Here is a 58,701-nt window from a genome sequence, read left to right on the forward strand (position 1 = left end):
TGGATGGATGGATGGATGGGTGGATGGATGGATGGACGGATGGATGGATTGGTGGGTGGATGGGTGGATGAGTGGATGGATGGATGAATAGATGGGTGGATGAATGTATGGGTGGATGGGTGGATGAGTGGATGGATGGATGAATAGATGGGTGGATGGGTGGGTGGATGGATGGATGGATGGATGGATGGATGGATGGATGGATTGGTAAGCAGGTAGATGGATGGACGGATGAATGGATTGGTGGGTGGGTAGGTGGATGGGTGGGTGGATGGATGGGGGGATGGGTGAATAGATGGGTAGGTAGATGGCTGGATAGGTGCTCAGGGCTAAACACCATAAGCCTTGCCCTGGAGCCTCTGATTCACCAAGGTACACCTGTGTACTTGTGAAATGCAAACAACTTGTGAAATTTACAAAACCACAGTTCCCACCTCTTGGAACTACACCCAATTTATTCAAGTGATCAGCCCCACTGGGTGTCTGCCTTGGGGTTCAGGGGACCTGGCCAAGAAGATGGCAAGCTCTAGCCAGCACGGAGTGAAGAGGTTTGCGGATGCACTCGACCAAGCCTGAAGACTCAACCCAGACTGTGCTCAGGCATGGGCAAAGACTGGGAGCTGGTGTTCTTCTCAGGGAGGAGTCTGTAAGGCAGAAGAAGGGATGGAGGGAGGGAGGGAAGGGAAGGAGGAGGCAAAGACACAGGCCAGGCACACTGAGCCTCCTGAGCAGAAGGGAACGTTTGTGAAAGGTGAAAGAGGTCTTTGAAGCGGGGCTGAGAAGAGGTGCTGGAATTGCTGGATGTCTGGGCGATACTGAGGAGGGATCCAGAATTCCAGCACGTCTGCCTGGGAACATGGAAAAGGCTCAGCCCCAGTGGTCTCCAGCTCATCATCAGCCTCTCTCCCCATGTGTCTCTGTGTTGTTCTTTGCACACCTGGGTCGTCTCCTGCCTCTGAGCCTTCGCATATGCTAGTCCCCCAGCCTGGGTGCCTTTCCTTATACTGTTGTGTAGCTGTGCTGTAGACTGAATATCTGTGTCTCCACAGAAGTCATGGACTGAAATCCTAACCCCCGAGATGATGGTGTCGGGAGGTAAGAGCTTTGGGAGGCTCTGCCCTCATGAGTGGGATAAGCGCCCTTATAAAAGAGGTCTCTGAGAACTGCCGTGTGAGGACACGGACAGAAGCAGCCATCTATGAACCAGCAATGGGCCCTCTCCAGATACTAAATCTGCAGGTGCTCTGCTCTTGGACTTCCAGCCTCCAGGACCGTGAGCAGTAAGCTGCTGTCTGTAAGCCCAATGGACTCAGCCAGGTCGGCTTCCCAGGAAGGCCCGCCGGCCATGCTGTCCAAATCGGCACCCCCCCCCCGCCACCTCCCACCCTCACTGCCTGCCCCACGCCTTGATTCCTCACATGCTTATCTGAGACCAAGGGCTCCAGCCCCAGATTCAGGCATCCAGCAGACACCATGAGCAGGCTCCAGGCATGCACGTTCTCCCTTTGACCTCAGAAGGCACCTTCCTGAGGCTTTCTGCAGGCTCTGGGGACAACTACGTGTGTCCCATTGGGGTTCAAGTCATTAGAATTCATAGTTGCTCTGTAGCTGACAAGATCTGCTCCAGAAAGACTACCACAAACCTCCCCTGGGACTAATCAGGGGCCAATGTCCCAGGCATCCCACTTCCATGCTCCTGAACGCCCGAGTTCTGCATCCCCTCCCTCCCCTCAGCAGCAGGCAGGGGCAGGACGCTCTCCCCAGCTCATGAGATGGGCGGCAGGCAGGGAGGGATGCAGGGGCTCTTCCCGGAGAATCGCAGAAGCATCAGAGTTCTCCGCCTTCGCTCCTGGCTCTGAAAGCACCATCTCTGTATTTTGCTCTTCCTTTCCAGAGCAGGGATGTGGGAAACACAAGCATTGGAGGAAAAGGAGGACCCTTCGGCTAAGAGGAAATCAGGGATGTTCCTATGTGGGTCCATCCCTGCTTCCACAGCCCACCATGGTCCATTCTGGGGCAGCATCTTGGCCCCTAAGCACAGGGACAGAGAGCAAGAAGACAGCATCTGCAAATCAAACTAAGTAGCATGCTCCAGGACTAGGCAAAAGGGAGAGGGAGGAGCCGGGAGGTGGTTGCCAGGGAAACATCAGGGCTTAGCCAATCGGCAAAGGCCACCAGTTTGGTTGCTGGGTGCACTCAGCGGGCCACGCTGCCCTCAGGTGGCGGACGGGGATGCTGACAGCCCTGGCACCAGGTCCCGCTGTCCCGAGTGACGCAGGTGCCTAACGATGTTCTCCTCTCGCACTGGGTATACTCTGAGACACCCGGGTAGGGCTGACCCTGCACACAGCTCCCATGGCCTCTCTGGGGGGGGCAAGCTGAGGATCTTTCGTTGTGATGAGTTTTGTAAGCATCCTGACCTCCGGGGAAGTTGCTTTTGCTACAGTTCCCATGAACTGTTGCCCTGCAAGCCAAGGAAACAGAGTCGCTGGCAGAGAAGACAAAGGGTCTGTGAAATGCCTCCTTCCTTGAACACGACTTAATTTTCAATGCTCTCATTCACAGAATTCAGTGACAAACACAGGCTTTACTGGATGTCATCAATAAGGTATTTGGGGTTTATAAACCCTAAAGCTTGGAATCATTAGAGGGTGCCACCCAGTGGGAACTCAGAAAATTGCAACCCGGCTTTACAAGCTGTTGTAACTCCCCAAACAGAACCAAGGTCTCTCCCTATGCGCGGGGGGCGGGGTGGGGCAAGGCGGGTGTTCAGGGACTGGGGGAGTTTCTAGAGCCCTAAGAGGGGTTGACATGGCCAACAGCAAGGAAACCGCCAAGTTCCAAATTCAGGGGGACAGCGGAACAAAATCTGCTGGCCTTGGACCTTTAGGCTGCCTGCCGTCCCACACCCCCACTTTCCAACTGACCCACTGAAGCACGTAGCTGCACCATGGCAGTCCTATTACGGCCCCATCAGGCCTGAGTCCGCTGCACCCACACAAGGCCTCAGAGTCCTCATCACAGTGCTGTGGGCAGCCCCTCAGCCCATGGTCCATTTGCTCCTAGTTCACGTGAGGTTTTTGGTAAATTGTTTGCTTTTCTCTAAAGTGTCTTGTTTGTAATTAAAGCAACTTGTTTGTTGCGTTCAAAGTTCACTAGGTGTGTACTTACTGGAAATTTCCTGGGTCCTGCCCTGTGGATTTGTCCCCACCCAGGGCCGCTGTGACCTCACGCCCTCCAGTGACACTGACACCTTGGCCCGCTATGCACTGGACAGTCTGCAGTTCGCTGACCCCGGGCCCCTGCAGCCCCATGTCACTACAGGTAGTTGTGGAAGAACCGTGGCCCAGGTGGGAAGAGCTGAGGCTGGGGGCTGGGGGATTCCTGCTGAGCAGGCCCAAAACCCAACCGCCCAGCAGCATCTTCCGGGCATGACTGCACGTGGCTGAACGTGGCCTTCACGCCCTTATCACGTCTGCGTGGCTCTCACCGGTGTAGCAACGTCCTTCATCTCCAGGGGCTTCATGCTGTCCTCCTTCCACTCCCACTTCCAGCCCGGTGACATTCTGCCCCACAGCTGGGGTCAACTCCCCGCACACATGACATCCGGTTCTCCCAGGCCCTTCACAGCAGCTGGGTCCTAGGCCCACACATTTGTCATGGCTTCTGTGCAAACCACACACCTCCCTGGGCACCCGGAGAAAGGCCCTTAGAAAAGGCCAATGAGGCTGCAAAGCCTGGCACCTGGAAGGTCTCTCGCTCTGAGTCACGCACAGCTGCCCCTCACTGAGCATTGGGGTGATGCCAGGGGGAGACACTGCAGGCCTCGGCTCAGGCAGCGCCACCAGCAAGGTGCTAGGATTACCCCATTCCACAGAGGCAGAAACTGAGGCTCAGGATAAGCAAGCGGGGAGCTGACATGCGTGACTCCAGAGCCCACAGTTGTATCTCCCAGGGGCAGAGCAGAAGTGACCATGGAGGGGTTCCAGGCCTGCGCCACCAGCAGGGCCCTGGGCTCCTGGTCACCACCTGAGACCCAGAGGCTCTATGGAGCCCACATCTTCCTGCTCCCCTCCCCAACTGCATCCAACCCCAACAAATGAGAAATCTTCCCAAAGCCTGCCTCTCTGTTAGGAGATGTGGGAAGGAGAAAAGTTCCTCTTCAAAGTTTCCTTTCTTGTTTAAGAAAAATAATTTCAAGTTCTAGAAATAATAGTTTGTTTTAAACACTTTCTTCAAAGCCTTCTTGCTTTTTGCTAGTAGCTCTGTGAAGCCCTATCCTATGTAGCTGTGAGACACGCCGTGCTTACAGGCACATAGCACATTCTGCATCCTTGTGCTTTAACCAAGATACCTGTGCTGGGCGTGCTCACAGGCAGGTCCCAGCTCTCCATGGCTTTTACCCATTTAGAAAAGTTTTAAGTTGTTAGCCAATCGGGTTTTAGCTTAGATTGTGAGGTCCGGCTCCAGCCACGGAGATCAGACACAGCAGTGAGGACGACCCCAAAGGCGTAAGGGATAAATGTGTCTGTTTTCCTTTGTTCATTGTACTCTAGGTGGCAAGATTGCTAACAAGGGTACCCTTCCTGCAGGAAATGACAAAAAAAAGAATTGCTTTGCTGAGAGATCTTTTGTTCCAGTACTGATTTTTTTTCTTTGCAGCACCAAAAATTTTCATATAAGAGGAAAGCTCCCCCTGTCAGTCCCCTGGCCCTGGGGCCTCTAACCCAGAACGTGGCGGTTTTTATGCAAGAGCAAGAGTCCAAGCCAGAGAAGGGTGAGACACTCCCCGGGCGTCAGGCTGAGGCCCTGGTCCACCCACAACTCCTGGCATGTTCACTGGCACTGGCCCTGGCTCCTCCAGGTGGGCAGCATTTGGGATCTGGGACCCCCCTTCTGCTTCCCCCTACCTCAAAGCACAGAGGCCACTCCTGCACAGGCTGAGCCTGAGGGGGCCTTTCAGACTGAAATGCAAGAGCTGAAGTGTGGAGGAAGACTTGCTACACAGTCCTGTGACAGGATCATGCCCATCCCATCACACCAAACAGGGGAAACTGAGTCACGGGCACACGCAACAGTGATCACCAGCTCAGCAGGACCAGGAACAGGACCCCAGAGAAGTCCCCGCCCACCACCACCCCACTCAGCCTGGAGGAAACCCCACAGCTGCACCCAGCTCCCTGGTGCCCCGCCATCCACATCCTCCTCCTCCCTCTGGGCGACAGCGTGCTGAGTCTCCTCACCTGCCTCCCTCAGGGTGCTGCTGTAGATTCCACATGATCCTGCTGCTCCCAGGGGATGGCCGCACCCCTGACCACTGCTGGTCATGCAACAGCCTCAGTTTCCCCAGCTGTGACAGTTATCAAGGAACAGGCCTTCGGTGGCGAATGTGCACCTGTGCTGTAGGGTGGACATGCTGCCTCTGACAGCGGCACCCCAGCGAGTGCCAGGCGAGGGGAGTCCAGCGAGAAGCCTCCCAGAAGCGCCTCCCTCCTTCCAGGACAGGCAGCAGGAGAGCAGGAAGTGTGCAGGCCGGCCCAGCTTCCCTCGAGACCACTGCTCACCTGCAAAGACAGCCTAGCTGAGGGTCCTGACACCGTTGTGTGGGTTGTGAGGCCCGTTCCTCTCCGGGCCTCAGTTTCCTTTGTGAACCTGCGCTTCTCACCCCTCCTCCCTCACGGAGCTGCTGGGAGGGCAACACGAAGCCCCTGGAGATGAAGGACATTGCCATTCCAGTAAGAGCCAGGCAAACGTGACAAGGTCGTGAGGGCCGAGTCCAGCCTGTGTAGTGGGGCCCAGAAGATGCTGCTGGGCGGTTGGATTCGGGGCCTGCTTGGGGGAATCCCCCAGCCCCCCAGGCTGGGCCCCTCCCACCTGGGCCACGGTTCTTCCACAGCTACCTGTGGTGAGCCGGCACTGCGGGAAACAGCGTCCCCCTCCACCCCTGGGCAAAGGTTGTCAGGTCACTTGCACCCCAGCCTTAGAAGTGTAGGAGGGAGAGAGGGGGCGAGGGGGAAGGAGTTGGGGGCAGTCACCCTCAAAAGTCGCTTCATTGGGCCCAACATGGTGACTCACACCTATAATCCCAGCACTTTGGGAGGCTGAGGTGGGTGGATCATTTGAGATCAGGAGTTCGAGACCAGCCTGGCCAACATGGTGAAGCCCTGCCTGTATTGAAAATTTAAAAAAAAAAAAAAAAAATAGCTGGGTGTGGTGGTGCACGCTTGTAATTCCAGCTACTTGGGAGGCTGAGGCAGGAGAATCGCTTGAACTCAAAAGGTAGAGGTTGCGGTGAGCCAAGATCGTGCCACTGCACTCCAGCCTGGGTGACAGTGCAAAATTCTTGTTTCAAAAAAAAAAAAGCCACCCCATTGGCCTCCTCCCATCAGCAACCCAGTTCCACGTTCTCTGTCTCCTCCGCTGCGTATCTGACGGGGGGGATCAGCCGAGGCATGGAATCGCTTTGGAAAAGCTAAATCCTGATTTCCAGCTGCTGGAATGTCTCATGATAGCTCTTCAGTAAGCACAGCAGTTTCCACGATGACTTAGGCACAGCCTGTGGCTTTTTAAATTTTGAGGCACAGTCTTGCTCTGTTGCCCCGGCTGGAGTACAGTGGTGGGACCACCGCTCACTGCCCCTTGGCCTCCCAGGCTCAAGCGATCCTCCGGTCTCAGCCTCGAGTAGCTGGGACCACAGGCACATGCCACTGTGCCCAGCTAATTTTTGCAGGAGTGGTTTTTTTGTTGTTGTTGTTGTTGTTGTTGTTGTTTGTAAAGATGAGGTTTCTCCACATCCCCCAGGATGATCTCAAAGTCCTGGCTCACACGATCTGCCCACCTCAGCTTCTGAAAATGCGGGGATTACAGGCACCTCAGCCAGCTTTTCCATAGAGATACATGCTGCTTTCAGTTTTTAAAGAAGCTTTTTGAATTTTAGAATCGTTTTTAGATGTGCTGAAGTGTTGCGAAGGTACCACAGTTCCCACACGCCCCACACCTAGCTCCGCACACACTAACATCTCACGTTAGCCTAGCACCTGTGTTGCAGTCCTGAACCAGCACTGACACGCCAGCCTCTGTGTCCAGACAGGACGCTGAGTCAACGTGTGTCCCGAGGCTCCTCTTGTGGTCTCAGCCTCTCAAGCTCTCTTGTCTTTGATGACCTTGACTGTCCCAAGGAGTGCTGGTCAGGCGCCATTTCAGTCCGTTGTCACTTAAGAACAACCGGAGACTGGATAATTTAGTAAGAAATGAGGTTTGACTGGCTCACAGTTCTGCAGGCTGGGCAGGAGGCATGGCTGGGGAGGCCTCCGGAAACTGAATCGTGGCAGGTGATGAAGGGGAGGCAGGTGCGTCCCACACGGCATCAGGAGAGAGAGCAAGTAAGGGACCAGATCTCACGAGAACAGCAAGGACAACATCCCCTCCCCCAGGCCCCTCCTCCAACACTGAAGATCATAATTCAAAGTGAGATTTGGTGGGGGACACGGGGCCAAACTTTATCATTCTGCCCCTGGCCCCTCCCAAATCTCATGTCCTTCTCAGGTGGTTGGTTGGTTTGTTTGTTTTGAGACAGTCTCCCTCTGTCACCCAGGCTGGAGTACAGTCGCGCGATCTCAGCTCACTGCAACCTCTGCTTCCCAGGTTCAAGTGATTCTCCTGTCTCAGCCTCTTGAGTAGCTGGAATTACAGGCACCCGCCACCACACTTGGCTAATTTTTTTTATTTTTAGTAGAGAAGGGGTTTCACCCTGTTGACCAGGCTGGTCTTGAACTCCTGACCTCAAGTGATTCTCGTGCCTCAGCTTCCCAAGTAGCTGCAATTACAGGCACCTGCCACCACACCCAGCTAATTTATGTATCTTTCGTAGAGGAGGAGTTTCACCATGTTGGCCCCAGGGGTTTCGCCATGTTGGCCAGGCTGGTCTCGAACTCCTGACCTCAAGAGATCCACCCACCTCAGCCTCCCAAAGTGCTAAGATTACAGCTGTGAGCTACTGCGCCCAGCCCCTTCTCACATTTCAAAACACAATCCTGCCTTCCTAACAGTCTAAAAGTCTTAAGTCCTTCCAGCATTAACTCAAAAGTCCAAATCCAAATTCCCATATTTGCTACCTGTCAGATGTTTTCTTCATGGTTAGAGGGGTTACAGCTTTGGGAGGAAGGCTGCTGAGGCGAGGGTCCCTTCTCACCAGGGCTTCCTCTCCACAGGACACCGCTGATGACACCGATGAGGGTCACCTGGCGGCAAGTGCTCGTCAGAAAAGAGACTGGAAAGCGACTCCTTGCTCTCCCTTTTGTGCCATCCTCTTTCAAAAAAAGTCACTATGCTCAGCCCACATGCGGGGAGTGAGAGCTACACCCCTTTCCTTAAGGGCTGAGCGTCCGCAGAAATTACTTGGCATTCTGCACTGGGAGTTTGTGTCTCTCCACCATGTGTTTATGGATTCAGTCATTTATGTCCATGAGTGTGGACTTGTGGATGTGGGAAGTAAAAGTTCCTCTTCAAAGTTTCCTTGCTTGTTAAAGAATATTTTTTTTTTGGCCAGGGCGGGGGGGCTCACGCCTGTAATCCCAGCACTTTGGGAGGCCGAGGCGGGTGGATCACGAGGTCAAGAGATCGAGACCATCCTGGTCAACATGGTGAAACGCCGTCTCTACTAAAAATACAAAAATTAGCTGGGCATGGTGGCGCGTGCCTGTAGTCCCAGCTACTGGGGAGGCTGAGGCAGGAGAATTGCCTGAACCCAGGAGGTGGAGGCTGCGGTGAGCCGAGATCACGCCATTGCACTCCAGCCTAGGTAACAAGAGTGAAACTCCATCTCAAAAAAAAAAAAAAAAAAAGAATTTTTTTTTTTTTTGAGACAGAGTCTCGCTCCATCATCAGGTGCCAGGCTGGAGTGCAGTTGTGCAATCTGAACTCACTGCAAACTCCGCCTCCCAGGTTCAAGCAATTCTCCTGCCTCAGCCTCCCAAGTAGCTGGGACTACAGGCGTGCACCACCATGCCCAGCTAATTTTTGTATTTTTAGTAGAGACAGGGTTTCACCATGTTGGCCAGGATGGTCTCGATCTCTTGACCTCATGATCTGCCTGCCTCAGCCTCCCAAAGTGCTGGGATGACAGGTGTGAGCCACCGCGCCCGGCCAAGAATAAATTTGCTAATCACACTCTGTTAAGCCCTATTCTACGTAGCTGTTAAACTTGCCGTGCTTGCGGGCACGTAGTACATTCTTGTCCTTGTACTTTAACCAAGATGTCTGTGCTGGGCGTGCTCACAGGCATGTCCCAACTCTCCATGGCTTTTACCTGTTTAGAAAAGTGTTAAGTTGTTAGCCAATCAGGTTTTAGTTTAGACTGTGAAGTCTGGCTCCAGCCAACAGAGATCAGACACAGCAGTGAGGACGACCCCAAAGGTGTAAGGGATAAACATGTCTGCTTTTCCTTTGTTCACTGTACTCTCCTGGGAAGATGGCTGGCGAGGATACCCTTCCTGCAGTCCAGGAAGTAAAAGTTGCTTTGCTGAGAGATCCTTTGTCTCCGTGCTGATTCTTCTGTGCAGCACCGAGCATCTGTTTCCGACAGTGGGTATTTACTCTACGCTTTGTGTTCTAATCCAATACTGCATGATTTCTTCTGCTGCAGCTCACACGTTCCTGCTTTGGCCACCCGGAACTCTTCCGGTCGGCGCCCATGTCCCTCTGACAGGCCCTCATTGTTTGGCTTTGTTTTTAATATTTTTTTCAGCACTTCTTTACTTTTACTTGCTGGTTCTGCGAGATGTTCCTGTCCTAGAATCAGCCATTTCTCCAAGGAGCCTGGTCCTTTTACTGGAGAAGGGCGTTAGAAACCAAGACCTGGGCACCAGGGTGTCCACTGCTGCTGGGAGGCCTTGGTTCCTTTGTGTCTATCTCGGCAGACAGAGCAAGAAAGTCATGTGTGCTTCCTAACCTGTGCACAGACACACGTCTGTCTGCAAGGGTCCTCCTGAGCGAACACTGAGGCAGCTCTCGGCCAGAGTGCTGGCCCTGAACGCCACCTGCTCTCCAGCCACACTCTGTACCCGAGCAGCGGGCTCAGCTCCCCTGGTGAGATCACTGCTCTCCACTCTTCAGTGGGAGCTCAACCCTGGTGTGACCTTCCTGGGCTTCACAAAGCAACGCTCACTGCAATTCTCACCCGGGCCACGGGGGAGACTGAGGCTGGGGAGGGAAGTGCTTTTGCCCACGGTCCTCCAATGGGCATGGCCCTCAGGCCTGGTTTTCTAACCTTCACACTGCAGGAGGTGGGGTTCCGCTGCCCCCCAAGATGGGCTGGGCCAGGTTTTGGCAGCTGCCGTTGCACGGACAGGGGAGGATGAAGGCCCTGCCTGGCCAGCTTCCCCCAAGGATGGACTCCCTGTTCTTCAGGGACCCTGGGACCTGTCTCTCTGTCGCCGAAACAGGCTCTGCTGCATCAGTGTCACCTGCTGAGGGCAGCAGGGAGGCATGTGGATCCTCAGGGGTCCAGCCCCAGGGGCCCGGTGTTTCAGTGCCTTCCTGCCCTGGTTGAGTAGATGAGAGTCCTCAGGACAGGCCTGGGCCAGAGGGAGAGGCACAAGGAGGGAGGGAGGAGGGATGGAGAGAGGGAGGAGAAAGGAAAGAGGGAGAGAGGGAAGGGAAAGGAAAGAGGGAGGGAGGGAGAAGGAAGGAGGGAGGAAGGGGGAAGGAAGGAGGGAGGGAGAAGGAAGGAAGGAGGGAGGGAGGGGGAAGGAAGGAGGGAGGGGGAAGGAAGAAAGGGGGAAAGATGGGAGGGGAAAGAGGGAGGAAGCAGGAGGGAGGGAATGGAGAAGAAAGGAGGAAGGAGGGAGGAAAGAAGGAGGGAAAAGAGGAAGGAAAGGGGGAAGGAAGGAGGGGGGAAAGGGGAGAAAGCAGGGGGAGGAAGGAGGGAGGGAAGGGTGAAGATGGAGGGAGAAAGGAGGGAAGGAGGAAGGAAGAAAGAGGGAAGGAGGGAGGGAGGGGGAAAGAGGAGGGAGGAAGGAAGTAGGAAGGGAGGGGAAAGGAGGGAGGGAAGGGGAAGGAGGGAGGGAGGGGAAAGGAGGGAGGGGGGAAGGAGGGAGGGAGGGGAAAGGAGGGAGGGGGAAGGAAGGGAGACCACTGAGTCCTCTCTCGGTGCTTCCCCAATGCCCCCACTGACCCACACAGGGGTCTCTGCTCTGCCCTTGGACCTCAAGGGCTCCACTGCTCACCTTGGAAGGCACCGTGGCACCTGACCTCCCCCATCCCCCATAGTGGGCAAGAGCCATGATGCCACCTCCTGGCCCCCAGGCCCTGGAACCTAGGCCCACAGTCCTGGCCTTGCCCAGAGGTGGATCCAGGTCAAATCTCCAAGGGTTCCTGCTGCCCACCCTTCGTCCCAGGAGCAAAGGACTGAGTCTTCCCGGCCCCTCCGCCATGCCCTGCATTAGCAGCCGCTGTAAAGCATTTTCTCGGTGGCCAAGGCCCTGGTCACAACAGCCCTGGAAAGTAGGGAGTGTGTCCTCATTGTGGAGATGGAGAGCTGGGACTCAGAGAGGGCAGGACCCACCCCCTCCCTCCCTGCCACTCCGCCCTCACCTTCCCGCCCCGCCCCGCCCCGCCCCTGCTGCAGGCCAAGCCCACCTGCCACCCAGTAGTAGCGCTCTGTGCCCAGCTTCCCACACAGCTGACCGCCAGGCACCTGGGTGAAACTCGGATGAAGCTGGCTCCTGCCTGGACTGCCTGTTGCAGTGAGCAGGGGTGTGACTGGGCGGGGGAGTTCCCCGGGTGATTCTAACTCAGGAATCAGCCCCGGGGGCTGCCGGAGCCACTGTGGCCCCCACGGGACTGGAGGTGCCAGAAGGGACCGGAGCACCGCGCTGTCCCAGCATCGCCAGCAGGGGGCAGCGCTGCCTCATGCCACGGGCACCGCCACGGGCACGGTGCATCTGTCCTTGGGGCCAGCACATGCTGACGGCCTTGGGTTATAACCCAGGGGGTGGGATGGGACCTGGTCCTGCCTTGGGCTCCCTTTGGGCAAGCTCCTTCCTCCCAGGGGCTCTGCGAGGGTAAGGACGCTCTCTGGGGACTGCGGGTTCCCTAGGGGCATCTGTGCAGAGGGCAGAAGGGCAGGTGGAAAGAGCCACACTCCAGGGCTGGCCTGCCCCGATGCTGAGTCCCTGCCGGGGGAGGGGGGGCAGGTGTGCCCCTCGGAGAATCCGGGGCCTGGGACGCAGGCACTACGTGGCCCTTCCCGACGCCTCCACACCCCAGCCCCTCCCTCCTGAGGCTCCCGAGGCTTCCCTGACCTCCTCTGGCCACCCAGGTGCGGATGTCCTTGGGCACAGCAATGGCCCCCTCCTCCTCCCTAAGTGTGCACTGCCTGTACCGGGGTCTCTGTGAGGGGCTGCTCTGTTCTCCCAGGATGCGCCCCATTCCCCACACGTGCCCTTCCTCCCATCACGCTGTCTGCTGGCCAACGGTAGAGACAGCAGCACGGGGAGCTCAGTAACACCCATCCAAGAGCCATGTGTCCCTGCCCCCACCGCAGGTGCCTAAGCCCCGCCCTCACAGGCCTCTCAGTTCACAGCCCCCCAGCCCACACTGGCTGTCACCGCCTGAGCGTGCTGGTGATGAACTTATCAGGCCCAGCATCTCTGGTCCCGAGAGACTTCCCTGGCCAGGAGTCGCCATGGCAACCAGATGCCGCAGGGAGGCCCAAGGCTGGGGTGTCCTGCGATGCCATGCCAGCCGGCAGCCTGGAGCTTCTGCCTGGCTGGTGTGAGCACAGGGTGGCGTTCATGTCCCTGCAGGGACACCAAACTCCCCCACCACGCTCACCCCAGGAAGTCCCGTGTAGTTCCCTGCCCCATTATTAAAACCAGCACCAAGGCCCTGGGAACCCATGAGGAAGCTTCCTCTTCCTGGGGTTCTCCTGGAGCCCCAAGGGGTCCGTCTCCTGCACCCACACACCTGAGCTTTCCCCTTTTGTCCCTGCACCATGGTCTAAGAACTCTGAGGGCTCCCTCACTCACCCTGAAGACAGGTGCCCAGCGTCCAGGGGGCCACCAGGGCACAGAGCCAGCTTCCAACCTGTGTTGCTGTCTCACACAGCAGCGCTCAGCCATGTGGCCATGCCCACAGCAGGACGGGAGGCCCTGCAACATGGAGCCCACATTCCAGTTCCCAAGGCCCCAGGGCCAACCCCCTTTCCAGACCACAGAAGGGTCCCACCTGCTTTATGTGTACAAGATTGTCTACAGGGAGCCTGGGTGGGCCAGGCCCCCCAGGCCAGATCGGCAGAGGGCTGTGGGGCACAGAGGAAGCGGGTGGGTACTTCCAGGACTCTGCCCTCCCTCAGGGTCCATTCTCACTTGGGGCCCTCTGGAGAAGCCCAGGCTGGTCTTGGTGGGCAGAGCCAAGGCCCTGGCAGCGGAGGGCGTGCAACACCTGGGGAGGCTCCTCACTGGGACCTTCAGCGGCTCCTAAGATGGCAAAGTGTGTCCAGCCTCCTGTGGCACCAACCATTCACAGCTGGGGCTTAGGGAGGGGCCGAGTTTCAGGGCACAGCCGCTGCTCCCAGGAAGAGGGAGAACGTTGCCGTGGCGTCCTGACTCCAGCAAGGGAGGCTGACTCAGCCCTGCCACCAACAACCCCCACTGCTCTGCAGACCCCTCCAGGGCGGAGCACAAGTGTGATGTTCATGAGTGGGAGTCAGTGTGTGCACAGGAGTGTGTATGGGTGTGTTTTCACGAGGATGTATGGGTGTGTTCAAGGATGTGTGTGCACGAGCATGTATGGGTGTGTGCAAGGGTGTATATGTGCACATGAGTGTGTATGGGTGTGTGCAAGGGTGTGTGTGTACACATGAGAGGGTGTATGGGTGTGTGCACATGAGAGCATGTATGGGTGTGTGTGCAAGGGTGTGTGTGTACACATGAGGGTGTATGGGTGTGTGCAAGGGTGTATGAGCATGCACATGAGAGCGTGTATGGGTATGTGTGCAAAGGTGTATGTCACGAGCGTGTATGGGTGTATGTGCAAGGGTGTATGTGTACACATGAGCGTGTATAAGTGCACGCAAAGGTATGTGTGTGCACATGAGAGCCTGTATGGGGGTGTGTGCGAGGGTGAGTGTGCACGAGTGTGTATGGGTGTGTGCAAGGGTGTATGTGCGCACATGAAAGCGTGTGTGTGCAAGGGTGTGAGTGTGCACATGAGCGTGTATGGGTGTGTGCAAGGGTGTATGAGCGCACATGAGCATGTATGGGTGTGTGCAAGGGTGTGTGTACACATGACAGCGTGTGTGGGTGGGTGTGCAAGGGTGTAGGAGTGTGCACATGAGAGCATGTATGGGTGTGTGCAGGGGAGTGTGTATGGATATGCATGCGGATTGAGCATGGGCGTGCATGCCAAAGTGTGCGTGTGAGCGTGTGAATGTATGTGTCCATGTGTATGAATGGGTTTGAGGGTGCACGTGAGCATGTCTGCCTGTGTGAGTATGCAAGTGTGTAAATGCATGTGTGTCCTTCAGGCAGCAGGCCGTTCCATCTTGAGTCTCACCTGGGAGTCACCCCTGCTCTGGACACAGGTCACACTGCCCTGTGCCCACCACCACAGGGCAGGACCTGGACCCTCGAGGCCCCACTCCCCATCTTCAGTGTGTCTGGTGCCTCCCGGGGAGGGTGCCCAGCTGGACACAGGTGCATGAGAGGGTTCAAGACTAGACCCAGACAGCATGGAGACAGAGGGCACTTATCACAGGAGACGTGCATACGGGGCAGCATTAACCTGTTATTATTGGAGCCATTGGGTGACATCATGTGTTCCCTCAGCCTCCGGGTGCACCTCCTGCTGACCTGGGCCAGCATGGCTGCAGAGGCATGTGTCTCTGGCAGCCCGGGGCGGACAGGTGAGAATACTCGGGCTGTGCAGGCGCCCACAGGCCCGGTGCCCCTGGCTGCTGACAGGCGCCCTCATGGAGGCCCCGGTTCCCGGCCCCTGGGAGGAGCAGCAGAGCCCAGCGAGCAGGGACAGAACTCTTCAGAGCACGGCCCACAGGACCTGGTGGGGAGGAGGGTGGGCTGGTGGGGGCTGACCACAGGCCCTCCCGCTCCAAACAAAAAAGTCCTCAGGCAGAACAAACAAGAACTGAACGGCGATGTATTTTAAACACTCATATTTTGTTTCTTCTCTCACGTGTCTCCCTTTGGGTGTTTCTTTTCCACAATTCTATGCCACTGTCCATCAGGCCCCAGCACCTGCGGCCGCCACGTTTCAGACGATCGCATGGGGAAGCCGTTTCAGTCACGGCCACAGGACACAACAGAGCAAGGCTTTAAAAATTACTCAAAAGGGGAAGAAAACCCTTGAAAGCCTCAGGCCCACCCTCCCGTCCCCAAGGAAGATGCCCCCAGTGGTGGTTTCCTCCCAAGCCTCGCCGCTGTCACAGGGGCCCTCTCCTCTGCCACCGCCTGCCCTGGCGTCTCTCGGAGGAAGCGTTCACATCAATCTCTAGAAGCAGAAACAAAACAGTCCCAGCCCTCCCCCCGCCATATCCAAGTATACATGAGGGATAAAATTACATTTGTACAAAAATAGATTTTTTTTTTTTTACCTTTCCAGAAGCTTTAGACATTTTCTCCTATCGTTACTCTCTTATGTATCCGTCATCCTCTCTAAAGTATTAGCTATGCGTCCCAGCTAAGGCATTGCTAAGGATTGGGAACGGCTAAAGCTGTCTGCTCCAAAGCATCTTAAAATAGATGCATCTCCTGCCTTGAGATATTCATTCGAACCCGGATTTCACCAAAGGAGGGTCCTTATGTACTTGCTTACACTAAGCAAATTTATAGGAAAACGGGAAACGTCTTGATTAAAAATAAACATGAAACATTGGTAACTGCTCCGCCTCTCCGTGGCCCTGGTGCGCGGCTCTCTCCACACGTCTGTACAGCACATACATGTTACACCACACACCTGTATGGATGGGCACCAGGTGACACCCTGAGCACGGCAGGGACGTCAGCCGGCCACCCACAGGCTGCACACACTGGCCAGGCCCTCCTGGGTGCCCCACGGGGAAAGGCTCAGGGTCTTCTCCAGCACGGCCATTAGGCCGCCAGCCCGGAATTCTTGGGGAACACCGTGACTTGGAACACCGAAGGTCAGGGCTGTCTTTCCCAGAGCCCGTGTGCTTCCAGGGTGCAGAGGACCGGTGGCTGACACAGGCCCCAGGGTGGAGGGTCCCAGCAGGCCAGCTTCCAGAACACACCCGACGAAGCCTAGGGTGGCCCAGCTCTGCGGCATCTTCACTCCTCAGCCTCAGGAGCCCCATCGGAAGGCAAAGCAAGGAGGTGACCAGCTGAGGAGCTCGCCTGAAGGCGCCGGGGTGCCCTTGTGGCCCAGGAAGCAGCCACTGCGAAGCGGGGGCCTGTGGGGAAGCCGCTTCATCCAGCCGGGCCAAGCCGGGGACAGGCACAGGTGGCTAATGAGCTGATGTTAGTGCTATCTTTAGAAAATTAAAGATTGTCCCACCAAAATAATAATTACCAAAAAATCACCTTAATTGAACCAGATTGGTAATACTACTGCAGGTCTGGATAAATAGAAACTCTACCTCTCCACTGAGTAACGAGCCACACTCCTCACGCGTGACCTTTCCAAACCAACAGCACTGGTTGTACAAGGCTGATGAGAAGGGGCAGGAAGGCTGCAGGAAGAACCCAGGCCACGTGGGCTGGGGGGAAGGCTGCAGGAAGAACCCAGGCCACGAGGGCTGGTGGAGAAGGCTGCAGGGGCCAGGGAGGCCAGGGTTCTGCTTTCAGGGGTTGGCAGCCCGGGGCGGGCCTCAGTGCTTTACAGCCAGCCAGCCAGAGCTGGAAACGGCAAGACTGCCAAGAAGCAGCCGAGCCCCCGAAAACGAGGCCCCGGCCCTGGGCTTCTTCCTCTGGAGCCGCGGGCATTCCCAAGTGTCGGGGTGCACACGGATGGGCACTGGCTGCAGAAGGCACCGGGTGTTGGTATGGGGTCTCTCACACTCCCACCATTGGGCCCCAGAGCACCCGGCAGTGCCTGGGAGGGACCCAGCTGGCCAGGGGCCTGTTACAGGTGTGAGGCTCGCCACTCTGCCTCAGGATGGTGGCTGGACAGAGGGCACCTCTGGGGATCCACGCCACTAAAAGGCGGGGGTGGAGGGGGGCGGGAATGAGAGGCTTCTGGAATCTCTGAACAGTCTCTGTCTCGGGCAGACTCAGCTGCAGGCTCCACCCAGTCCCTCAGCTCAGCTCTGGCTGGAAGCTCCAGGAAGGCAAAGAATGGACACTCCTCCCAACCAAGGCTGGAACGCTGCCCCTGAGCCACTGCCTCCCGGCCCAACCCCCCAGGCAGCTCCCCTCCCCACCGAGGAGCCCCTGCTGGGGCAGCCCACACTCCCCTGCTCCAGGTGGGGAAAGCCTTTGGAGAAGACGCCTACTCCCCCGCTCCATTCCTAGACTGCTGCTGGGAAGACAAGGCCCCCTCCTGCATCCCCCCACCCATCTGCTGTTCAGGCACCTGCTACTGACAAAGGCTGGGTCCACGGGACTGAGGCGTGAACAGGAAAAGGACTCAGGCCAAAGGAAGGGCCTTCCAGTGCAAAAGAGGCGAGTTCAACCTGAGAGAGCCCTGCACCACTGGACGGGGGAGAACCTGGGGGTGGAGCGCCGGGCCACACGGGGCTGAGTCGGGGAGGCCCTCAGCCCCCCACCTTCAACCGGAGCGGGCGTTCAGTGAGGCTCCCAAGTAAGGCTCTGGGTGAGCACGCTGTCTCTGGACACCACCGGGCTGGGTGGTCCCACCAGGGCCTGCGTGTGGCCCAGGACCAAGGGCACTACGACTCAGGGTTCTCAGGTTCCAAGTCTTAGACACACTGGTAGCGGAGAGAAGGCCTGAGTGAGGGTCCCACCAATGCCCCTGCAGAGCCGCTCTAGGCCACGAGGCCCCAGTTCCTGAACCCCTCTCTCCAGGCCACCTGCCCCCTCCCCTCCCGTCCACGCGGGCCTCACAGACGGCTGCAGGACAGCAGGGCCCTGTGCTTCCAGCAAGGCCAGGGACGTGGTGATGCCCCACCCTGCCCAGCCAGGGCCAGCTCCGCAGGAACCAAGGACAGGCCTCGCCCACCTGGCAGAGCGAAGAGAAGACTCAGGCTGGGGACGGACCGAGGCACTCCGGTCTCAACAGGAAGGGGGAGTCTGAAGCCAGGACACCAAGGCAGAGAGAAGACCGGGGGGGTGAGTGACACCCGTCCCTGCAGCCTGGAGGCGGCCCCGAAACCCTGCACGGAGGTCGGCTCATATTCTCGTTGGCTCGAGGGCAACACCGCGAGTTATCTTTGGAAAAAGACGCTGCTTTGCCTTCACTCACAGCACAGGGCAGCCCGCTGGCCCCTCTCGTCCCCGAGGCAGCTGAGGTCTTGGCTGATGACACGCCAGCCTGTGCCCCCAGCTGTCCCCTCCTCCTGGTTAGGGGGAGCTGTCATGGGCAGGCGGGGCACCGGTAGTCAGAGCAGGCGAAGACGTCACTCCAGACAGGAGGGCCACACGGGAATTCTGAAAACCAGCAACGATCAACAGCAATGGAAACCGAGGCCCCATTCCCAACTCCTGCAGCTCCAGGGCCCGGAGCCGGGAGACCCCTGTGAGCCACCCAAGCCCCATGGGGTGTGGCAGGATGTCCTGAGAGCCCGGTGGGGAGGCGCCTGGCCGGGCTAACTCTAGTTCTTGCCACTCAGGCTGCCGCCTCAGGAAAGCCACTGCCCTGGGCCACAGACAAGTAGTAACAGAAAGAAGGAGGTGACAACACATCTCTTAGGCAGAGCAGTGACAGGCTGCACCCCAAAGTCCAAACAGGCCAGGCAGAGAAGGGCAGGGACAGGGCTCAGGCTGAGAAGAGCAGCTGCGTCCAGGCGGGGTGGCCGGACCGGGCGGGCGCGAAGGACGGTCCCGCAGGCCTAAGTCATTTGGTGTGGGGCTTCCAGCATCTCCATGAGGAAGGTGTCGATGGGCGTGTCCCCAATGAGCTTGAAGAAGAAGAGATGTTCCAGGCACTTGAGCCCAATGGAGCGCAGAGCCGGCAGGCGGAGCAAGAGCTTGGCAAACCTGCAGGGAAGGGGTCCAGTGAGGGCCGGGCAAGGGGCATGGGCAGTCCTGCCGTGGCAACTGGAGGCCTCCCTGGGGACGGGGCTGTGTCTGACAGCCCAACCCCCCTGAAGCTGGTCTGTAGCCCAGGGCCTGCCTGTGCCAAGCCCCCAGAAGGAAGGAGGGGAGGCCAAAAGGAATCAGGCGGCAGCAGCCAGATCCAGGAGAGTGAAGGGAGATCCCCAGGGCCGGGGCCGGGGCCGAAGACAGAGAGGAGGGGCGGGGCCAGACAGCGGCGGGTGGGGGCCGCTGAAGAGCTTCAGTAAAGGAGTTAACCACTGTGGGCAGCTGGGTAGCTCACACTTGTCATCTCAGCACTTTGAGAGGCCAAGGTGGGAGGACAGCTGGAGCCCAGGAGTTCGAGACCAGCCTGGGCGACACAGTGAGACCGTGTGTCTACACAACAGAAAGAGAAAGAAAGTAGCTGGGCGTGGCGGTGCACGCCTGCAGGGAGGCCCGCTTGAGAGCCGGCGGTGGAGGCTGCAGTGAACTACCACGTCACCACTGCACTCCAGCCTGGGCCACAGAGCAAGACTGTGTCCTAAAAAACGAAAAAGTGTGGGCCGTGGGGACCATCAGTGGGATTTGCAGCAGGGGAGAGCTGCAGGAGTGGACGTGTCAGCGATGCCTCTGGCCACTGCAGCCGTCCCAGCCAGACAGCTGGTGAGTGGCAGGAACGGGCTGGGTGCTGGATGGGCAACCAAGAAGGCAAAGGGCATGGGGGGTGGTGTTCAGGCTGTGCCCCCACTGCAGGGGGAGCCAGGCCTGACCCGGGAGCCGCATGCCAGGCAAGCCCCTTCCCATAAAACGTCAGCACCCCACCACACCTCCCCACCACACCTCGTGCAGGGCGGCGGGCCCCAGACCAAGGGCCACCTCTTCAACAGAAACAGCTGTGCCGACGTTGGGCACAGCATGGTCAGGGAAGGCTGGCGGGGAGGGAAGGACCATGGGTTGCTCCTCAGGGCCCGGCCCACCCCTGGGGAGTTTCCTGGGGCAGGGACCAGTGCGGAGGCAGGGGAGAAGTCTGAGGCTCTGGGAAGAGGTGCAGAGAGCCAGGCACAAGGTCAGCAGCTGCCACAGAGGACAGGGTGCCGTGGTGACGGCGTCAGGTGTCCCTCCCAGCTGCCCATGTCTGCCCCAGGGCCCCTGTGCACCGCCTGGGTCTCTCCACGCAGCCCCACCAGGGGCTGCAGAACCTCATTAATTATTAACGAAGTCTTTATTTCGGGGAAAAGCTCTGTGGTTGGCTGCCTCACAGTTCTTGTTTTAAAGGCAAAAACAGCGCAGAGGCTGGAGTGGGGCCAGAGAACAAGCTGTTTTCTGCTGAGCTGGCGAGATGGGCCACGGCAGAAAGCCAGGAAAAACAAGCCGCCTGCCACCCCCTCCTGTCCTCGTCCTCGGGGAAGTTTCACTTTAAACCCAGCCAGATGAGGGCCGAGCAGGCATCAGGGACACGGTTAACCATGTACGTGCCGGTGGCGCCAGGGCCTGGGTGTCCTACGGGTCTGGGGGCCCCCCTCACCCTACCCCTCGCCCACAGTCTGAGGATCAAGGCCACGAGAAGCCTTTTTAGAGAGAAGGGGCAGAATGTGGACAGCTGACTCTGAATCCCAGGAATCCACAAGTTTCTCTTCCTGGACACCTACTGCTCACCCAGCAACGTGGACTCAGAGATGAGAGGCTCCCAGCCCTTCTGGGGCCCTCTGTCAGGCGTGGGGGGAATGAACTCCTCAAGGGGGCCATGACCACCTATTCTGTACACACTCGTAGAGAACGTTGATTATGTGTGGACATCAGGCCATCTAGGCTACACATGCTTGTGAAGTACCTACTGTGTGCTGGTGTCGCCTGGCCTCTGGTGGTCCTGCTTGGCAGGGGAGTGGGTGGGGGGTGAAGCACAGCCTGCATCTACCTACTCGAGAAAGACAAGCACCTACTACACGCCAGGTCCGAGGTAATCCTTCCGGCAGGGATACACACAGTATGAACCTGTGGGTCACACCTGCCACGGCCCACTGGCCGGGAGAGGCTGCCACCTTCTCGTTCACATAAAACAGTCTTGCAGAGGGTGGGGGCTCTGGAGACAAGAGCCCGGGTCTGGGGTCTGCGGGGGGCGGGGCCCACCTTCCCGGCTGCTCTGGGTACTTCTGTTTGCAGTAGGCCTCCAGGGACGCGTAGACCTTCTCCCTCAGCGCCTCCACCTCGGCTGGGTTCGAGAGCCCCTTGGAGTCTGAAAGGAGGAGAGGCCGCAGGTCAGAACCCTCAGCTGGGGCGCGTCCCGGGCACCTGCCCCCAGGACCCGGGCCTGCGTGGGGTCTCCCAGGCTGCCCCGATACAGGCAGAGCAGGTGGTGTGAGCGATGCCACAGGACACGACCCCAGGGCCCAACGGCAGGGGGCGACTGTGGAACCCGAGGCCAGGCCAGGCTGCTCTGGGCCCAAGCCCGGCTCTGCCGCTTGCCAGCCATGTGACCTTGGGTCAATCATTCGCCCTCCAGAGACTCGTGTCCGGAACCTGCTGCCTTCCAGCTGCTGCAGGGACTGACAATGGACGCCTCTGTTACCCTTGGGTCCCAGCCCCATAATACAGATGGGAGCCACCAATGCCGCCCCAGGAGCACCCGGAGCCTGCGGAAACCCACCCTCAGGATGCTGGAGAGCGCTGAGCTCAGGCCCCGGGGTCACGAGCCTAGAGCAAACAGTCTGGGATTGCAGCCACCAACACCTCCAAGGCCCAGGGACCCCCGTGAGTGCCACTTTGGCCCGGGTCCTGGGGCTCCTTGGCAACGTGTCTGGCTCCCCCGGCTGCCTCAGCTCCAGCCAGGCTTCTCACCCTCCCTGCAAGCCTGTGCCCAGGCCCTGCTCATGCCAGTCAATGCTCATGTCTCCTCACCCTCCCTACAAGCCCAGGCCTAGGTCCTGCTGGTATCCCAACTCTGGCAATCAGGCCACACGGGACCTGAGTGGGGATTCCTGGGGCCAGGTATGACTCAGCCTCCATGCTGACAGGATTATATGCCTGGGGACACCTGCTGGTGGGCGTGACCCTCTGAACCTGGAGCCCTGGGCGGGCAGGCCCTACCCAGCAGCCTGAAGGAGCCCTCCCATGCACGGCAGGATGCCAGGCAAACAGGCATGTGTTAGCACTTGCTGGGTGAAGGACTAACACTTAGGAGGCTTTTAGAGCAGAGAACCCAGAGTCTGGAGAAGGGCAGCACTGTCGGCCAAGAGGCCTGCGCCCACCCCAGGCCCCCAGCCCCAAGTCCCCAGCCCTGCTGTCCTCAACCGCAGGGGCCCAGCCCCGGAAGCACCCTGGACCCGAGGCTCAGGGATGAGGCTGGTCCCCTCCAGAACACCCGGCAGACCTGACCCATCCCGATCGCCAGCCTGCAGGGCCTGGAGCTCCTGAACTTGAGCACCGGAAGGTCACACCACAGCCGGCCACTGCAGAGTCTGGATTCCCACGCACAATGGTGGACACTGCCAAGGCAGAGCCCAGAGGCACTACCAAGCCCCTGAAAACAAGTGCCTTGCTGGGCCCCCTGTGAGCAGAAGGCAGAGCAGCCCCAGAAAAGTGGCCACACTGGCTGGGACGGGAACCCGCTGAGCTCAGGGAGGGTGGGAGCTGGCCCCACGCGCAGCCACAGCAAGAGGTGCGGACCGGAGGCGGCCCAGGTGCCCCCGCCCCACCGGAGAACGGGGCCAGGAGCCGCGAGGCAGGAAGGCCATACCGGGGTTGAAGAGGACGATGGCGCGCAGGCAGCCCAGCTCCGTCTTGTCCATCTGCATGTCCCGCATCTTGGACACAAGCTCCGTCAGCACCCTGCAGCAGAGGGCAGACACCCCATCCCCGTTAGGCCGTGGCCCTCACCAGGGCCCCACCCCAGACACCCAAGGCCTCTGGGAGCCCAGTGTGGCCCAAGGGTGGCTGAGATGGGCCAAGCCAAGGCACGAGCTGCCAGACAGCCAGAGCGGGAGTGGGCAGGAACCCAGGCCCAAGTGCCACCTCTGCCAGGTCTGCCCAGCCCTGCCCAGAGGGTGGGCTTCTCTCCTTTTCCTCTAGGGTCTGTCTGTGAAGCTTTATTCTGGGAACCTAGATGCTAAGGAAGGGCCTCGTGACAGCTAAGCCGAGGTGAGCCAGGGCGGCACTTGGGGCAGGGTCCACTCCTGAGCCCAGCGAGACCCACCGCTGTCCCTCCTCAGCTGCGGACCCAGCACCGCCTGAGGCAAAGCCTCGGCCCGTGGCACAGCCCCAGTGCTCCCTTCACTCCAGAGAGAGCTTTCCCCAGGACCTGGTCTCCCTGGGTGGGGGCTGCCAGAGGGAAGCATTTCCACTTCTTGTCACTAGAGAAAAAAACCCACCAACTCCCTCCCCAAAGCCTCTGGGGACATTCTCAGATGGGACTCAGCTGCCCGCCCCTGCAGCTAGACTCCGAATCCCACCGGCCTCTCTGCAGTGTCCTGGGCCCCCTAGCCTCAGCAGCCCGCCCAGCAACTCCAAAGCTGGACTGCTGACCAGGAAGTGAGGGTGGGCCACGGCGGGGAAAGGGAGATGGCCGGGTGGGGCCTAGAGGGCCGCCTAAGGAGTCTGGGCGTTCCCCTGTGGGCCAAGGGGGCCCCTGAGGGTCTACAGAAGGGGGAGTGCCCTGGCTGGTTCCTCGGAGATCTGAGGGAGCCTGGAGGATAGAGGGGGACAGAACAGGAGCTGGGAGGGACCCCAATGTCTGCTCTGAGGCAGGGGCACACACTGCAGCGGACACGGAAAAGCTCTGGGCCACCAAGGGCAAAGACTGTATTCCACTCGCACAAAAGGCAAGGAAACGCGGGGCTCTGTCGTCACTGCTCTGGGGCCCCAGAGAATGTAACCCCAAGGCCTCTGTCACCTCTCCAACAGCCAAACAAAGGAGCTGTCAGCTAGACGGTGGCTGGGGCTTCACTTCCCTAAGCCGCATCCCCAGTACCCCTCTAAAGAAGCTCCTGTGGGCAATAAACATGGCACCCTGCAGCCCCCGTGAGGACTCTCCTGTATGCTTTCTTAAAGGCCCTGAGAAGTCCTGCAGCAAGCCCCTGTAGCACACAATTTAAACTAGCATTTCCCCACCGTCTGCGGCCACAAACGCTTTTGCACACCCGCAGGACTTGGGGACCTGAACTGCCCCATGGGGCACTGCTGTTGGTGCATTCATTCCCCTGTGAGTGCCAAGGCCTGGCCTCTGCCCACCTCTAACGTCAGGGCTCTCATGCTCAGAGGCCACCTTCTCCAGGCAGCCTGCTCCTCCCCTCTCACTGCTCCTGTGCTGTAGACCCCTGCCCAAGGGACCCTCCAACGCCCCTCGCCAGCCTTCCTGCCCCAGCTGGCTGAGCTGACATCCAGTCCCCGGGAGGCCCAGTCTGGGTGGGCTCCCTGAGCCCGTGGAGAAAGACTGCAGAGACAGGGAAAAGGAAGCTCCTGTCCACCTCGCCCAAAGGACCGTCGTGGGCCAGCGCTCCAGGAGGGCACCACGAATGGACACAGGCCACCAGGCCGGGACAAGGGTGTGCCCTCCAGGCAGCGCCGCCCCTCCAGGGTGGCCCTGAGAAGCAGCTGAGGTACGACTGGTGCTCCGCTGGCAGGTGTGAAGTGCGGTGGTCCCCACAGCCCTGCCTGCACGGGGATAGGCGCTGGAGCGCAGCAAGCCCTCCTGGGCTGCCCCAGCACGACCGTGCCAGCCCCAAACACCCTGCAACATGCCAGCCCCAAACAGCCTGCAACGTGCCAACCGGAATCAACAGTTCTACAAAACTGCATCTACGATCTAATCACTCCAAAAAGAAAGCAAGCTTCCTTCCCGCGGATAAATCCGTGGGATCGTGAAAAAGAAGAGCAGGAGGGAAACAGGCGAAGCGCTCCCTGTGGTCTAGATGCCCAGGGCTGGACTGGCACGGGGCTCCAAGCCACCTCCTCATGCTTTCTGTTTTCCACATGGGCACCCTCCATGACCTGAAATAATACTAGGCAGGTGGTGCACAGGGCCGAGGTGGCCGGACTCTGCTGGCCTGGCGGGCAGTGGAGGTGACCGAAGCACCATCGCCCCTCCTGGGACCACCCCCACCTGTCAAAGATGGCGCCCACCCCTGCGCTGTGGGCACTGTTCCGGTGGACGTGCAGCCCGGTGGCCAGGAGGATCCCGTCCTTCACGGCGATGGAGCGGTGGGAGAAGGAGGCGATGAGCAGCTCGTTCCAGCCTGGGGAGGAGGCACACGGTCACTCAGCTGTCCCCACGCCACAGGCCTCCCCACTTCCCAGGCCCTGCTGGGACTCCCCCCCAGAGGCAGCATGTCACAGACCCCTCCTGACAGGATGTGGAACCCCAATCCCATGAAGTGTCCACAGAAAAGAACTTCCTGAGAATGCCTCTTCCACAGTACACACCGGCACAGGAAAGGCACTGAGAAGTCCCACACCAAGTCCCTTGAGCTTTGCGGAACCCAGGAGCCCACAAACTCATGTGCCCACCAAAGCTTCCTCCTGTGCATGCAGGACACGCCTGCCACAGGGCACGTGGAAGAGCACCCAGGGATGTTCCCACAGCTGCCAGCAGGCTCCAGGAGCGCACTCCGGGAGATCCACAAGCACTGAGTGGAGTACCACCGAACAGCAGGTCGTCCACCTGAAGGCAGGTGCTCGAGAGCCCAGCCTCTTCTGGGGAGTTCCCGGGAGGCCGGCTAGAAAACAGCAGCCCCTCAACACGAGGCTCCAGTGCAGACAGACCAGAGCAGGCATGAGGGAGGAAGAGAGCCGCAACAGGGACCCTCGCACACATGCGTGTTACGGCTTTTGTGGCTCCTGTAGTCACGGTGACACGGTATCACCCGCAGTCAGAGAGTCACCTTTAGCACCTTCCGCACCCCTCGGGCACTCCAGAGGCTCCAGGCTCTGTGGTCGACACTGTGGTGAATTTCCCACCTAATCCCAACTATAATCCTGGAAGCTAGCATTAACCCTGTTTTACAGGGGGGAAACTGAGGCACGACAGTAAATGTCACCAAGAAGCTGGTGGAGAGCACCATGCCAGCACCGGCTCAGTCTGCCCGGCCTTCTGGCACATGCCCACCCCGTCATGGGGACCCCGAGGGCAGATGTCACCATCCGCATTCTCCCCAGTTCACAACTGGGTCATCCGCTGACACCAGGAGGGAGGTCTCACCCCCGAAGCCACCTAGCCCAGGTGTGCTGACACAGACCAGGCAGTGATGGTACCCAACTCGCCCCAGGCTGTGCCACCAAAATGAGGGCAGACGGTGGGTTCTCTGCCCATCACCGTGGGGGGATGCAGATGGCACCACGGGCAATCTGATGGAAATACCACCACAGACACAGGACTGGCACCTCCCCACCTGCCACGCATCCCCTCTCCCTGCTAGGCGGCAGCAGGCAGCCTATTGCGTTGGGAGGGTAAGAAGAGGGGGGTTGGGGCGGGGGGTTGGGAAACACACCCAGCCTCTGCACCAAGGCTGCAGGTTGCTGTGGCATCCGGGCTCAGCCACGCCGGCAGCCAAGGAGCTTCCACTCTGCACAGACACGTTTTCCTAACCGTAGAATCATTTTTTTCCCATGAAACATCTGTAGCACCACATTTGGGAGAACTCTGATCTAGAAGACCCCCTCAATCTGACGTGTGGGGAATCTGTGGCCCAGAGAGGAAAAGGGCTCTCCCTCCCTTCCCATACCAGGCCCAGTGTGGACAGAGCCTGAGGCCAAGGGCAGGGACCCAGGGGGCTGAAGATGAGAGCTGTGCTGGGGCAGAACCGGCCCCAAACCTAACCATACCTGGCCGGTCCCGCCCTCTTGAGCCTGCCTCTCTCCCCGGAATCCTCCAGCCCTGGGGGTTTACTTGACAGTGGCCACCTCCCTCCCACTGCCCCGAGAGCCAGTGAGGCCCCAGCAGGGAGGAGGTGGAGTCGCCTCTGAAACTCTGGCATCCCCAGGAGGGGCCTGGTGCGCAGCTGGGTTCAGAAGGTACTGCTGAGCCGAGGTGGGGCTCTCGGCATGGGATACATGTTGGGGGCCCAGACACAGACAGAACAGCGGGAGTCTCTCCCCACGCCCTCCGGCTCACCGGCGGCCTCTCAGCTCCCCTGTCCCCGTCCCTCCACCTGATGTCCTCACTAGGTATTTCTCCTCTCCTGCCCCACACACCTCTGTAAGCGGCCCTCCTCCGTCTCGGATGTAAGGGGAAACAGAGGAACTCACTTTACAGGAGGCTTTGGGGTGCGTGTTCACCTTCCCAAGCGCGCCATCGCAGTCCGAAGGAGAGATCGGAACCGGCGATGTGAGGGCGCGGATCGGCCACAGTTCTTAATGGCTCAGGGCATGCTGGCCTTTCAGGTGGACCTCAGTGACGCGGGAGACACCAGGTCTTACTCCAGGCTCCGAGCTCAGGGCAAACAAGGAGTCTGGCCTGGGGCTGCTCGCTTGGTCACTACATCCTCCACCTCAAGAGGCTGGCCCTGCCCGAGGAGCTAATGCCCACAGACCCCTCACGGCCCTGCCCACATGCCCGGGGCCTCCCAGCCAGAACAGTGGCCTCTGCCGGGGTGCAGGATGCCTGGAACCCCACTCAAGAGCACAGACTCTCTGGACCCCTCCACCCACGGCTCCCAGGGCTGGATAGCACTTCCAGTAGGAAGTGCACAGAGTCGAGGGTCAGGTGGGGAAGCCAGGGCCTCGGGCTGGCTCACCGGGTTCCCGTCTCACCTCTGAGCCATCACTTCCATGGCATAGGGGGCAGTGAGAACCGCTATGCCTGATTGTCTGGAGAGTTAAATGAGTCCACACCCAGGAGGCAGTGCAGGGCCCCTCAGGGTCACGGCTGCCTTACCCATGGGGCTCATGATGGGGACCCCCTCCCAGGGCGGCCGTGACCAGAAGAACCCAGCCTGGCTTCCTGTGTCCCCAGACAGGAGATGTGGGCAGCATTAACAAGACCAGAGGAGTAAAGTGGTGTGCTGTCCCCACAGGGGACCTTGGGCTGCCACAAAAGCCTGGCCTCTCCCTCCCTCCCGGCCCAGCAAGGCCCGGCCCCACCCGTCCCATCCCTCCCTCCCCCCAGCAGCAAGAGGTGCCTGTGCAGCCCAGGCCCTCAGAAAACCCTGTTAGAGCAGCTAATGGGGCCTCAGAACCAAGAGCCTGGGATGAGGGGGCAGGTGGGAGGAAGGGGCTGGACAGAGGAGCCTGAAAGCTGTGAGCGACCTGGCTCTGCCTGGTTTCCTCATCTGACAAACTCAAGGGCCAGGGTGTGACTCGGAGCTTCCATGAACAAGCCAAAGCTATTCATTTGGATGCTTTACTTCTGAAGGCAGCCTGGACAAGTGGGGCAGGAACCCACCCCAAGGAAGGGGCCCACCCCACAGGAGCAGACGCATGTGACGCCAGCTGCCCACAGCCCAGCTGGAATCCTCCGACAGTTTCCGGGCCCCTGCATGGCTGTGGCCACTGCCCCCACTCAGTGACACCAAGAGCCACAGGTGGACACTCCCAGGGTGAGCAGAGACCCTGGGCCTTGAACCTGGATGGCCAATGGCTCTCACGATGGTGGGAATCCCAGGCATGGGCACCCGTTCCCATTGCTGCTACCACTGTTCCCATTGCTGCTACCGCTCAGCGGAAGCCACCTCCCCACCAGCACTGGGGACGCAGTGGGAGGGCCCAGCAGGAGGGACATAATGGGGGAGCACCCAGCGCACGCCTGCCCCTACCAGGGCTGGGCGGGGCTCACCTCTGCCACTGCCTCCTACACAGAGGAAAACCCAGCAGGGCTGCCCCAGCCCCCAGCCAGGCTACAGCCACGGACCCTGACCTGAGTCCCCTGGAGGGGACAGAGCCCTCCAGTCAACACCAGCTGGGCACGGTGTATCCTTGGGGCTGACCCAGGTCCTCTCCAGCCACCGGGCCAGTGCAGGCTTCAAACTCCCATGCTCCACATCTAGGCTGGATGTGTCCCTCAGTGGACCTTAAGGGGCTTGGGGAGACCGCCTGGTGGGTAAGCTCCCAACCCCAGCAGACAGAACACACAGGATGCTGAGGCGCAGACAGTAAATGACTTGGTCAAGGTCAATGCTCACAGGCAGCGGGGGGGACTCATGTCAGAAGTGCAGCTCCAGACCTTACCATGTGCCTAGAAGCCGGCACCACACAGGAGCAGGGCACACTGGAGACAGGTCAGCAAGGACCTCAGTGGGGACCAGGGGGAGGCCAGGCTGGAAAGACCCACCCAGAGACAAGGAGCAGTAAAGATATCCCGGAAAAAGCTGCTGGGCAGGAGCAGAGGCCACTCTCGAAGGGATGTCACAGGGTAGCTTCCTAGGGACCCTAGAAGGGACCAGGGATTCGGAGCACCAGGGCTGTAGGCTGAGGGATGGGCCTCATGGGGAGCCCCCACCTGATTACACTCCACCACGATCACCCCATGCAGGCCAAGGTTGGAGCCAGAAGCTGCCAGAACATGGGACAGCAGGGCCAGGCGTCACGGAGATACTGTTACAGACACAGCCGCCCAACCCGACTCAGACCTCTGCCCGGCCCCAGTGCACAACCACCGGGAGACCCCCCAGGAAAAGAGCTGCGTGTGACCAGCCATTCTCTGGGTCTGACGGGTGGGTTGGGAATGGGGGCACCGTTCTCTCTCTGCAAAGGCCTGGGGTATCTCTACAAAGACCACTGCAGTCAGGCAGGCGTGCAGCTGGCAAAGCCAGGGGCTCTGAACCAAGGGCTCTGGGGGAGCCCCTGCAAACGAGGGCACCTGGAACCCTCGCCATACCCTGAAAGAAGTCTGAGCCCACAACAGCAGACACCCACATGCCTGAGGCCCAGGGGGGCAAGGACCCACCCGATGCCAGGCCAGCAGGATTAAGTCAAGAGTTTTGAGATGAGAGATTATCCAGGCTGATCCGGGGGCCCCAATATGGCCGTAAGAGTCCTTAAAGGAGGAGGCAGCGGCACCAGGCCCTCCACAGACAGCCTGTGTGGTCCCAGCCCTGACCCAAGCAGCTTCCAGAACGTTCCCTGCTTCACAGGGAGCCCCGTCTCTGTTTGGTGTGTCTTCTCCATTTGTTGTTGAGGAGTCGCCTTGTATGGGCCGAGGCTCCCTGGTCAGGCTGAGGACGGGGCCTGCAGTGCAGCTGCAGAACTCCAGGCAGCTGGGACACCCGGCCCTAAGGGAGCTTGGCCTCTTGGGCCCAGGGGCACATGAGACAGCAGCCAGCACCACTGTCGCTGCTGGGAGGGCACTGCGGGCAGACCTGGGCCACCAACGTGTTGCTGCCCCAGCGGGGACCTGCACTAAGGGCCTGGTCTCAGCTACTCCACAACTTGGTGAGGACCAGCCCAGGCCGGATGCCCCTCACACCCCCTTTTCAGGTGGGGGACCAGCTCAGAGGGCGCTGCCCCACCCAGGCTCCCACTGCCAACCTGACCCCAAAACCCCAAAGCTGAGGTCCCAGCCCCCGTCTGGCTGCCATCACAGGACACGTGCCGAGCGTGCAGCGGGCATTTCTGCGCCGTGGCTGGGTGCATCAGCATTCCCACGTGGAAACAGGGCCTTGGAGTGGGAGGAGAGGGCAGAGAGCGCGTGGCCCTCCGGGGCAGCCCCTGAGACACACCAAGCCTCCCTCTCCAGAGCTTCCCATCCTCTGCTGACAGCCCTTCACCTCTCTGAAGGCCATACAGAGAGACCCGAATGGCATCCCTCCGTATGGGGGCAGGAGGGAAACTGAGGCCCTAGGCCCTTCCCCAACAGTCCCACATAGTCCACAGCTGGTCCCAGGAGGTGGGAGTGTTCCAAGGCGCGTCCCGTCCTCACGCCTGCCCCGCCCCCGCCCGGGCCGGCCACTCACCTGCCCGCAGCAGGATGACCTGGTCGTCCAGGGGCAGCTCTGAGAAGTGCGGGATGCGCTTGGCCCACTCCACCAGGGTGAACAGCTGCTTGTCGGCTGCTTGGCAGATGTTGGTGACAGGGTCGTTCGGCTGAAGGGGAGGAAGAGGAGCAGCACGTTGAGTCCCAGAAGTCGACGTACTGACGGAACACAGCCCAGACCAGGCCCCACCCACATGCCGGGCCCATGAGGGGTGCCGAATACAGCTCCAAAGATGCCCACACCTAATCCCCGGAACCTGGGAACGTGCGGCCTTGCACGGCAAACAGGGCTTTGAGAGGCATTAGGTGTGGCCTTAGATTGGGAGCTGGGCCTGCACCTGGGCCCCAGCGTGTAGGGACCTGCACTGCGGGCCCACTCCACCAGGGTGAAGAGCTGCTCATCGGCTGCTCTTGCAAGAGTCATTGCAAGGGGCCCAGGGGAGGGAGGCAGCAGGGGCAGAGGAGGAGATGCGACCGCGGGCACCAGGGCCTGAGGGAGACGCTACTGGCTTTGAAGGCGGAGGAAGAGGCCATGAGCCAAGGGATATGGGGGAACCAGAAGCTGGCAAGCGCAGGGGCGGCCTCCCCGTGGTAGCCTCCAGGAGCCAGCCCACAGACACCTCAACTTCAGCCCAGCAAGACTGATTTGGCTCTCCGACCTCAGGGTGGTCAGATAATAAAATGTGTGTCGTTTCCAGCCGCTAGGTGACAGCAGGACATGCATCTCTGGGAGGCAGGTGCAGGGGGCTGGGAAAACCAGATATGGGGGGGCGGCAGAGCTGGGTGGGACCGACCCCCTTCATCTCTGATGGCCACAGTGTCCCACCCTGGGGATAGGGCTGGCCTCTCCTATTCTACCAGACATGGAGTTGGGCACTGAGGAGGGCAGGCGTCTCGGCTGAGACACCAGGCCCCAGGCACAGAGAGCGAGCGGCATTCCCAGCTCCATTGGCAAGTCATAGCCAGAAGAAGGCAATTCAGTCTCACAGATGAGGGGACCCAGGTGGCCGTGAAGCAGGGCAGGAGGGGAGGCCCCTCCCCAGTTCCTGGCTGGTGGGGCTTGGGTCATGGACCTTCTATGTCCTGAGCAATGGGGACTCAGACGACGGCCCCCTCGGCCGTGTGGCTGCAGGAATGACTGTGAATGGGATTCGGGGACCCCTTACTCCAGGGCATTCGCCAAGGAGAAAATGTCTCTCTTTGAAGAGCTTCCACTGACAGAAACCACGTTCGTCAGAGGTATGCAGCCTAAACGCAGTGCCCGGTGGGAAGAGCCTCTATGGGCTGAGTGGGAAGGCCCCAGATGAATGGTGTGGCGGTCAGGACAGCCCTCGGGGCCCTGAGCCTGAAGAGGTGAACAGAGGGGCAGGATTCTTTAGCTGAGAGGGGTTCACCACAGTCTACACAGGTCTCAGACTCACTCATTCCACCGCAAACCTTCCATGAGCAGCACGTCCACAGTCCTGCCACTCAGGCTCCAGCCTCTATGCCCAGCACCCCCCAGGCCCGCCACAGCCAGGCCCGGCTTCGCAGCCTCAGCCTCCCCTTCTGTCTCACTGGGGGCTGAACGGGGCAGGTCCTTCTCGCCTGCAGGGCATCCCTGAGAAAGGGTCACGCAGGCCTGGCAGGGGAGGGGGATGTGGGGAAAACAGCCCAAGCACTTTGTCTGCAGCACGTGGCTCTGCATGGGAGCCTTGTACCCGGGAACTCCCTAGCTGCTGGCGGGCCACTCTCGGAAGCCAACACAGGGCCCAGGGCAGGCCCAGGTGACAGGCAGTTGCCATGGGTGGGAAGAAGAGCCTCAAGTCCTCCTGCCCTGATGGGGCCTCTGCAGGAGAGGATGCAGGGTCACCATCTGTCATGTGCCTGCAGCGGGCACAGCCACGACCAGGAGCTGGGTGTGGCGGCTGAAAAGCCAGCAGGCTGGAGCAAAGAAGGAGGCACACGCCCAGCAGGTATGAGGCTCTGGCTCCCATGACAGCAGGGCCAGGCCTGGAGGGGTCCCCCAGGGAGGGAAGGGCCATGCAGGTTCCCAGCTCTGCCCAGCTCCACCTCCCTGTGTGGCCTCGGGAAAGGCTTAACCTCTGTGAGCCTCCCATTCTCTCCTGGAGATCCAACGTACCTCGTGTAATGGAAGGCGTGTGACGGGCTCCACTCCTGCCTGCAAGTGTCCACAGGACCTACCCCGGCTGAGGCCTTGGCCCTGCCCCATGCTGGGGAGAAACCGGGCACCAGGACCGTGACACTCAGCAGGTTGCCCCCTCTCTGACCTCAGTTTGCCCATCTGAGGGAAGGGGCCCAGTGAGCGGTCTGGAAGTTAGACCCAGAGCAGTCCACAGAGGAGCGTTCAGTGTGAGATCAGACAGAGGAGCGGGCACGGAGAGACACATTCCTGCGGAGACGCATCCTGTATCCCCCGAAAGTCCTGCCTGCCCCTGCCGTTCTGAACCCCCTGAACTTTTATGCAATGAGAGAGAGAACAGATGGCAGACTTTTCTCCCAAATAACGTCCTTACTCCACAGAATGAAAACCTGGCGGCCCCTGGTGCACACGCCAACCTTGCTTCTGGATTTTCTGCTGGCTCATGAAACCCTCAGGGCCGCCTTCCCTCCCTCCCTCCCTCCCTCCGAGGGGCTGGACAGGCGGGCATGGGGCAGGGCAGGGCAGATGTACAGACCAGACAGGATGGTGCAGTGTCCCAGCTGGGGTGGGCCTGCGCCAGTCACTCACGGGGAGGGTTTCTCTGGAAAGAAGGGGCCTACTGTCGGGGTCCCATGTGCCTTCTCCCCAGCAGCCCCAGCCCCCGGCCAGAGTAGAGGTCTGAGGAGAGCCAGGACGTGCAGAAGGCACCGGGCTGTCCTATCCAGAAAGGGCAGGGGGGCAGGGCAGCCCCAACCCAGCCACGGGGCTTCAGGCAAGAGCAGACCCTCACCCTCAGACAGGCAGAGGCAGTGGGGGTGTGGGCCCTATGTGAGTGCCAAGGAGCAGGGGCGGGGTGGCTGTCCCCGACCGATGCTGGCGGCGAGGAGCAGCCCAGCCGTCCCCAGCTGCCTCGTGGGGGCAGCAGACATTAACCCACCGCACACCTTGCCCTGCGCTCACACGTCACCCTGTGATGGCTCGTGCTAGGGGCCACAGAGATAAGAGCAAGCGCTCTCAGCCCACGTCACAGGGGCTGTCCCCACCCTGGTGGGGGCACAGACAGAAGCCAGAGGTATCTCAGCTGAGACCAAAGCCTGAGGAAGAGCGAGAGGGCCCAGCTCCAGGCCACGGGAGCAGCAAGCAGGAAGGCCCTGGTGGGCGGCAGGGACAGTGACCTGCAGAGCACACCCAGCACTGAGGGAGGGCAGCCTGCTGTGCCTGGGCCCACAGAGGAACAGAGGTCAGGGCCACCTCATGGTCAGCCTGGACAAGGTCATAGGTGACCACAGGGCTCTGGTCCCAGCCCCAAACCCACAGAGAGACACAGATGAAGTCTGGATACCACGGTCCCTGAGAGCAGCAGGAAGCTTCATGCAAAGTCCTGAACTTTAACTCAGGCGGCCAGGAGCTCACCCGCCCAACCCCGGGCACAGCTGCAGCCAGCCCCTCAGTAGAGCCCGGGACAAGTGGGATCTCCCAGCCAGGCCAGCCCACCAGAGAGCAATGGTTCCCAGAACACGCATGTCCCTGGGCCTTAGGGTAAAAGGGGCTGAGAACGCACCTGTGATGCCCTCCCTGGCAAGGCCACAGCCATAAGTCAAGATGCCACAGGGAGGGAGCCAGCGGCAAAGAAGGGTCCAAGGCGGGGAGGGTGAGGCCAGGGGGTCCGAATCCAATACTCCGCTGGGACCCACCCACTGGCTGCGGCCCACCCATCCGCCTCCCCTTGAGGCTGCCAGTCCAGGGTGGGAACAGGCAGGAGGGATAGCATGGGGGTCACAAGCTGGGGGACTGCAGAGCCACTTCCTGCTTCAAGAGCACCCACCACAACTGCTGGGTACCTGCCCAGGGCCATACAGCTGCTGGCAAAGACAGCCCCGGAACCAACGTGCAGAACCTCTCGCCAGAGGCTTGGCCTCCTCCCACACATTTTCCAGGGGGCACTAGGGAGCAGGGACAGCCTCTGCGCCCATAGAGGCCAAACCCCAAGGGGACACGGTAGCTGAGGCCCCAGCAGAGGAGGAGGATGCAGCCACAGGGTCCCTGTCCCTTGCCTGAGGGCCATCCCTGCATGGCCCAGGAGAGGACAGTGGTGCCCAGCTGGGGTGAGGGGCCCACAGGGTCGCCACGGGTAAGAGACCAAGCTGAGGTGGCCACAGAGCCCAGGGCAGCCCCCAGGATGGACCTCTCTGGCTCAGCAGCAGCTCAGGTGGGTGAGTAAGGGAAACTGAGGCAGGCAGGCTGCCCTCCCCTGCACAGGCTGCAACTCACCGAGCTGGGGTTTAGCCCCACGTTGGCCTCCACGTAGGTCTCGGTCTTGGGCTCCACAGCCAGCTCGGCCTCCAGGATCCTCTCCACGGGCATGTCCTCGTTGGCGCTGCTGGTTGACTCCACCTCGTTCTCGTTCCGGTCCTTGCCACGCTGCCGCTCCTCCTGCACGGCTACAACCCGGGAGGCGGGGTCAGCCCCACACTCAGCCCAGCCAGCGGCTCCCAGGGAAGGCTGTCAGGTGGTGCCAGCTCCCAGCCAGTGCACCCACAACACCAGCATCCCCACCAGGGCTGGGTGATAGAGACCCCATCTCTGCCCCAGGCCTGGCCTCCGTGTAGCTGTGCTCTGAGAACAGAGACCAGCTCTCATTAACTCCAGTTAATTTTCACACCAGGAGCCTGCCTGGGACCCGGCAGGAGACCGTGGAGCAGGAACCTCAACACGCAGCAAGAAAGGCCCTGATGGTCTGTGGACTCAGGGAGAACCAGGAAGCCTTCCTGGAAGAGGTGGCGATGCAACTGGAGGCAGGTGCAGAGGAATAATGGCTCATGCAGGAGACACGGTCCCTGCAAAGGCCCAGAAGCAGAGCAGAACATGCTCATGAGGGGGCACCCATGCTGGCTGAGGGCCTGGGCTGAGGGGCATATCCAGGGGTGACAGGCTCACAGCCACCAGGACAAGGAGGAAACTGTGCACTTGTAGACCCCTGGCGCCTCCCAACACCGGGCCCTGCCAGAAATGGAGGGCAGGCACCTACCAGGCCCCACCCTGGCCACACAGAGACGGCCACCCCAGCTCCACCAGCCATGTCCCAGGCAGCGGCAAGGATGCCTTTCCATCTGCCCCAGGAAGCAACCACTCATGGGGCACCGGAGGCCAAGCATTAGGATAAAACACAGCAATGCCTGCAGGCAGCAGGACCTGCATCCCCGGCCGCGCTCCCTGCTCAGACGTGGGCTCCGGTCAGCTGACTCTGATCGGCCCTGGGGTGAGCTCAGCGAAAGTCCTGGGGCATGAACCCTGCTGCCCAGGCGCATGAGGCTCTTCCCGCCCTGCGCTTCCCCGCACCTGGATTTGCCTTCCTGGACTGTCCACTCTGGGCCCTGAGGGAGCCACCTCAGCCCCTCTGCCGCCTATCTGGGCATCCCCTGCCAGAAGCGCCAGGGGGCAGGCCGCGACCTAGACGGAGCTTGGACAGAAGCGTCCACTTGGCTCATGGGCTGTTTCCCCCGAGACATGCCCCCTTCCCCGCAAGGCCTGAGCTGGGGCTCCGGTCCCAACCCCACCACCTCCTCCCTCTTCTGTTCGTCCACCAGCCAACAGCCTCACGGGGCGGGCACCTGCATTACCCCACTGTACCGATGAGAAGACTGTGGCTCATGGAGATAAAGTGACTTGTCCAAGTGAGTCAACAGCAGACAGAAAAGCAACGGGACCCGGGCCGCAAGGCCAGTTCTGCGAGGCACAGCTCCACGCCCCCCCAGTCAACCTCTCCACTCTTGCCCTGAAAATGCCCCTCCTGCCCTACTCCTCCCAGCCCAGACACGGACCTGGGGCCAATTCCTCCCTCCCTCGTGCCCTCCTGCCAGTGTGCTGGGCTGAGCAGTCCCTGATCCAGGCCCCTTCTCCTCCTGGTCTGAGGCCTAGGACACGGCCTTTCTAAGGGCCCGAGGGTATGGCCTGCAGGGGGGTTCCTAGAGCTACCACCTTTCTGGGCCTTGGGTGAGGCTCATCCCAGCCCCTCCAGGCCATCTTGGTGGTGGACAGAACACAGACCTGGTAGCCTGGAGCTCTCCCAGGCACTAGCCACCATGGACTGACTATGTCCCGTCCCACCCTCCCGCCCTCTGGCTTCCAGATGGTTTTGGCAAACGTGAGGGACAGCAGGAGGAACAAGGGCAGGAGAGCGTATCTGCGCCTCTGGCACCCTCCCTGCCCCTACCTGCCATGGTGTCAGCCGCCACTTCCTCCTAAAGCCACAGCTCCTGCTGAGCAGCACTCTCCAGGCTCTGCAAGCCCCTCCCCACTTCACACCCCCAGGCCCGGGGTCCCCAGCTCTGTGTGGTTCCCTTCACGCCAGCCAGAGCTCTGTAACAGCCCCACGTGGACGCCTCTCAGCTACCCTGTGCCAACAGCTTCCTGCACGGCCCGCTGCCCGCTGCCTGAGCGAGGGACTTCCGCCCACACAGAGAGACTCAGGGCCAGGAGGCCCAGCCCCAGCTTCAAGATGCACCAACCAGGTGGAGGAGCCAGCCGGGGGCCCCGAAGTCGGCACACAGGCCTGGCCCTACTAGAAACCTGACGGCAGGTGGGCGCAGGGTGGGGGGCACGGCTGACAGGCAGACATTGAGGGTCTGGCAGCCCCCACATGGGACTTCATGAGCACTCCAGTGGGCAGCGCTCGTCTGGGGCGGGGTCACTACTCACAGGACCCTCTGTACAGAATCCTGAGCCAATAGAGTCGACCCCAATCCCCAGCAGGAGGCACCCACGCAGGTGGGTCTCAGCCAGCATCTGAGCTGACAGGGACAGGGCCAGGGACCTCCACTGGCCCAGGTCCCTGAGACCCTAAGGATGGGCACCAACGACAGAATTCTGAAGTTTCAGTGCCAAGACACAGTTGGCACTGGTGTCTCTCCAGTGGGGAAACTGAGACTCTGAGCACCAAAGGGGCAAGGCTGAGCCCTCAAGACAGTGAGCAGCCTGAAGCTGCCGTCCTGGAGCCCAGAGCCTGTCACAGCCCGAGCAGCCGTGTGGCCCCTGGCAAGTCCCCGACCTCTCGGTGCCTCGGCTTCCTCATCCGTAAGAGGAGAATGACAGCGCCCACCCCCAGGACGGCGCCAAGGGGAAACGCCAGCACACGGGGGGCCCGGAGGTGCCCAGAGCTGTCACCAGAGCCTCCCACCCCACACACCAGCCCGGCCCAGTGCCAGGGATTTTCTCCTGCTCAGAGGTAGCCCCAGGGCACAGGGAGCCCCAGACGAGGGTGGCCCTGAGCGAGGGGCCTTCCTGCCAGTTCTCCCCAGGCGCCTGGAACCGGGCTCCTTGGCACCGGCCTCCTCTGCCAGGACAGGCGAGAATTAATTAGCGAGTGTTTTGTGAAGCACTTTGAAGCTGTGAAAGGCCCAGCAGCTCTGCCCAGCATCATTATAAATATGATCGCTTTATTTATAGGCTGGGGGCAGGAGGGGCCGGGACTCATGCTTTGCCAGCACAATCACCTTCTAGACGAAGTCACGCTTGACTCATGTTCCGCTGGCGCCGCAGGCCGGGCGGGAGGCGTCTGTAAACACAGGGCCTCTTCACCCTCCAGCCTGAGTGAGCGCTGCTCGGAGGCAGAGGAGGTTCATACGCCGCAGCCTAGTCCTCCCAGGAAGACCTGAGACCCCCGCACTGCCGCGGCTGGATCCCCGCGCAGGCACCCCTGCCCCCGGCGTCACTGCGGTCCCAGCATCAGGAGACATGCTGGCCCAGGACTCAGGGTACAGCGGCCCCTCAGAAGCAAGGGACATCTCTGACCCGCCACAGCCCCTATGGGCCAAGCAGGAGGGAAGGGGTCTGGGGGAAGGCAGGCGATTCGGGGCCCAAGGGCGTCCCCAGCCCTGCTGGCTCCTCTGCCTCAGGTAGTGGCAATGGCCGAGCCCTTTCTCTGTCCTTTGCACGGCCCAGAGCTGGGCTCAAGACAGGCAGGACTGAACTCCACCGAACCACTCTGGCCTCCCCTTAAGGGTGGGGTGACAGAGCCCCAGAGAGCAGTGCCAGAGGCCACACAGCCACCTAGAGTCTCTAAAGGGAGTGGCGTACCTTCCCTCAAGGCTTCAGCCCAGAGCGAGGCATCAGAACATGAGAACCATGCACACATATGTGCATAAAAACTATGTAGACACACACACACACACACAGAGACATGCCACACTACACATACACACCACACACACACACACATACACACACACACACACACACACACGGCCACTGCTCTCCAACCCCATCACCACCCACGCACAGTGCTCTCATCTGCCATGCTCTGTCCCCAAGCTCACAGGGGTCTTCCTGATGCCCCCAGCCTGTCACAGATGAGGAATCTGTGGACCTGGCGAGGCAAGGTCACTTGCCCAGTGTCAGGCCAGATGGCAAGAGGGCCACACCTGAGCCCAGCCGGGGCTCCCTCCCCACCACAGAAACATGTGGGGTCAGCCATGTCCCTGCAGTGCATTCACACACATGTGCACACCTAGTCGGGAATCCTGCCCCACCACAGAGACGTGTAGTCAACCGTGTCACTGCAGTACGCTCCCACACATAGGCACGCACATGAAGAGTCAGCCGTGTCACTGCAGTGCACTCCACACGTGCACACACACGTGGGTCAGCCGTGTCGCTGCACTGCACTCACACACATGTGCACACACACGTGGGTCAGCCATGTTCCTGCAATGCACTCACATGTGCACACCCAGCCAGGGCTCCCTCCCCACCACAGAGACATGAGTCAGCCGTGTCACTGCAGTGCACTCCACACATGTGCACACACACGTGGGTCAGCCATGTCGCTGCACTGCACTCACACACGTGCACACACACGTGGGTCAGCCATGTTCCTGCAATGCACTCACATGTGCACACCCAGCCAGGGCTCCTTCCCCACCACAGAGACATGAGTCAGTCGTGTCACTGCAATGCGCTCACACACGTGCACACACATGCACACACACGTGCACTCACACACAGGCACACACACGTGCACACATGCACTCACACACATGCACCATGTGCATTTGTGCACACACGCACATACATGCACACACACGTGCACACATGCACCACGCACATGCACTCAGGTGCACAAATGCACAAATGCATCACATGTGCAAACATGCACCACATGCACACACGTGCACTTACACATGTGCACACACATGTGCGCACACGTGCACTCATACATGCACACATATGCACTATTCACATGTGCACACATGCACTCACACACATGCACACACACATGCACTCACATGCACACACAGCCGGGGCTCCCTCCCCATCAGAGACATGTGGTTCAGCTGTGTCCCTGCAGTGCACACACACACACATGCACTCACACACACATGCACACACACATGCACATGCCAGACACTGCTGTTTCTGCACCCAGTCCTTCCGAGCTGGGGGGTGGGCACAGGAAGCAAAGGCAGGCAGGAAGGAAATGGGGAGCAGCCTTCCTGGGGGAAGAGGAAGCAGAGTGGGGGGTAGGCACTGTCCCCTCTAATCTGGGCCAGTGTCCCCCGCCAAGTGGAAGCCAGGCCTCTCCCATCAGACTGGGAACCCCCAAGGGTAAGGCCTGCCTTCCCCATGAGACCACATGTGCCTACAGGCCCCGAAGCCCTGCCACCCCCGGCTTCAGCAAACAGGCCCAGCTCAGCTTGGCAGAGGGCCAACACCCATCACACTAGTCCCCCAGCCTCTGCCCACCCTGGTCCGGGAATGCAGCAGAACAAGTCCCTCCTGGCGGCTGCCTGCGAATGCAGGCCCCATTGCCCAACCCGAGATGCTATCAGCCTGTGGCATCCTCAGCATAGGGGTAGGGATCCCACCTGCCCCAGAGCCACAGTGGGCCCTTGCTGGAGGCAGAGTCACTGCAAGAGGCACCTGGGCCATCCTGCCTTCAGCCAGCCCTGGGACCCACCCCAGGCGACTCCCTTGCAGCACTGCAATGGGACCCGACACCTCAGCATCAGCCTCAGTTTCTAGGGGTGTGATCACAAACCAGGCCAAGGGGCCACATGGCTTCAAGGCCAGTCAGCGTGGCAGCCTGCCAGGGGCCTAACACTTAGGTGGGCTCAGCCCCCCGAGTGGTGCCGACAGCACCCATCCTGCAGGATGGAAGGGATCTGGGAGAAGGCAGACAGCTTGTATGCACACTTTGGGCCACGGGCACCTAGCGTTGGCCAATCTGGCCCCATAGCTTTCCCCAGGGCTACTGCCATGCCCCACGCATGCAGCCCACAGCCGTGCCCTCCACTGCCAGGGAGCCCACCTTGCAGTCCTTTGCCCCAAGAGGAGAGAGTGAAGCGCTCTCCATTTCAGGACTCATCTGGAGCCAAGGGGTCTTGTCCAGCACCCAGACGCAGGCGGGAGAGGAGGGTGCCTCCCAAGCCCTCCCAGCCACCGATCCCATGTGGGGTCCCTGCAGGGCGAGTGCCTAGGCTGCACCTGAGGCCCCATCACACTGCCCAAGGGTAAGGAGCTCCACAGGCTCCTGTGCAGCCCACACAGCCAGGGTGGGGAGATAAGAGACTTCCCTGTGCCCAAGGAGAGGCGTTGGCAGCAGGGCACATTTGGCACGGGGGCCTCACCCCCCCTCCGCCCACGCAGAGGCACCCTTCATGCCAAGGCTGAGTTCTGCAGCTGTGTTTGGGGCGAGAGCGCTCGGCAGCGTTCTGAATGCATGTTCACGACACAGAATCCTGCTGGAGGCAAAGGGGAGGGGGTCCCTTGACAGCAGCAGCTGTTTCTCTCACGGCCCGTAAGTCTGGTCTCCAGGGCTGTGCGCTGCCAAGAGGAAGGACCAGAAGCACCAGACGCCTCCACCGGCACATACAGACATGCCACACCACGTGTGGCCAGAAACGGGCCATGCCTGCTGCTGGCCCTGGGACCTCCCCACGGCTCACCTCTCTGCGCCCCATTTTTCTATCTCAGAGTTATGGGGTGAGTGAGACCATGTGTGGGGATCAGGAAGGGGGTGTCCAGGGTGCCCCCCACATGGCATGCTCGTAACAGGACCCAGTCACCGATGGGCACCAGAGGAAGGGTCAGACCAGGTGACTCCAGGTCCCCCCAGCCCCAACATTGCACAGTTCTACTGGGATGGGATGGGGTGTTGGCCTCACACTTTGGGGGACCCAGGCAGCAGGAGTCTGATGATCCCAACCACACAGATGACTAGGCTGTGGGGCTTTAGGAAGCAGTCAGTGCAGCCTGGAGAGGGCTTCCGATGAGCGCAGGGCATCAGAACCTGAGAACCATGCACACACACGTGCGCATAAACTATGCACAAACACACACGGACACACACACACACGTCACACCACACAGACACACCACACACACAAAGACATGCCACAGCACACACAAAGACATGCCACAACACACAGACACACACCATACACAGAGACGCACACCACACCCACACCCATACACCACAGACACGCCACACCACACTGAAAGGCCATCCCCGACCTCGGAGGGCAGCTGTGATGACAGTCTCAGACTGCACAGACGCTGCTCCCTGCAGCCAGGCTTGTGGACACCTTTCCATTCCTCAGGCATCAACTGGGACAGCCCTCCTGCCTGCCTAAGTCCCGCCAGGTACCCGAGGCAGAGTCAGGTGCCTCCCCTCGGCTGCCACAGCACCCGACTTCCCCTCAGCCTGCACTGACTGTACTCTGGGGCCCCTCTGGTCATCTGCTAATCACTTTCAAAGGACAGCCAGCTCACTGCTGTACGCCCAGGCCTGGCGTTGCTGAGCGTGGTCTCAACTCAACCAAGCTCTCTGTGCTGTGGCATCCTCGCCAGGTAAGCCAGGCTCAGGCTGCATGCGGAGGCCTTCTCCCTGGCTCCAGCTATGCCTTGGGCCTCTCTACCCCAGAACAGGACCGTCTCCACACCTGGCACAGTGGCCCTAGCCGCTGCCCACCATGCCTGCCCCGTCCCAGTTTTCATCTTCCAGGGATAAAGCTATACCTGCCACCACAGGCACCTGGAAGAACCAGGCTGGGCCCACACCTCTGCAGAATGGGCCCACGCTCCTCTGCCCTCTGGTGAAAGCAACAAGGTCTGGATGGCATGTGACCCTGAGCAAGACTGAAACCCTCTGGCCTCGGTTTCCCAACCTGCACAGCCAACGGTGGGCCTGACCAAACGCCAGCCCTCCATGAAACATCCTCCCCATCAGAAAGGCCTGACTGGCAACCCTGGGCACGGCCACACCAGCCCCAGAAGGCAGCTCTGCTGCGCGCACAAGACCCAATGCCAGCCCGGATGCCACTTTAGACCCAAGGCCCAAAGAGGAAGCCCTACAGGGGCACAAGGCTTAGCAGAGGCTGTGGCTTCTCAACAAGGACCCCTAAGGCTGAGACGGTCACACAGAAGAAGGTGAAATGAAACGGCAGCACCAGGTCCCCACTCAGGACATCCCTGGTGTGAGACAGTGGCTTGGACCCTGCCTGGGGACCCCCCCGGGGGCTGGCGGGAAGGAAGACACATCAACCACATACATGTGGGGCTGTGGGAGCAGCACAGCAGAGGACAGAGGGAGGGTGTCCTGCAGAGCTGGGACAGGGACAGGTCAGCAGACCTTCACCCAAGACAGCACCTCCCACCCCATAAGGCCCAGGACACAGGACCTGATGGGAGGAATCGAGGCACACCCCCAAACGTGCATGCAAACCAGGACCCAGGGCCCCGCCCCCACTCCTCCCTAGGCCTTGCTGAGTTTCTGTCTGGGATGCTCACTCCGTCGTCCATCTTGGGCGTCCACGTGGGGAGCCCGGGCCCCCATTTGCCCAACACCTGCCCGTGCCCCGCCGCGGCCTACCTTCCCGCTTCATGCCCATGGCCAGGCACTTCTGGTAGCGGCAGTACTGGCACCGGTTCCGCTGCCGCTTGTCAATCAGGCAGTCCTTGTTGTCACGGCAGGTGTAGGTCAGGTCCTTGCGCACCGTCCGCTTGAAGAAGCCCTTGCAGCCCTCACAGCTGTACACGCCGTAGTGCTTGCCTGCAGGGGGCGGGGGGACAGGGCGGGGCTGGGGAGCAGCCAGCGAGCCGCGGGGAACCCACCCCCCCACTGCCAGCTGGCTGGCCAGGCCTTGGGAAGGGGCCTGCTGGTCTCCAGACCCCTACTTGGGCTCAGACTGGGCCCCAGCCTTGCCCTCTCTGCTCCTCCGAGGACAGCTCGGGAGTGGGGCAGGGACAAATCCCAGGCCCCCAGGGACAGGGACCCTGGAAAGTCCGCTGCTCTGTGCGGCCCGGAAGAGGGCATCCTGCTTCCCGCTCAGGCTGTTGGGGGTCAGTGGCACAGCATAAGCCCCTTGCCCAGACCCAGCCAAGGGAGGAGGCGCAGCGCTGCCTGCCCCCATGCTGACCTTGCCGTCAGCAGCCGCCTCCTCTCTGGAAGCCTCGGTCCGCCCTGTGCCCCAGCCGACCCAACACTCGCTGTCCCACAGATGTGAGAACTTTGGAAGGGAGCTCAGTGGGATGACTGGGACATGGCCCAGGCACCTACCTCCCTGCACCCTGATCTGGGGGTCCTGCCTGGCCCACAGGAGGGCGAGTTGGGGAGGCCTCCGGACCCTGCAGTGGCCTGACAGCACTGTCCCACGGGCCCCCAGCTCCCAAAGCAGCCGTACCTGAGGAGCGGTCCCCACAGATGGCGCAGATGTGCTTGGTGAAGGATGCCATGTTTCCTGAGGGGTGGGCGGGGACCTTGAGGACGCCATTGAGGCCCAGGGGAGGCTTGATGTCCTCGCTGCTGCTGACGGGGTTCATGGGTGAGCTGAGCTGCGGGGGCAACCACAGTGGTCAGCGGGGTACACACCAGGTTCCTCCCACGTCCCCCACAGCCCTGCAGCAAGGATGGTGCAGCATACCCCCACTTCACACAGGCACCGAGGCTAGACAGGGCTGTGCCCCCATCCGCCACACTGCCCAGGAGCAGCAGGGCCGCTGTGCGTGCTCGGCCAGGTTAGCAGACGCTGTGACAACCTCAGGACAAGCGCACAGCAGACCCAAGGCCTCTGTGGAAAAGGACCCCGACACCCCCACAACACACACGCTGCCTACTAGCACCCCCTGCCCACTGCCCACCTAAATGAGAGCTGCCTCTCATGACTGAGCTCCTGGCAGTGCCCAGCCCTGCTGAGTGCTCCGGGATGCTCCACAAGGCAGGCACTCGGGGGGGTCCCAAGCCACAGATGAGGACGCCGAGGCCCCGTCCCCAGAATGGAGGAGGGTTGGGGACCCCCCAGAACCACACATGTACCCCACAACACCGCAGGACGGGGGCTCTGGTCACGTGACAGGAGAGGGGATCACGCCACACCCCCGGGCATCAGGTGGCGCGACACTGCTGGCCTCTCCTCATACCCCTCCACCCCACCCGTCGGGCCGCACACTGCTGCCCGGGCAAGCGTGGGAAACTCACCCGGTCACCCTGGCAACAGCTGCCGCGTGCAGTGACACAGCAGTTTTGCTTCCGCTGCCTCCACCCAGCTCTGCAGTCAGCGCAGGGGACCCACAGGCGCTTCCCGATGCATCCTGCCCGCCAGCCCGCTGTGCAGGGCGGCGAGCACTCAGCCAGGCGGTCCCCAGCCCCCAGCCTCCACTTCTGCAAACCCCTGCCGCCGCCTGTGCGCAGGAAGCTCCCCTCCTTCCTTCCTCAGGCCTCCAAATCCCATCCCCCCTTCTCACGGGACAGGAAGAGTTTGAAGCTCAATGCAAGCAAAGCAGAAACCACCCGAAAGCCTCCTTTCACAGGGGCCCCGGCGCCTGGAATGATTCTTCCAGCCCCAGCCTGTTCAGGCTTCTAGGTTCTTCTTCAGTCTGCCCAGGTGGGCTGCAAGGCTTTGCAAGGATGCTTGGTCCCTGTGGGCCTCAGGTGGGCTGAAGGAAGCCAGGAGGCCCTCCGTGACAACGCAGCACAGTGGGGGTGCCAGAAGGTGTGTGGAGAACCAGGTGGCCACTCTGTGACTGGCCAAATGCCCAGTGCTCACGTTCGTGGGCACCAGGTGCGCTTCTCAGAGAAGGGAGGAAACTGAAGGGCAAAAGAATGCCCCCAGCGTTTGCTGAGTGCCACGGTGCCCGAGCTTTGCACACACACTCACAACTCCCTGCATGGAAAACCCCAGGGGCCCCAGATGCGGAGGCTGCAGCTCAGGGAGGTCAGGGGCTGGCCCAGGTCACACATGGTCCCCACACGCTGCAAAAGGGGCAAGTGAAACCCCGAGAGGGACGGAGCTTGCCCAGACTCAGTGCCCAGCCGGCCCTGCCCCGTGCTGGGTTCTGGGAGGCACCAGGAGACAAGGCCCTGCCCAGCCCTCCAAGGCTCATGGTCTAGTCACTGCCTCGCTAAAGGCACTGAGGAGGCCCCAGACACGGACCCCTGGCTCTGGGTTCAGCCTCCTCCGTTCTCACGTGACTTTGGGAAAATTATTTCATCACTGTGACCTGCCTCCTCGTCTGCAGCACTGGAATGATGTTAGTGCCTAATTTTTTTCTTTTTTTCCCTAAAACAGGGTCTCACTCTGCTGCCCAGGCTGGAGTAGTGGCACAATCAGTCCTCGCAGCCTCGAAATTCTGTACCCAATCCATCGTCCTGCTTCAGACTCTTCAGTAGCTGGATTCCAGGTTCATGCCACCACACTCAGCTAATTTTTGTTTGTTTGTTTGTAGTGATGGGGTCTCACTATGTTGCCCAGGCCTGTCTACAACTCCTGAGCTCAAGCAATCCTCCCGCCTCAGCCTCCCAAAGTGCTGAGATTACAGGCGTGAGCCACCGCGCCCGGCCAGGGCCTCTGAGCACCGATGCGAGGGTAACTGAGTTGCTCAGGGCAGAGTTCGCAGGCAACTCGCTGCCTTACAGGGTGGCCGGTGGCTGCAGTGGAGACGGGCCAGGGCCTGGGAGGAAAAAAGGGGTGTCCCGGGCAGTGGGCCTCCCAGGCCAGTGTTCAGAGCTGGGGAAGCAAATGGCTTGTTTGAAAAAAGGAAAGAATTTGGAACAGCCAGGGGCGAGGGTGAGGTCCAAACGGGGGCAGCAAAAGTGCCCACAAGCAGGAAGTGTCAGACACCTCGCTTTGTGCCCTCACCCTGGAGAGGCACCGAGGCGTGTGAGCAGGAGGCCCTGGGCCAGAGGCTGGAGAGCACAGGCCATGACTGCAGGCCCAAGGAGAGGAACTCACAGATGTCCTCTTTCCAGGCTTCCCCAAGCCACCCCAGGTACATAGGTGTCCACCTGCTGCCTCCCGCCCCCCACGTGCAGTCCCTTGGGCCTTGCCCCTGCCCTGGGTAAACTGAGGGAGCGCCAGAGCATCCCTGGCTGGGAAAGGGCTCCGGGCAGCATGGAATGGCAGACGGTCACTCCCCCCTCAGTGTTGTGGCCAAGCCAGCTCCCAGGCTGAACTCAGAGTGCATCCCTGGCTGCCCCGACCTCAGTCAGATCACAGGCTCTGGCTAGCCCAGTAAGCCCAGGGCCTGGGAGCCCCTGCATGTCTGGAGTGGCATGGAGGCCAGGCTGGGGTGCCCATTTTGCTGCAGGCCCTGGAGATACCCACTTTGCTTCTCTGGGCTCACCCAGAGGATGGTCCAGGCTGCAGAGGTGAGGCTGTGCCGGGACAAGGAGGCCAGGCGCGCCTTCCTCCGCCCTTCCAGCCAGGGCTGCTGGGCCTCGGGCTGGCTCACAGCCCCAGGAGCGCAACACAGGGCCACCCCAGGGCCTGCGTTGCTCTGTCCCTCCCGCAGTGCACCGCAGCTATCCAGGGTCTCCTCCCGAACCCCCTGCTCCGGCTCCCAGAAAGCCAGGCGGCCATCGGTGCTTTGCTGGAGCATCAGGACCCCGTGCGTGGCCAGGGTGCGGGCTGCCCCATTTCCCCTTTCAGATCCTTGGCTCTCATTTCAGTTCCCACCGCCTCGATGCCACACCCAGGTCTCCTGCCCATCTCTCGGCTCTCTCCCCACACCCACCACACCCTTCCTTCCTGAGCCCCTGCAGGGTCCCTCACCAGTCCCGACCTGGGAAGGCCCACTCTGGGCCAGGAGCAGACCCCTCGGCCTTGCTGGGGCTCATCCGTCCACCAAGGCAGGAGCAAACCAGCTCCTCTCCATGCTCCCCTCTGACCTCAGTCCCTGGCAGGCAGGTGCCCGGCGCCGGTGCCACCCTGCTTCCAACACCGTGAAGCCAACCCAGCCTCCGTGCACACATCACAGCCCCACAGGCCCCGTGCAGGCCCTCCCGCCAGGAGGCTTTGCTGGAGCTCAGAGGCCTTGAGAGCACGTCCAGCACCACGCTGGGCACTCGGAAGTGTTCTACGTGAAAGCTGGCGCCAACTCACTCCCCCAATACCTGTGACACGTGCAAGTGAGCCAGCTGCAGCCAGGCAGGCTCTGGGCCACTGTGGGGAACGTTCCCCCCAAACCACAGAGGGGACTTGGGATGGCTCAGGGGCCAGGCAGCTGCAGTCTGGCCCCGCTTTACCCGAGCACCCCCAAACGCCTATTCCCACGCCAGGAGGGGTCAAGTGGCCTGGACGCGGCCACGTGGAAGGCCCTTCCTGGCCATGGACTGGAGCAGGCAGAAGGCCGCGCCTGGCAGAGTGCCTGGCCCTCCTCAACAGCAGCAGAAGTCAGAGCACCTCTGTGGCTCCAGCAACTCTGACTCTGCAGTTGTGGTTCTGGGGCCGGGAGTGGGGGCACATCCCCCCTGAAAACCTACTCACACACCCATAAATGCAAGGAACCCCAGCTTTCCAAGACAAACTGCTGAGGTCCTGACGCTGGGCTTAGCCCCCGGGGAAGGAACTATGGGTTCTGGGGAACCAGTGCCAAGTCAAGCATGGGCCTCAGACCGAGGGAAACTGACTTCGGGTGAGACCAGCAGACCGATGCCAGCAGCGGCCAGGCAGGGGCGTCTGGGGCAGCCCGCGTCGGCTCCTCACCCGCCCCCCACTGGGGCCCTCGCCAGTGTCAAGGGGTCTGCAGCACGGGCTCCAGAGCAACTCGGCTTCAACAAGCCCCTCCTGTGTGCCGGAGGCCTGGCTGCACAGGAGAAAACAGAGAGCAGCCCATCCCTTCCCCCAGAAGGGCCAAACAGTGCTGAGGGCACCAGGCGCCCCTGGGTTTCTGGGAGCACCAACTGTGCACTAGATTCCTGGGTGTCCGGGGCAGGCGACAGGCCTGGGAGGACCCCACAGGTGCTGGCCAGCGAGCCAAGGGACAGCAGAAGCCAAGTCTTCATCGCCCTCTCGCCACAGGGCACCGTGCTGCCAGCAGGGGCAGGGCCGGGGTGCTAAAAATGACATAACCAGGCCTCCCTTGTGCCAGCACCTTGGGCCTCCTGGCTGCTTTTGGAAGGTCAGGTGAGGTGAGGGGGACACGAAGCAGGGACCCCAGCTCTTCCGCATACGTCCCACAGAGCAGAGGGACTTTGATGGCGTTGGCCCAGAAAGCCAGCAAGATTCTGCAGGGGAAAGGGGCTCAGGAGGCCACGGCCAGCTCTAAACGGGCCAGGTAGATGGGCAGTGGGCCGGCTCCAGACCCCAACCACAGCAGGCCTGGACCAGGTGCAGTCCTCAGCTGTCCAGGAGGTGGCATGGGTGCTTAGGGCTAGATGTCCACCTGCTGCCTCCTGGCCCCCTCACGTGTAATCCCTTGGGCCTAGTGCCTGACCTAGGTAAACTGAGGCGGGGCAGCAGAGGGCTTGGGAGTCCACAGGGCACATCTGGCGCTGTCAGCTGTGTGATTGTGGGCAGAGAAGCTACTAGGACGAGTCCCACCCTGGTGGGCTGTCCTGAGATGGCACCGAAACTCTGCCATGGAGCCTTCAGCTGCTAGACAAAGGGCTAAACCCAAACATAGAAATTCCAGAGTGGAAGGAGAACCCCCCATTTGGGGCAGGGCAGATGGAGCCCCTGGAGAGGGAGGGCCTGGTGGAAATCCACAAGCAATCACTGGGGGCCAGGGGAGGGGGGCCAGGGGAGGAGGCCCAGCCTCGCCCTCCATCCTCACAGACAGGAGATCCCAGGGCTAGGGACGACTCCACGAGAGACACTGGGGTATCTTCCCCCAGGGAGGAGGGGTCCCCAAGTTCCACAAGACAAGACCTGGACTGTGCCAGGCTCTGCCAGCACCAGCCCTTCCTGATCCAGAAACAGCCCAAAGGGCCAGGCTGAGCTGGAGAAGCAACTGAGCAAACCCCAACTGTGGAAAAGGTCCCCAAGCCCCACAGATGGCCAGGCACCCACAGAGCCACGTGGAGCCAAGACCACAGAGCACCGCTGCCACACCAGCCACTGCAGGTCCAAGGCCCGGGAGGCCCGGTGTCCCTGGCGAGGGACATAGCTGCCTTGAGCCTGAACATGCCTTCCCTGGGGGCCCTTTGGCTTGAGTGTAAGCAGACTTCAGGGGAGGACCCAGGCTGTGTGGCCACAGGCATTTGGGAAAGCAGGCTAAGGCCTCTCCCTGCTGAGCCCCCCCGGCACAGAAACACAGAGTCCCCCAGCCCTCCAGCATGGGAGGGGCCACGTGGGCAGAGGACCGCTGCAAGGCACCTTGGCTGATGATCCAAAAGGCCCGGCTTGGCAGTCAGCCACGCCTGGGCTCAGACCCCTGCAGCCTGCAACTCCCCAAGGCTGTTTCCCAAATCAAGCGGGGAGATCTCAGCACCTACCTCCCAGAGGCCTCAAGATGAGGCGACACCCTGCGGGGGAAACCACAGCCCTGCCCCAGGCCCCACCCCAGGCCCACCCCACCCCCTGCCCCTGCCCCAACCCCACACTCACCTGGGGGCTGCCAGTGCTGAAGCCCAGGGTGGGTGTGGTGGGCACCGACATGGAGTGCGGGCCCATGGGGGAACTGATGACGGAGAAGGGCGGGCCCATGCCATTGATGGGGGAGCTCAGGGTGCTGATGGGGGAGTGCAGCTGCCCTGGGGAGCCGATGCCAGGCCCCAGGGACGGGTGCAGCGAGGGGGCGGCCATGGAGCCTCGGCCTGTCGGGGAGGTGAGGGACGAGTTCACCTGGGTGGAGAAATCTGCAAGACAAGAAGCCACAGGAGGGCAGTCAGCACAGGCCACGCTGGGACCCACCACATGCCTGCTCCCCCAGCCACGGGCACACCCACGGGAAGACCACGGCACCCCCAAGGTAGCCCCGTAGGTTTTGACAGCTCACCAACGCAAATGTACACTCACTAGGGGACCCCTCCAAGGCACTGCCCTGTGCCAGAGGACCTGCAGCACGGGCTCCCGAGCAACTCGGCTTCAACAAGCCCCTCCTGTGTTGAAGGGGTCCCGGAGGACCCCTCCAAGGCACTGCCCTGTGCCAGAACCCAGCTTTAGGCTGGGCCTGCAGCAGATGCGGGAAGAGCCCGCTGTGAGTGTGCCCCAAGATGCCTGCCTGGGCCGCACCAACCCGCATCGCTCCAGGCTCATATCCGGGGAAGACAGAGGGAGGAGTGGCTGGTGGCCAGGACGCAGACGGAGGAGTGGCTGGTGGCCGGGACAAGACAGCCACTCTGCCCACTCCACAGGGGCTCGAGGTGAAAGTCTGGGAATAATGGTAAAAGGCACAGAGGCTGGTGTCTCTGAGCACCTCCCGTGTGCTAGGACCTGGTCAGTTCTGGGCATGGGTGAGTTCGTGGAATTGGGACGTCCACAGTGAGCACCGAGATCCTCCCATTTTACAGACGTGGGAAGCCAGGCCCTGAGTCCCATAGCCTCCTGTGGCCAAGCCAGGACTGGCACTGCCTGCTGACCCACTGCCATGTCTGTGGCCCTCAGCAGCAGGCCACACTCAGGCCACACTGCCTGGGCCTGCTCAGGTGCCACAGCAGCAGTAACCCAGGCACCGCACACTCGGGCCCCTGGCTCCATGGTCTGAGATCTGTCTGAGGGGAGCAGAGGGGTGGGACGGGGTACTTCCCATGAGGGCGGTGGGCTGGGCACTGCTGGGTGGCTTTGTGCCAGGCCTGGGTGTGTGCCAGGAGCAAGAGGGCAGCCCACAGATACCTCAGGAGAGGCTGGGACCTCCCACACTCCCGCCTTCCATCTCAGGGATTTCAAAGCCCAGAACACGCTTCAGGAGGCGCCCGCACCCTGGAAGCTGGCACAGTGGGAGGGAGTCTCCCAGGTGGCGAATCCACTGCCCATGGGCATGAGTGATCACTGGAAAATGTCAGAGCCCACCCAAGGCAGCAGAGACGGCAGCTCGTGCTGGGAGCCGTAGGTACCACCTGCCTGCCCCACCCTGCCTCCGACGGGCCGGGCACACAGGGCAAGTCCCTCTCCCTCTCCAGGTCTCGGCCTTCCCATCTGCAGAATGGTCTCTCAGGCCCTCCATGCCTCACCCTGGTAATCACAGGCACTCTGGGGAATCGAGCAGGACCATGAGCGGAGTGGCTGTGACTAAGCCCACAAGCCCCAGGTAAGAGGACACCCCCGGCTGCACCCCTCCACAGCCCCAGGAAGACTTCACCTCCCAGGCCTCACAGCGGCCATGTCCAGGGCACTGGCTCACTGACTGGGTGCCAGGCTAGAGCGGAAGAAGACCTGAGCCAGGCCTCTCACCAGCATCTGCCCATGCGCCCTGCGTCTCGGGGAGACACAGCATGAGTTCTAAATGCCGCCACCGCCCAGCAGCTTCGGGACCGGGGCCACACCTGACCCCGTCCAAAGCCGGCATTCCTCTCACACAGCTCAGCTGCCCCAAGCAGCTACCCTGAGAAGGAAGCAGGAACACAGAAGCTCTGCCACCCTGTGCCCACCCCTGTTCCAGCAGCCTCAGGCCTGCTCCACACACCCCATCCTGCTTCCCTTCCCAGGGAGGAAGGTGCAGGGAGGAGGCCTGGATGCCAGCTTCAGCCAGGACTGCCCTGGGGGCAGGTCCACAGCATGGCAGACGGGCCTGGCTGCCAGTAGTGCCCCATGACACTCGGGATACAGACCCCACCAGCAAATGACCCTTGTCTGACCCACTGGAAACCATCATCGTTCATAAAATTGGATAAGCCTCTTCATTGAACTAAGAAATGTAGACTTAAAGAATTCCAGAACCAGATGTTGGTGGCACCTACTGGCAAAGTTGGGTACTACAAACCAGCCCTATTGGTCATTAAACTCCCTGGAGGACACGCGGGAACCACGTGTAAACGTCAAACACGTGCAGCCCACAGGTCTCCATGTGCAGGCAGAATCCCCAGGCGCAGAAGGCCAGGGAGGGAATAGCTAGGCGCCGACAAGAGAAGGCAGGCAGAAGAGTGCGTCTAAGACAGACAAATACAAACTCAGGCTGCTCACGTGAGTCTGTGAAATACCTGCATATCCTGGTGTTACTGATCCCCGCCACTCTCAGAGAAGCTACCACCGCCAGCCTGTGCCAGACAGGGAAACTGAGGCATGGAGAAGGTGTCAGATGACAACTGTCCCAAAGGCACACTCCCAGAAACCTGCAGCTGCCCCTAGGCCAGGCAACCACTACCATGCCCACCAGGCCACTGCGGGGACCCTGAGAATGCCACGGGGCTGCCCCATCACAGCCCTGCCCCACCCACCTTCAGCTGACCCCTGGAGGAGGAGACCTGAGCCGGCTTCTTCCCTTTCCAAGTCTCAGTTTCCTCATCTGTGAAATGCAGACAGGCACACCTACTCAGCAGTGAGTTCTGCTCGGCGCCAAGCCCAAACAGGCTGAGCCTGGACCTGGCTGGGCCCTCTATCCAGGCCAATCCAGGGAAGGACCGTGCCGACTTGAAGGCAGAAGGGACAAGAAAGTACAAGTGTGCACAAATCGGCTTTGCAGGCACGTCCACCAGGCAGCCCTGGGGGCACCTGGGAGGAGGCCGGGCCACGTGGGGAGCCCAAACCTCAGCACCGTGTTCAGAAGCCAGGCCTTGGAGTGGCCCAACGTGAGGCCCCAGGCACCCCTGGGGAGGCCGCCCACCTCTTTCATGGCCTCTGGGAGGAAGACGGGAATGGTGAGGCCATGGTAGAAGTCACTCCTGGAATCTTTCAGCTTCTCCACCCCACCCCCTGCTGCAGGTATCATCTGGGAAGACTGAGGGGTCAGGGGGACTCTGAATGGGAGGAGATGACTACAGGCTTTCTGGGACAGCCTGCCAGACCACCTCAGGAGCTGAATTCCTTAAGCCAGCTGCTCCAGGCCCGCTCCCAACCCTTCCTGTTTACACAGACTCCATCCACAGCAGACACCTTCCCAGAGTCTGGGTGACAATAGGCTGGGTGTGTTTTCTGGAATCCTCTAGAGAAAGATGCTTTTTGGCCAGGAAGAGAATATTTAAAAAGAAAAGGCAAAAAAATGCCTGGACATCCCCTGCCCACAGCGAAAGGCCCGGGCCACACGCGCGGAGACTGTCTTTTCCAGGTCCTTTATTTGTCCCCGCCCCCATAAGTGGTGGCTCCCATAAGGTGTTATTCTTAACACATCCTACTTTGGGGCTGGGCACGGTGACTCACGCCCGTAATACCAACACTTTGAGAGGCCAAGGTGGGCGGATCACCTGAGGTCAGGAATTCAGGGCCAGCCTGGCCAACACGGCAAATACCCTTCTATACTAAAAATACAAAAATTAGCCAGGTGTGGTGGTGCACGCCTGTAATCTCAGCTACTCAGGAGGCTGAGGCAGGAGAATTGCTTGAATCTGGGAGGTGGAGGCTGCAGTGAGCCAAGATCTCACTACTGCACTCCAGCCTGGGCAACAAGAGTAAAACTCTGTTACACACACACACACACACACACAATCCTACTTTGGTCTTGCAAGGGTGCTTGTCACCATCTGGTCTCCACTGGCTTCCCTAACCCTCTAGACTCACCCTCATGCCACAGGGACAGTCTCAGACACCCAGACCCAACCCAGAGGCCAGCAGACGCACAGCCCTCCCCGAGCAAGGGAGTGACAGAGGGGCCTGAGTGGCAAAAACTGAATCACGGGATCTGGGAACCTCAGAACCTGAGCCACAAGGGGCCCCACAATTACACAGCCTCACATGCCTTACAGCCACCGTGCCCCCTTAGGGACCGCAGGCAATCAGTGTGACTCAGAAGCCCAGGGGAGGAGGAGTTCACAAAGCCCATTGGGACCTCCAGGGCTAAACGGAAGAGAGGAAAGACAGTGGTCCCCACGTGCGCCCAGGCGCCTCACACGTCTACTAGATTTCTACCCAGGAAGACAGCATGGAAGAGGTGGAGTGACGCTCCCTTGGCACAGAACTGACTCTGAAGTACAGATACCACGAGGCCAGGAACAAAAGCCGTGCAGCGGAGACAGATGCCCAGAATGCCCAGCGGCAGGCAGGCACGGAGCAGCTCCCTGGGCCCCAGACGGCAGATCCCGACTGTCGGGGGCTAGGCGGCACGTTTGCGAACACTGAAATAAGGAACGTTCTCATCCTGGCCGCAGCCCAGCGACAACACAGACTGCTCCGAGGCGGTGAGCTCCCACCAGGACCCTCGCACCCCCGAGGGGCTGCTGGAAGTGGGAAAGGACGCCCCTGTTGACCCAAGTTCCCAAGCTGCACAGTTCGCTGCAGAACGCCCTCCAGCACCAGGATGCTTCTGCTGCCTGGACCCCAGAGCAGGAAGCCTGGGGAACCCCCACCAACTCTCTTCCGGCCTCTGTCTGGCAGGCGAGGGTGGCAGAGGAGGCGGCAGGAAATGCCAGCCCAACTGTGGCTGGGGCAGGGGTGAGCGATCAGGACTCCAGCCCCTCCTGGGCAGCCAGGGAACCCCCAGCTACAGGAGAGGGGAAGTCGAGTCTCCTCCACATCCCTTTGGAAGCTGCAGGGCCAATCGTGGCAGGTCTGAGCAGGCCACAGGCTGGGGCAAAGGGATCAGGCCACCTGTCTGGATGGACAGCAGAGGACACCCAGGCCGTCCAATCCAGGGCCCCAGGGAGCTGGACAGGAAGCCTGGTGGAGGGAAGGACAGCGCTCCAAATGAGGGAGTGTGGGTGGGGTCCCATGGCCTCCACAGTGGGGCATCCAGGGCGGCGCAGAGAGAGGGCTGGGTTCCCGGGACACGGGAGGAGCTCGGTCTGTGGTGAGGAAGCCCACCCAGACGAGCGCTGGCCCTGGGCCTGCCTGCTCCGCCTGCCTGCACGGTCCCTGCAACCCTACACCGCCTGCCTGGGGATCCCCCCGGAACTGAAACCCCGTGGCAGGCAGCTAGCAGGCCCTTGGAGCTTCCTAGGCCGCCCACCAGCAGCCCCCACCTCCAGAAGCACTGCCTCCCCTGGCTGCCCAGGGGAGGGAGAAGGGCAGCCCTGGCGGGAACTGGGATGGGTACGTGGCAGGGACCACGGCGCGTCAAGGTTTGGGGGAAGCTGAGGGTGGTTAGTGTGGGAGGAAGAGGAAGGAAGTATCCGCAAGACCCAGAGGGTGAGGGGCCCTGAGGAACCAGGGTGGGGCGGGCAGCCATGCCCAGCACAGGCGGTGCCAGCCGTGGTGGTAACAGGCTCCTACTCACCCCTGGGGCCACAGGACACACCACTCCCTGACAGGGAGACCCTAGGCAACCCTTAACCTCCACAAGCCTCAGTTTCCCCTTCTGTAAAATGGGCATGCCAACAGCAGAGGCTGTTGAAGAATGGACCCCACGGGCCCTCGGCAGGGTGGGTGCTCAGCACCTGCTGCGTGTCTGTCCCCCACCTCCCCGCGGGGACAGGCAGAGACTCGCCTGTCACCTCCAGCCCCAGGAGCATGGCCCACTCTCTGCCTCTGGGCCAGGTGTCAGCTTACAGCTCAGATGGCCCAGGCTGGAATTTCAGCTCTTCTGAGGTTACCCTGCCCTTTCCCCAACTAACACCCCGGCCCCAAATCTCAGCCCCATCTGAGGACAGGCCAGCCTGGCCCTCCTGAATGGTCAGGAGAGACCCTAGCCTGCCTCCACAGGAGTCTGTGGGCCCCAAAGCAGGGTCTGATGGGGAGCTCCCAGAAGGCAATGTCGGGGGCCCCATGGGGAGGCCCCAGCCCCTCCCTCAGCCAGGCCTATGAAGTCACCTGCCTGAGGGAATCAGAACACTCAGGCCCCTACTCTGAGCCAGGGGTATCCCAGAATCACCCAGACCCTGGCAGAGAGAGGAGGATGGGGCTGGCATGCCTAGGCACCCGCCTCCTTCCCTCCAGTCTGCACCTGCCCACAAGACCCCCAGGAGGTGGCCCTCAGGGCTGCCGGCCCCACACAGACCCCGGGGTGGCCTGCTCCCTAGCCCTGCCCTACCCAACCTTCCGTGACACACAGGGTGCTCCAAGCTCTCAGTGAGACGGGCCCTTCCATGATCAGCCCCCAGGGGCTGGCCAGTGTGCCAGGAGGGAAGGGGTGAGACGGAAGCAGCGGTGGACACAGGAAGCCACGGCGAGGGGCAGGTGGGACTCTGCCAAGGGAGGGGCAGAGATCTGGTTCTGCGCCAGACACAATGCCACAGTCCTGCCAGCCCCATGGACATGTGGGAGCCGGGAGAGAAAGGGGTTACAGAGGCAGCACGGACGGGCTCCGCCAGGAATCAGAGGGGACAGATGCTTCCCTGAGAGCCCAAGGTATCTCAGGACACAGCCCAGGCAGGCCGGGTCCGGTCAGGCTCTGGACCCTGCCTCTGTGAGTTTGGTCCCTCAGGTTCCACGTGACAAAAGAGACCCTCAAGGACTCTGAATGCCAAACCCACCTTTCTGATCGCCAACACCTGCACAAATCCGGAGAAGGCAGGACCTTGAATCCAGAGGAACCATGTACTGGCCTCTCCCTCCTTGAGCTCCTCCTATCCCCTCCCCCCGCAGCCCAGGACACTGCCACAGCGGGACCCTGTCCAGCTTCCCCAGTGCAAGATCAGGGGCTGGCACTTCCCTGGGGGAGACTAGGAGATTCAGGGAAGTGAGGGGATGGGACGTCAAGACGAAGGGCCCAGGGGTGCTGCCTGAGGTTTCTGGCCCCTGAGGCACATGGCATTGAAGTACAGCTGGCCAGGCAGCTCAGTCACGGGGGAGACAGAGCCAAAGGCAGATCTGCAATCAGACCCACAAGACCCTGCCAGACCCCCACACCTTGATCTTCCCCAAGCCTCAGTCAGGAGACATCAACCTAGCACCTTTCAGTCTTGCCTGACCTCAAACTCCGGGGGCACAGGCAGTGGCCCCTCATGGAGACAGGAAAGGGCCTTGGCAGGAAAACCACACTTGATTATAGAACTCAGCTTAGGGCGATGTCTGTGAAGGAACCCAGCGTGTGCACAATGACATATCTGCATGTCACTGCCATCAACATCGCCATCGACATCACCATGGTCATCACCGCCAACACCACCACCATCATCACTACGATCACCATCATCAACATCGCCTTCATCACCACCATCATCACCATCAATATCAACACCATCATCATCACCATCATCACCACCACCATCATCACTACGATCACCGTCATCACCATCACCACTACGATCACCATCA

The 58,701-nt window shown here is 60.8% G+C and overlaps 1 protein-coding gene across 3 annotated transcripts; it reads right to left on the reverse strand.

The window, feature by feature from the left end:
- Nucleotides 1-18,579: 18,579 nt before the first annotated feature.
- RXRA (retinoid X receptor alpha) lies at nt 18,580-51,278 on the reverse strand. 3 transcript variants are annotated; one of them, XM_017513086.2, is made up of 9 exons: nt 51,028-51,278; nt 44,887-45,037; nt 44,076-44,255; nt 35,480-35,649; nt 31,046-31,175; nt 25,264-25,396; nt 22,903-22,994; nt 21,297-21,402; nt 18,580-19,130 (listed from the first exon to the last, which is right to left on the reverse strand). In XM_017513086.2, the coding sequence occupies exons 1-9, from the start codon at nt 51,223-51,225 to the stop codon at nt 18,983-18,985; spliced, it is 1,308 nt and encodes a 435-aa protein (XP_017368575.1). In that variant the 5' UTR covers nt 51,226-51,278; the 3' UTR covers nt 18,580-18,982. The 3 variants fall into 3 exon arrangements, with proteins under 3 accessions (XP_017368575.1, XP_017368577.1, XP_037588909.1); XM_017513088.1 differs by lacking the exon at nt 51,028-51,278 and adding an exon at nt 45,681-46,588 and having other exon boundaries at nt 18,819-19,130; XM_037732981.1 differs by lacking the exon at nt 51,028-51,278 and adding an exon at nt 45,344-45,533 and having other exon boundaries at nt 18,819-19,130.
- Between the last annotated feature and the right edge of the window lie 7,423 nt (nt 51,279-58,701).

This window comes from Cebus imitator, unplaced genomic scaffold (genome assembly GCF_001604975.1).
Source record: "Cebus imitator isolate Cc_AM_T3 unplaced genomic scaffold, Cebus_imitator-1.0 Scaffold486, whole genome shotgun sequence".
Classification (NCBI taxonomy): domain Eukaryota; kingdom Metazoa; phylum Chordata; class Mammalia; order Primates; family Cebidae; genus Cebus; species Cebus imitator.

Coding starts and splice junctions, on each gene's coding strand:
- RXRA (XM_017513086.2), bottom strand. CDS start 51,225: ATGGCCGCCCCCTCGCTGCACCCGTCCCTGGGGCCTGGCATCGGCTCC. Junction 25,397..31,045: donor GGTCATCCTGCTGCGGGCAG/GTGAGTGGCCGG, acceptor CCTCCTCCCCAG/GCTGGAACGAGCTGCTCATC. Junction 22,995..25,263: donor GTGGGCGCCATCTTTGACAG/GTGGGGGTGGTC, acceptor CCTCTGCTGCAG/GGTGCTGACGGAGCTTGTGT.